This window comes from Arvicola amphibius, chromosome 5 (genome assembly GCF_903992535.2).
Source record: "Arvicola amphibius chromosome 5, mArvAmp1.2, whole genome shotgun sequence".
NCBI lineage: Eukaryota > Metazoa > Chordata > Mammalia > Rodentia > Cricetidae > Arvicola > Arvicola amphibius.
In genome coordinates, this window is record NC_052051.1 from 53,105,414 (window position 1) to 53,177,502 (window position 72,089).

Sequence of the window (72,089 nt, forward strand, 5' to 3'; positions counted from 1 at the left end):
TCTCTTCTGAGACTCATAGTGATCTTTTATGATCTCTTAACTATGGTACCTTTAAATCAGAAACCAAATTACTTAATTCTAACATAAAATGGCACAGAATATTTGGCTGGATGTGGTGGTGCACACCTTTAATCCCAGCAGTCAGGGGGCAAGGCCAGCCTAGTCTACAAAGTGAGCTCCAGGACAGCCGGGACTATACAGAGAAATCCTGTCTCACAGAGAAATCCTGTCTCACAAAACAACCTAAACAGCAGCCCTCCCCAAATGCCATAGAATAAACATTCCCATTCCCAAAGGAAGGAGTAGAGAAACAGTCAACCAAGGACTGAAACCTAGAAGGAGGGAGTGGGGTGGGAGAGACACAGACGACATTAAATGCTGCAGCCCCATGTCCACCATCCAAGATTCCTGGTGACATCATCTGGACTCCAATGCGCTTGGGCAGCCCTGGACCCTTGGTACAGGTCTCCATGAAGCTAGAACTCTTGTGCCTTGCATGCCTGAAAAACTAGTACCACGTGAACAGTGATGGACGTCAAGTTCTGCCGTCAGCACGAGACCTAGCCTGGCCTCCTCCACCACACAGCGACCTTGTGTACCTGGGCAGTGAGCACTCTTCCCTAGGAAGATGTTTTGAATCAGGAAACCCTTGAAGGGATACTCTTTGATTAAGAATTTTCTTTCAAATGAATTTTCACTGATATACACTAAAACCCTTGGTGTGGAGGCCCTGACCCGCAGCAGGCCTTTTCTGTTGTCTCAGTGTAGAGGGCAAGGCCTCTCTTCAATTGCATTCATTTCTTTAAGTACTGTGGCTCCTTCGCCTCCGGTTTTTTTGTTCACAGCTTTACTGGGTTTGAATGTCTTTCCTGGCTGAACTTCCCAGTTTTCTCCTCTTTCTGCTTTCTCGCCATAAACCTGCTAAGAGCAGTTTAGAGAGGGAAGTCCCTCAGACTCAGGCAGCGGGCCCAGATCAATCAGTGTGTGAACTCTTTGGGGAGTTAAAGTCAGGAACAACTAGCTGGATCAAGGAAAGTTGTAAATAGAGATGTTTTTCGCTTCAAGCATCTCTACCCCACTATTTCTCGCCCGTGGAAGTAGCCACTTCCCCAAACCACAACTTCTAGCCTCAGCTACCTCCAATTCAGCAGCCTGTAGCCAAGGTGACCTTTCCAAAAGGAAAATCCGGTAACAGTGGCTGCTTTTCAGAATCACAGGCGGTAGTGGCCCTGCCTTCTACTCCAGCACCTGAGAGGCAGAGAATCTCTGAGTTCGAGGCCAACCTGGTCTACAGAGAGAGTTCCAGAACAGCCAGGGCTTCACAGAGAAACCCTGTTCCTAAAAACATTGAGTGTGTGTGTGTGTGTGTGTGTGTGTGTGTGTGTGTGTGTGTGTGTGTAAGTAAAACATTTCATACCAGCCTTTCATGACACAGCCCTAAAATTATCCAGAAGGTCTGGGGTATAAATCATCAGAACACACACACACACACACACACACACACTTACTCTTGCTTGGGCAACAGTGTGTACCTCATTCTCTCATGCTGCTATGCTTTTACACTTCTGTCCCGTGTGGGGCACAGGAAAAAAAATCTCCGTGTATGTGAGGGCCTGACAGGCTGTGTGTTGTTGACATGAGCTAGCATGTCAAGGACCCCTAGCCTCAGACCCATTGAAAAACAACAAGGCCCCCCAACCCACCTTGCCAAGGTCAGGGGTAAGGCTCAGAGGACTGGTAGGGCCTTCCTGCAGTCCATGCGTGGATGTTGGTAGTGTGTGCACAGGGCACCCACCACAGCTTCCCCACCAGACTAGGGTTGTTCTTTCCTGACAGGAAAACCTCAGCAAGGCTCCTGGGTAAAGGTCTGGGTTGAGGCAGACACACAGTGTTGAGCCATCCCTCCAGTGAAGACATGGACCATAACCAGCTGGCAGCATCAGCCATAAGGTCATCGGTAGGTATCTTTGTGATTGATTGGTAGCCAGTGAGAATGTGCTCCAAAGACATGACCAACCCTCCAGGTGTGACAAAACCCACAACTGATGGCCTCACCTGAATAAACCGCCGCTGTGAAGAGCAGCCATCACTGATACTCTAGTTCCACCGTTTCTGCTACACTTATTCCTTGTTTTTAGCTGTAAAGAATTCTAACTCTTGCCCATTTATTTCTTTAGCTTCAAAACTTTTTTTAAAATGTGTGTGTGTGTGTGTGTGTGTATAAGGGGTGCCTATATGTATGTCTGTGCTGCACATGCATGACTGGTGGAGGCCAGGAGAGGGTGGTGCAGGCTCAGGGACTGATTCCAAGGCTGTGCCTTAGGTACCTCAGGGCAAGAGCAGAAAGCAGCAGGAGACCTAGAAGAGACTCGGGTGTCTCTGAGAGCAGAGGGAATGCTGAGTCCCTGCACCAGAGGGGGAGGAAAGGCCGCATGGATTTGCCAGAAGAGAAACGAGACACTCGGTTACATCTAAATTTCACACAAATGGTGAATAATTTATCTGTTGAACGGTGTCCCAAACACTGCATGCAAAACTACTTACACGAACGCTTTTTGGCTTAACTAAAATTCAAAGTTAACTGAGCATTCTGCATTTTTAACTCGCTAAACTGGCATCTATAGGAACAGATTGCAGAGAGAGCTGACGTATACTGAGGAATTTTCTCCATGGTTAAAATGGGCCCATGGAGGATTTGGGTACAAAGGAGTGACATTAGTATAAAGTGAGATTTAAGACCAGTTAGAAGACGATGACAGTTGTCCAGGTAGGAGATTCTGAAATATAAGACTAAAGCATTGGCAGAAGGAGAGAAATGGGACCGGTTCTAGCAACTGGCTAAACATGATCGTTAAAACAAAACAAAAACAAGAAAAATCTAAGGACAGGTTTTCAGAGTGGGAGGCCGTAAGAATGACAGCTGTCATGCGCAGATGCGCTCATCTCAGAGAACCCTGCTCTAAACAAATCTTGTGTGACACACTGTCCTTCTCCCCAGTCTTCACACCTTTGAGACCTAGCCTCACCTTATCCTGATCCCAGGTCTTGCCCAGGCCCTGCACGTCAAATGCATCTTAGTTCTCTCTAGAGCAGAAAGTGCTTTCGTTCTTGGGCCGTGCTGAGCTCCGAGCTGGCTGTCACCCAGAGGCAGAGATACTGGAGGCGGGTCCTGTTGAGAAGAGACATCTCACTTTTCCTCCTTCACTCGGTTCCTGTATGTTCTTCAGTCAAGGGGAGCATGCTTTGCTTTGTTAAGACTCAACTGCTTCTGCCAGCCAGGAACACTGAAGGACAACTTTGGAATCTTAAGATTCTGAGGCTGATCCACATGAATATTTCTTGTCCAGGTTTTAATGTATCTCACATTTTCTACCTGGAAGATACTAGAAAGAGAGAGCCATTGAAGATTTGCCTTTGATATCTTGGGCAGCCGCTCTGGGTCCTAAACCTCAGATTTTCAAACGTCTAATCTGCTGTGGCAAGAGGTAAGAGACCCGCATATGGAAGCTCTTAGGCTTGTATACCGTTTTCTTTCTGCAGAGTGGTAATATGTTGTTCAAAACATCCTCATCATCTTCATAGCTGAACAAATCCAGCACTCCCTTTGGCTCCAAGCCTCACCTTCCCAGCATTCCCTTCGGTCCCATGCCTTACCTTTCCAGTCTCTCCTCTTATACCTGCTCTTCATCTCGAAGCTGTAGTGATCAGGGTGTGGCCTGAACTTTTTCTGTACCATCATCGTGAAAACAATTCCTGATACCTTAGACAGGTGTGGCTGAGCTATTCAACCCAAACACCCTATTCTGAGCATCTGTTCCCAAAGATCACTTCTGGCACCCATGTGCTTTTCGTCTAGGAAACCCGACCCCCATCCAAAAAAAAAAAAAAAAAAAATCAGAATTTAATTCACACAATAATTCTGTTTTTTGGTTTTGGTTTTTGTTTATTTTTTTTCAAGGCAGGGTTTCTCTGTGTAACAACACTGTCTGTCCTGGAACTAGCCCTTGTAGACTAGGCTGGCCTCGAACTCACAAATATCCCCCTGTCTCTTTCTCCCCAAGTGCTGGGATTAAAGGTGTGTGCCACCACTGCCCAGCAATAATTCACTTTTTTGTGACAGTGTTTTATTGGCTATTATTTGAAAAAAGACAACGTGAAGGGGTGGGGGGGCAGAAAAGAAGTGGAAACCAAGGTGAAGTGGTGTGCTCCCAAGAAGGCCATCACTTTACCACAGACGAAATGGGTGACTTGCTCTTCAAGGTGCCTCGGAGAGTTCTGAGGACTTTTATGCCTCCAAGGGCTTCTGAGGAAGCCAAAGCCGCTGAAAGCCATTGCAGCCAGTGGCCAGGAGCTTCAGCCTTCCTTCCTGGAAGCACTGACTCTGAATTTTTGGTTGCAAGAGACAACACAGAGGTGTGGGGATTCGCGACCGAGTAATACCTAGTCCTTGGCATTTATCGAGTACTTATTAAATAGTAAGTATTAGCATTATAATAATTGTTGAGTTTTGTGGTATGACTGCTGCAAGCATGACTTGACCAGCTGGAGCATCTCCTACCTTGTCTAAACCTTGGTAAACACCATCGTGCCGAAATGGCAGTCAGAGATGCAGCCGATGAGATCTGACGATCTGACTGGTTCAGCAATGTGCAGGCCATGGTCAGGGTGGGCCAGCCACACAGCAAGCGGTTCAGCATCTCCACCTGATGGTGATCCCATCCAGGTAGCATACAACCAGGCAACAGTGAGTGGCTACTAACGATTCCTTACGTTATCTATCCATCTTTAAACCTTTTAAATATTTGACTGGTCTCTGAAAGCCACGGAAGGAAGTAACTTGATATAAGTTTTGTTTTATAAATGACAGCCCTGTGGCTGAAGGATAGTTAACCCACTCACAGGGTTCCTAGATTCGCTTCTGAAACCAGGCAGAGAGGAACTCGAATGTCAAATATAAGAATAATGATATTTTCTTTGGGAAATTTGCTACATTATCCTTTGAGTTTGCTTAGCCATAAGGAAATATCTTTCACTTGATGAATAATTCAAATCCAAGTCCCGTTGCTATGGAAAGGGAGCAGCTATCTTGCTATCTTTGCCAATTGTTTTTTATGAGGCGTTCAGCTCCACAGGCATGTTTACCTCTCTTGAGGGAGCAACAGCTCCTGACAAGAGGAAATATGATTTCAGCAAAAATCCCAGTTCTCTGTGCTTGTTAAAAGTTACTTCAGTATTCTGTGTTGCTTCCTGCTTCAAATACATGGCAAAGATTCTTATTCTCAAGGGTAACCTGGTGGCGGATGCAACAGATGCCAACCTTGAGACAGGGACAAAGAGAATTTTGAGCCTTGAAAAAAAACTATGTGACTTCTGCTTTTTCTAGAAACCGATCAAAGTTGTCTAGTGAAAATATAAGCTGTGGGGAAAATGGCTCCCTGCAAATCTCCCAACGCTTGCTCTTCTGTTATGTGTGAGCATCTGCTTGTAGAGATCCAGCTCAACTGTAGCCATCTTGGCAGGAACTGCCATCTTTCCTGCCAGCTGACTTGGGCATACGTTCCAAACTCTATGAGACAAAGTTAAAAAGGCTGAGCCTGCTGCGCCAGCCATGATGTCAAGACTCTTTGTTTTTTTTTTTTTTATTTTACAATGTTTTATGGATTACTGTGTATATGGTGTGTATAAGAGAGATCGCACACATGCCACGGAATGAGCGCAGAGGCCAGAGGACATTTTTTTGGAGTCAGGTCTGTCTTTTCAGCTTTACGTGGGTTCCAGAAATTGAACTCTTGTCGTCAGGCTTTTGAGGCAAGTGCCTTTACCCACTGAGTCATGTTGTTAGCCCATGGACTCTTTCTTGACTGATAATAGACACACAAATAGTCTCTGAGAAAGGACAGTCACATTCCGATTGACTGGTGTGTATCTTTGTCTCACGTTAACCTGTCCTCCTGACTTGGAGGACATAAGCCCTCGTGTCTCACTGTTAGTACATTATCTCTAATAAGTGTGCTCTGTACAGTCCTGGACATATCTGTTTTCAGAGATTTCATTGCTTCCACCTTTGGTGGCCAGGCTCTCATCTGCTGGGATGGGCTGTTCCAAACAACTGCTATTAGTGCTGGAGCCATTGGATGACCTGGTTCCCAATGCTCCTGGGTCACCTTCATTGTGTAAGAGTGGATATGACTCCATCTATTCTGAACTTTAAACTTATACCTTAACCATAGCCCAGAACTTTCTGTCTATACCCCCTCAGCAGGGTCCAGTCCACCCTAATCCATCCTCTCATCCTGCCCTTTGGAATCTAACTAGAAGAGAGTTGGGCATATGCAGGGCATGAAACCAGGTACCCCTGGAGAGAAATAGAATACACTTACGGTAGATGTATGCAGGAAGTATTCACCTGCATCCACCTGACCTGTTAGAAAAAAAAAATGGAATCCACCTAGACCAAGTGGATTCTAAACAATAGAAATTTATTCTTCACATTTCTCAAGACTGGGGAAAAAAAACCCAGATCAAACCGTAGAGACTTGGTGTTTGAAGACCCACTTCCATACACGGGCCCATCACACATCATGACCTCAACAGGCTCAAGGGCAAGTGTTCTCCAGTTCTTTCATTGTTGCATGGATCCCATTTGTGAGAGTTCCACCCTCACAACCTAACCACACCCTAAAATCTCACCTCGAATACTAACACCTTTGGGGACAGAATTTCAGTGTATGAATTTGGGTGGGGTACAAGCATTCAGATTCTAGCAGTGTTAAACTTTAGGTCAAGAGATACGAAAGATAATGAAGCCGGGGGGTGGGGGAGAAGGAACCTAGTGTTCATTATATGTCCCCAAGTGTCAGTGAAACTCTGCATCTTCCACAGTAAGCCTTTTATGGTGCTGTATGTATTTTCATTGGGGGGGTGTACCTTGGAGGGTCACTGCTGTGGGATAATGTTCTTGTACCCTGTAAGAATGTGTCACTCATATTGTTTAATAAAGTGTTGATTGACCAGTAGTCAGGCAGAAAGTATAGGTGGGGTGATCAGACTAGGAGAATTCTGGGAAGAGGAAAGGCTCAGTCTGCAGTCACCAGCCAGACAGAGAGGAAGCAAGATGAGAATGCCTCACTGAGTAAGGTACCAAGCTATGTGGCTAAACATAGGTAAGAATTATGTGTTATTTAAGATGTAAGAGCTAGCTAGAAATATGTCTGAGCCACTGGCCAAACAGCATTATAATTAATATCATTTCTGTGTGATTATTCAGGTCTGGGTGACTGGGAAACCAAAGCAGAGCCTCTGTTTACAGGTCACTTAAGAGGAAAGGATATATTTTTAAGGAAACTCAATAGTTCCGTGTGGCGACTGAGTGACCACATACACGGGTAGGTAGCATGAGGCAGTGTAGGAAGAGACAATGAAAGACAGAATTGGGTTGGTAAGGTGAACCAAAAGGTAGAGACACTGGCACACAGGCTGAAGACCTGAGACCAACCTCCAGATTCCACAAGGTGGCAGAACAGAACTGACTCCTGACACTTGTCCTCTGACATCACATCTGTGCCTGCATACTTGGCCAGACAGCAGACAGACAGACAGACAAACAGACAGACAGACACACACACACACACACACAATTTTTTTTTTTTTTTTTTGGTTTTTCGAGACAGGGTTTCTCTGTGGCTTTGGAGCCTGTCCTGGAACTAGCTCTTGTAGACCAGGCTGGTCTCGAACTCACAGAGATCCGCCTGCCTCTGCCTCCCGAGTGCTGGGATTAAAGGCGTGCGCCACCACCGCCCGGCAACACACACAAATTTTTAAAGCCACTCTTGGTATGGAGAGATGGGTCATTTGGTAACATTCTTGATATGCAAGCATGGGATCTGAACCCCTGAATCCAATCCCCAGAACCCCCACACAGAAGCTTCACAAAGGACTAGCTATCTTGATGTCCTTTGTGCCCTCTAGCCTACTGATGAATCAACTCTCTTTTCGACTTTTACTGAAATGACCAGAACACGCTGCAATTTCTCGGACAGCCAACCTCTCTGTGACCCAGGGCTGATCTGTGTACCTCTGTTGAATCATGGCTGGCTGCTTATGGCACTGCCTCTGCTGCTCGCCAACACTGGGCAGCTCCTGGATTTTGCAGCATAACCCTGACACCAGACCGTAAGTGTAGCAGACTCTTTTTCGTGTCTGGTTTTAGTTTTCCTTCTGGTTATTTAAGACAAGGTCTCCTTAGATATCCCTGACTGTTCAGAGAATTACTATGTAGACCCATTTGGCCTTGAACTCACGGAGATCCAAGGCATGCGTCACCACGCCTGGCTTCTTAGTGCGGGGTTGAAATGGAGAGCAGTGGGGTTGCTGTGACCGTTAAGTGGCGCTGGTGTAAGTGCTCCTTATCCATTTCTGCTCGGAGAAGTTCTTGCAGGATCTAACTCGGGCCACCAGGCAAGCACTTCCACAGCATAAGCCATCTTGCTGGTCCAAAGTGATTTTTAATGCATCCTTTGTAAACCTGAGGCACAGACAGCTGGCACTAAAGGGGAATGGCAAACGAAGGAAAGACCTTTAAAAATGCATAGTCCTTAGAGTTTAGACCGAGAGGGCTGGAGAGATGGCTCGGCGGGTAAGTTGTGTAATGTACCCACAGAGGACCTGAGCTCATTTCCAAGCACCCACAAGGGGTGGCACAGCTACCTGTAACTCCAGCTCCAGGTGGTCCCACACCTCTGGCCGCCTCTGGCTCCGACACCAAACACACAGACACACATGTATAATTTAAAAATAAAATAAATTCTTTATTTTAAAAAACATTTTATGTACAGGGACCATTTCTGCTGCCGTATGAAGATGGCAAGGAGTTTTCAAGTTTACAAATATCTGACAACACAGAAAAGTTATCATTAAACATTCATACGCGCTTCACATAGAACTTTAGAAACACAGCTCCGCACCTCTATCTCTGCCCAAGGACACATCATAGACTGTAGCACTTTTATGAAAAGCTTTTGGGTTTTGGTGTTTTTGAAACTGTCTCCACACTCTGTAACCCAGGCTGAGGCAATCCTCCTTAGCTGTGGACTTAGTTACGAGATCACATGGGTGTGCCACCATTCCCGAATTAAATCTAAGCATCTACGTTTGATTCCCTCACTCCCCCCACTCCAGGCCGAGCCAGGGATTGAACCTGGACCTTGGCTCTTACCACATTTACAATATTTTCCCCCTTAGCTGCATTCTTACCATAATTTGTCTTGGGGGGTGGGGCTTGGCTTAAGAGGCGATTCCTTTCTGGTATGTGGCACTCCAGTGGAAAGTTGGGTGCTGATTTTTATACAGGGCCACAGTGAGCCCAGATCTTTGACTTTGTGGATTTTAGTGTGGGCCTTGTAGAATTCGAAGCGTAAGTGTATGTCTGGCAACACAAACCCATTCTATAAGAACTGTCATGGAAATGCCCCTCCCCCTGGCTCATACACAGACAGGGTTGCTATAGAGGTCACAGCACTTAGCGAGACTCATGGCGCTGAACTCCTTGTCTTCCCAGGGACCCGAGAAAGAAGGCGTATTGGTGCCGTTCAGCCACGTACTGAAACGATAAAGCCAGGGAGATGCGCATGCATCAGACACAAACAAGGCAGCGCCCTCTATCAACAAGTTTTACCAAGTAGCTGAGAACAGAACTCCAAACCTGTGAGCGGTCTGTCAGCCACAACCAGGAAATGATAGCCACTTAAATGTATTTTCCTACTCGTGCTTTAGTTAATGCTAGCACAGAACCCTGTCAGTGTCTGCCCTGTGGCCAACTCCCGACCTCAGCCCAGTTAGAAATAGCATTTCCAAACAGCTGAGACAGAATCAATCCCTTATCAATGATCTAGAGTTGAATTTAATAAAAAAAATAAGCTGATAACCTAAGGCCACTTTCCTCTTGAGAAAGAAAAACTGCTCACATTTAATTGATCACTTAATTAGGCAAAGATACTTTTCTTTTAAATTTCTTTGATTTTTTATTCAAATAGAAATAGAATTACATCACTTCCTCCCTTTCCTCCTCCAACCCCTCCCAGCTACACTCCCTCAACCCACGCCCATATTCTCCTCCACTCTCAAGTGAACACATCCTCTTTTTCTTCAGTTATTATCACTACATACGTATGGTACATCTGCATGTATAAGTGTGTGTGTGTGTGTGTGTGTGTGTGTGTATGTGTGTGTGTGTGAAATATATATGTAGTTAGCTAGTTTTTTCAAATCCTGTCTATGTGTGAGCTTGGGTACATGCCAGGGAGCAGATGCCTGCGGGTGTGGGTATGTGCATGGGAGCGGGTGCCCGCGGGTGTGGGTATGTGCATGGGAGCGGGTGCCCGCGGGTGTGGGTATGTGCATGGGAGCGGGTGCCCGCGGGTGTGGGTATGTGCATGGGAGCGGGTGCCCGCGGGTGTGGGTATGTGCATGGGAGCGGGTGCCGGCGGGTGTGGGTATGTGCATGGGAGCGGGTGCCTGCAGGTGTGGGTATGTGCATGGGAGCGGGTGCCTGCGGGTGTGGGTATGTGCATGGGAGCGGGTGCCTGCAGAGGACTGAAGCATGAGACTCTTCTGGAGCTGGAGTTGCAGCTGACTGGAAACTACCCAATGTGTGTGCTGGAAATAAAACTGTTGTCCTCAGCAAGAGCAGCCCGCTAACTGCTGAACCACCTCCTCCAGCCCCAGAAACATTTCTTTCAGGTTCTCGTTGCTCATGACTCTTAGAACGTGGCTTAGAAAATCCAATGAGAACATACACGCCAGGCTAAAATCTGTCCAGCTTAGAAATTCCTCTAATAATACAAAACACTGGCGAGTCATTTACTTTACTTCTTGACCTGTTACACAGCTCTCATCTGAATATACCACAGTGAACAGATCACTCGCAGACTCATCGCCTCCTAAGCAGACTCCAGATCTGGCTTCTCCCCGGAGCACCAGACTCCAGCTGACTTGTGAGCGACTTCATATGGTGTTCACACAGGAACCTCCGAATGAACGTATCCAGGACTGGAAGAGGCTTGGCTTCCTAAAGTCCTCCCCTGTCCCTACAGACTTCTACCAACACACAACTTCAGCTTTGACAATGTCAAATATTCTAATTTCTCACACCTTCCTTTTATGTTTCCCAAAACTAGTTCCTTTGTCTCAATGGCAGGTCTTTTTCAAATTCTAGACTGCAGTAAATGTAGGAAATGAGATCATCTTTATACTATCTACACCTGAGGTCATCTTGTAATTTTAAATTTGTCATCTCTTGGTCTTTCTTTTTCTTTTTGTTTTTTGTTTGTTTGTTTGGTTGGTTGGTTGGTTTTGGTTATTTGAGACAGGGTTTCTCTGTATAACAACACTGGCCCTCCTGGAACTCCCTCTGTCGACCAGGCTGGCCTCAAACTCACAGAGATTCACCTGCATCTGCCTTCCAAGTACTGGGATTAAATGTGTGGGCCACCAAGCCTAATGGTCCATTTCTATCAGAAAAAAAAAAAAAACTTCACATTTTATCAAGTAGGACTATTACAAAATCATCACCTAGAAACTATCTAATTTCAGTCACAATAAATATAGTAACTTCTTAAGAGAGGGGCCACACTTCTTTCCCTTCCCCTCCACACCACTGATAAACAGAACCTGTCACACACAGTAGGGCCACTACTGAAGATAATAAGAGGAAAGAATACAGACGCAGGCCACACTAACTTTCGTGTTGTGTCTCATATACTCAGTACAGCTTCCACGGGACTGTACTCAAGACCTCTCATCTCCCCAAATCCAGAAGTTTCCTTCACAGGAAGAGAGGAGTTAGGAGGAGGGAGCAGGAGCTATGGTGTTCGCCTACCTGCGGAAAAGCTCTCTGCAGCACACGTAGGTCTCGTAGGTTCTGTTGGTGAAACTTGTGCTTAGGAATGAGACACAGTCAGCTTCAGCTCCCCTGGGGACGTAGAGGATTCCTGAATGAAAGAGATAGGAATTACATGAAATTACCCGAAGGAGGAAGATTTGGCATAGGGCTCCCAAAGTTCTGTCTCGTTTGGTTGGGAGTTGGCAACACTGTAACTTAGGCGTCTGTGGGACGGGTGGTTGGTTAAGTGACTGTTCTGAGAGAGACGCTGTGATCTCTGCCAGAGACAGCGCTTAGACACCTACCTGCCATGCAGGCACTGATAAAGGAAACACAAGCACCCGTGAAGAGGGCTCTGACCACAATCTTGCACAAGTCACTCTTCCGCTGGGGCATCATCGATGCTATGGGCAACAAAAGAAAGCAATTGGATGTCTTCCCCATACAACAAGGAGGGGTAACCCATGGGTCCCCATTCAGAAGAATGTAAAGAAAAAAAACAACACAACCCATCAGATGAACACTGTCCTTATACCAACCGCCTAAGGCTGCCAAAGCTGCCGTAAGAGGTGTGTACTTATTAATTTAGAAACATACTTTCCTGGGTCAAGGATTGTATATCTGACCCTCACCTCAGTGGTTCTGGAATCAACACAAGATATATCTGACTTAAGCAAGGCTCTGAGCTGTTCCAAGCAGGTGGATGCCTGGCATTTGCCAGTTGAGAGATACACTCAAGTTTGGACTGGAATTAGATGGGTCATTGTGAGCCAGAGGACGAGCGAGGGCAGCATCCGTCTTACCCTGGCCTCCAGCATCACAGCAGCTGAAGTAACCAGTGTGGACAGGCATTTAGGAGGAGAGGGAAGATAAACCAAAAGGAAACTGTTTCACCTAATCAGCTAGCAATGAAATAAATTTAATAATTGCACCTGAGAATGTGATTGCCAGAAGTGGTGGTTTTCACACATTCTTTACATATTCTAAGACTCATTTCTAACTTGTCTCTCCCAAGTGCTTGGGACTCTGATAGACACTCCCCACTCTGACCTCCAGGACCACTCCCTGGTGTTTCTGCAGTTGCAACCCAAGGTCAGCAACCTCTCCTCTCCAGCAATCAGAACTGCGTCTCCTACACTCCAGGACTCGGGCTTTTAGCCCGACAATGTATAATGCTCACTTGTTCTATTTATTTGGGTTTTTTTTTTGTCTCCTTTCATTTTCTTTCATTTTTGATTCCTATACAAATACTGCTTTTGTGAAAAATAAAACTACTGAGTAGCCTAATTTCAGAAAGTACCTTTGGCAGTTGGTAAGATAGAAATGTCATTTTAATAACGTCTCCCTTGTAAGGAAAATAAAAATAAACCCTTTTTGTGCCTTAGCAGGAAGGAGAAGACGGGGGCTGGGGGAAGTCAGTCTGACTGCATGAGCTCTGAGTTCCGCGTGGCCTAAGAGACCACTCGCTTTGCGTCAGCTTCTCTATCTCGCCTCAACTTTGTAGGGGACAAAGGTTGGGATCTCTCTGGCCTACTGGGGACCTGGGAGAACTTAACAACTCACTCAGGCCTCCCAGTGTGATTCCTATGGAACTAAGATTGGCGAATCCACAGAGCGAAAATGTTGCAATAATTTCAGCTTTCACCTAGGAGGAAAAAAAAAACCAAGTAGATAAATTCAGTCTTGCTGTGTCTCACAACCATGGTAGAAGTTCCGGGGCACATCAACTCTTTCTTATAGTGTTCTAAAGGACCATAAAAGATGCTCAGAAAGCAACGGCCCCCGAGTTACAACAGCTGCCGTGACATGCTAATACCACAAGACTCCTTGCCCGGCACTGCTGTTATTAAACATAAGGAGAAAATTACCTAGGGACCCAAGCAGATGTGAAGAAGACAATTTACAACAATTTGAATGTGCAAATAAAGGGACTTCAGAACATCCAAACGGTGAGCTCCTTGGACTGTTCCAGCGTAAGGGGGCGCCAATCATCTTCTAGATCAAACTTGGGCCAGAGCGCAGAGGAGAAATAACACAGAGGCTCAGTACTGAGACTGCTGGTCTTGGGGTTAAGCTGGGACACTGGGAAATACCTGGCACCTCCAACGTCTGTGTGGAACGTTGGGCTTTCCCTCAGATATGCGTGACCCAAACCTCTCTGTGACTTCTCTGGATTACCACTCACAGAAATCCATTGTTTCTCGCCGTTGATCCACTCTTCTACCCCAGAGAGACGCTTGCTCTTGTACTGAGACAGTTGTTGATAGGCCACAAATTCATTTATGAAGAACTTGACGCCCACTATCTCAGCCACCAGTGGACAGTCTGCCCACTCCACACCCATCATGAAAACCATGGGCCGAAGGACATAGGAACAGATGACCTGAGTGAGAGGGGAAAGCCCCAGGGGAAGAAGAGCAGACAAGGGTCAGAGGTCAGGAGCCTTGCTGGGGACTTAGCCCTGCTCTCTCTATACCTCCCTTTTCTGTTCTGGCTTTCTCTTAGCTTGCGTGGGTCAGGAAAAAAAATGGCCAACACATATAAGACTTACCTGGAAATTAAGTCCATGTATATCCACCATTTCCCCCAGCCAGGAAAGAGTTGCATTGATGAAGGCCAACACAGCCAAAAAGGCAATCAGGTTGGCTGCAACGTTAGCAACAAGGGCTATGGCGTCTGTGGCTCCATTGCTTGCAGCTTCCAGGATATTCCTCTCTTCCCTGTGGTTATTGGGCATAAAATACATGCTACCTCAGCTCCTCAGAAAAGAGAAGCACCATGGCCTCTGAGGTGTGAGAGATGAAGCAGGTTCCTTAGTGATTCCAAGAGTGGAGATTACTCTGAAGTGACTGAGATATTATTGCAGGATGGCCTGATGCCAAGGGCATGGAGTGATTGTCTAAAGCCAGGTGGGAAGGTTAAATAGAAATAATACAGAAATGATAAGCTGATGTCAAGATAGCAAAAGGAGACACAGAATGGCATTCTTCCTTCAGGGAAACTGGAAGTCTCTACCACCACGGGACCTCTCTAGGTAGCCCACCTTACCATCCCCCAAATCAGACACTTGCCCTGACTCACCGACTGGGCAGCTTCACTCCCTCCTTGCTCTTGAACTTGGATTCTTCCACTTCTGGATATACCAGTTTGGACAAGGCAAGCGCACAAGGGGCAGCCATCACTGAGGCAGAAATCAAGGAGGATGCATCAATCTGTAAGGCCAGGTGGGGGATTAGCATGACCCGAGGGCTCAACTGGGGTTCACCAGGAGTGATTAAGGGGACTGCGCCTCACCCCAAAGGATATGAAGGCTCCCAGCACGGTGCCTGCTATAGTAGCAAAGCCTCCGGTCATCACTGCATGGATTTCAGAGAGGGTCATGTCTGCAAGGTAGGGACGGATGAGCAGAGGTGCCTCCGTCTAAAACCAAAGAGAAACAGTCACATATCAAAAGTCACACGCCCCATATTAAAGTGCTCATCCCAGGCATGGAGTGGACCCATCCGGTGCACACCCTTCCAGCCAGTGGACCAAAGCTGTGCCCTGAGGCTTCAGAGCGGCCCAACCATCTTCTTGCTGGCTGTGTTTTCACTGTTTCTAGAACACGTTATAAGATACTCTAGACACTGGTATTTGTTTATTTTCTTTACCATGTCTAAATGCATGCAGTTACTGGGTGAATTATGGCATATAGTGCACTTACTGACCACACACTAGATGTCTACAAAGCATGCATTAAATGAACTGAATATAACTTATCTAAGCAATGCCTTATGAAATAATAGAATCAGGCCCCCAAGAAAGCTCATCCTGAGAAACTGAGTTCCATATCTGGAATCCACATGGTAGAAAAAGAGAACTGATTGCCATGAGTTTTTCTCTGACCTCTGCATGAGTTCCATGGAACATGAATGCTTACACACACACACACACACACACGCGCGCACACACACTGTCATTAAATAAATATAATACATTTTTCAACTAGGAAATTACCTAGCCTCAATCTAGGATGTCATTTATCCTTTACTGAGTGACGGCCAAAGGACCTAGTCACTAAGACCATTAATGCAAAGCTGATTGTAGATAATTAGAGCAAAAATTGAGGGCTGTGATAGAAGAATCAGAAGTCCTCTGAAATCAAAAGCAGATAATCAGTCTAAGGCTTTGGAAGAAAAAGACTTCAATGTTAACTTCTTGCCCATTTGAACAACAACTGTCCCTGATGTTGATTTGGTCAGTCAGCAGCAGGTAGTTAGCCCTGTAATGGCTAATACTGGTTCTCAACAATTGATAGACTCTTCCAGGAGATGAGACTATAGTGAGGAGCAGCGGACTGTGTTCCTGCTGCCCAGCTCCCGGCCGCCTGGCTAGCTTATGCCCCGAAATAACAACACATAAACTGTATTCTTTTAAACACTGCCTGGCCCATATTTAATAATCTGTGTAACACCACGAGTGGTGTCTTAATGGGAAAGATTCAGCATGTCTGACCTGGCGGCTGGCTCCATCATGTCTGACCCAGAAAGAAGAGGCATGGCGATTGCCCGAAGCATCTGCCTCACTCCCAGCATCCTGTTCTGTCTACTCCACCTATCTAAATCCTGCCCTATCAAAAAGCCAAGGCAGTTTCTTTATTAACCAATGAGAGTCCTCCATCATGAGACTCTAGGAATGCCTTGCAGATTACCTTGATTGGATTATCCTGTGAGAAACTACTTTAATGGGGTTAGCTGACGTGGGAAGACCCACTCTATCAGTGGGTAGTACCATTCCCTAGGCTTCTGGACGGCATTAACAAGAAAGCTAGCTGAGCACAAACATCATTCTCTGCTTCCTGACTGGATGCAATGTAATCAACTGCCTTGAGTTCCGGTCACCAAGATCTTCCCAACAAGTTCTGTCCTCTCAAACCGTTAGGCAGAAATAAGTTATTTCTCTCTTAATATGCTGGGTTTTTTCCTCAGGATATTTTATCACAGCAATAGGGAAGGACACCTATTCCACACAAACACCACTTTTATTTCATGTTGTGGGATATTTGTACACTGTGTGAAGATGTAGGTGCTGAGATTCATTTAATAAAGAGCTGAACAGCCAATAGCTAGGCAGGAGGTATAAGGCGGAACTTCCAGGCAGAGAGAGAGAGAGGAAGGAGAAAGAATATAGGTGCGAGAGAGACATGAGGAGACACAGAAGAAGCAGGCTGTGTGATACGTGACAAAATATATATTAATAAAAATGGGTTAATTTAAGTGATAAGAGCCAGGCGGTGTGGTGCACACCTTTAATCCCAGCACTCTAGTGACAGAGGTAAGCAGGTGAGTTCAAGGCCACCCTAATCTACAAGAGCTAGTCCCAGGACAGCTAAGACTGTTACACAGAGAAACCTTATCTCAAAAAACAAAAATAGACAAAAAACAAAATAAAACAAACAAAAAAAGAGCTAGTTAAAAGCAAGCCTAAGCTAAGGCCATGCTTTCATAATTAATAATAAGTCTCTGTGTCATTATTTGGGGCTGATAGTACAGAGAAAGACTTATTAAAATCCCACACAGATGGATGCACTAAGAAAGTCCTGTGGGAAAAGAGCCCTGTTAGTCCTGATCAAGACAAGCCATTGCCTTCTCAGAGACCTCAGAAAACAGGGATCACAGGGAGTTACACCAAGAAACCAGAAAGCAGCTCAAACATCCCATTGCTCCCGAAGTCCCAGGATAAGTTATGGATGGAGATTTTCACCTATATTCCTGTGTAAGAAGCTGGAAAGTGACTCAGCACCTTCTAGAGAGTGTGTTCAGACTGTGTATTAGGCATCAGGGCTGAAAGTACTGAACTACGTTCTCCTTGACCCTCTGAGGTTTCTTCCATAAGGGACCAACATTCTTCATTTCTTGGACTTTGCGTGTTTTTCAAGCTGTGTGGTGACACGTGCTTATACTCCCAGCACCCGGGAGGCAGAGGCAGGGGGATCAGGAATTTAAGGCCATCCTCAACTACACGGTGACTATGAGGTCAGCCTGGGCTACATTGAGATTCTGTTTCAGAAAAAAAAGAAAGGAAGGAGGTGGGAGCAAAGCCTCTTTTTTCTGAATTTGTTTTCTGGCAAGTTCTCAGTTCTCGAGAAGAAAGAAAAACAGAAGGCCCCAAGGTACTCACCATTCCCACAAAGATATTTCCTGCCACAGCCAGGGTCTCGGCAGCAGTGGTGCCCATGGTGACTTGCAGAAACCAGGCAATCTAGAAGAATCCAGACTCCTAAATCACCCATCTACAGTAGGAGGAATCTTGGCTAATGCCCAGCAAAGGCCCTCCCCCTACTCCATTTCCTCATAAGGAACCCGGGAGCTAGGGAAATAGTGTGGCAGAATGACAGAACATATTAACCAGAACTCGGGCCCTGGGACTTCTAGGTCATGCACATCACACCCAGGATGTAAGTGCGGTCCAGACCAGTTTTTCACTATGTTATGTCCTAGCCTATCCCAAGCTGGGTAATCATTTGATATCAAGATGCTTAAGAGGGGTGGGACCTTTTCACATTGATTCTGACTCCATGTCCCACGTAGGAACACTTTTCCCAAAGAAAGTATTAGCATCACTCATTCCCCTGACTGGTCCAAGCTGACGGTCCTTTCGTGGACTTACCTTCTGAACCACCCATTGCACGAGGCCCAGATAGTAAAGAATAGACATCACACATCCAAAGAAAATAATGATTGGCAAAGACTGCAAAGAGAATGGTGGTAACAGATGAGAGATTATACTGCATGTGCTATGCATGTCACAAGCAAGCTCTTCTATGCCTCTAAATTAAGCTCTGGGCATTTCCGGGGCATCTAATACAAGGTAGTTTAGAAATAAACTCAAACTGTTCTGCAAACCTGTAAGCCTATCTATCAGTACGAAAGCATAGGATATTCCATTTCCCAAACTTCTCCCTAAGCTGCCTTTCAATCAACATGATCCCTGGTAAGGCTCATGGGAAAAGAATGGACTCCCTTCTAGGGTCAAATTGGGAAAGAGACTATCTGACCTCGTGAACACACATAGCAGCATCTGCTTTACCCTCATCCTTTAACTGACATTTGCATTCCTGCACACAAAATAGGTATTACCTGAAAAGCAAAAACGTTTTGGACCAGGGCATCACCGAAAACAAAACTGGAGCCTTCCACAGTGTAAGCCAGGAAAATCTGAAGTGGGGGGAAATAAGGGAATTAGGACAGGCAGGACGCAGAGAAAGCTGTGATCTGCCTCAGGTGTGACCCCCGTGGGCAGGCCATGTCCCAAGAGTTGGTCATGAAATGACAGACTCAGCAAGTCTTCTCTTGTATTCTCACCTGGACCCTATCACGGTCTCTCTTTACCTAACCAGATTCCCCAACACTGCCATGAAGACAGAGCCCAACAGCCTCATGCTCCCCTCAAATCTACATTCTCTGGGTTCCAGAGGCATGAAAACCTGACATTCAATTCTCCGTACCTGGATCTGATCTCCCAGCCACTGGAACGCATTAAATCCGGGTTCAGTTCTGATGACCAAAATCCCAAAGATGAACTGAAGGCCCAGGCCCCAAAACACCGTCCTCCAGCATACCTGGGATGAGGAAGAAAATAGCCCAGAATGAGTTCCAAAACTTTTACTTGTCTCTTGCCTGGTTCAACTGTGTCCTGTGAGTGGAGCTAGGTGAGGGTGCTAACAGTCAGTCTGGGGTAAACAGCTGATCCGGCTAGCTTTATGTCAACCTGAGCCAAACTAATGTCATCTAAGGGGAAGGAACCTCAGCTGTGGAACTGCCTCCACAAGACTGGGCTGTAGGAAGTCTGTAGGGCATTTTCTTAAGCAATGATTGATGTGGAAGAGCACAGCCCTTTGTGGGTAGTGCCATTACCGGGTAGGTGGTTCTAGGTTCTGTAAGAAAGCAAACTGAACAAGGCATGAGGAGCAAGCCAGTAAGCAGCTCCCCTCCATGGCCTCTGCATCAGCTCCTGTGTCCAGGTTCCTGCCCTGTTTGAGTTCCTGCCCTGACTTCCTTCCACAATGTGTGAGTACAAGCCACATAAACCCTTTCCTTCCCAAGCTGCTTTTGGTCATGGTGTTTCATCACAGAAATAGTACCCCAAGACAATGGCATAGGGAACAGGGAGACCGGTAAGAAAAAATAGGGTGGGCTGGAGAGATGGCTCAGTGGTTAAGAGCATTGCCTGCTCTTCCAAAGGTCCTGAGTTCAATTCCCAGCAACCACATGGTGGCTCACAACCATCTGTAATGAGGTCTGGTGCCCTCTTCTGGCCTGCAGACATACACACAGACAGAATATTGTATACATAATAAATAAATAAATATTTAAAAAAAAAAAAAGAAAGAAAGAAAAAATAGGGTGACATTGTGCAAAGAGACAGTATCCCCATACAGGTTTTTAAAATAAATTACATGATATTAATGACACATGTATATAATAGCTTCCACAAATGTCTTATTGCACAGTGCCAAAATATGATTCTGTCATATTTTCTTTTCTTTCTTTCCTTCTTTATATTTTCTTTTATTTTTCCCCTAGTGCTGGCTAGATCCATATATACCACAATAACAATTGACAGGCCTAGAGTCTCTAAAAGTGTCCCAACTTCTCTTAGGAATAAGACTGTCGGAGGAAAATTCCAGGAGTTGTTACTTGGTTCTAGGTCTTCATCATGACTACCTGACACATAGCTTTTGTCATTTCTACCAGCCCTTGTTGTTGCTATGCCCACCCAACGACCCCCAACTCACCGCGCTGTGGTGTTTGGAGCAGACAAAGAGGACGAGAATGAACATACAGATTCCTGCAAAGGAGATCAGCTGCTCGGGCCTTTGAGCCGTGTCGAGAGCCAGCCACAGGATAAGGCCGACCACAGAGGCTCCTATGAACACCCTGAAAGTGGAATGCCAGAGCTATGTCACCAACTCAGTGAACGAGCAACCAAGAACCCTCTGACAGACAGGAAGCTTGGTCTGAGGGTCAGGGAAATAACTTAACAGCTTACTCTTGATTAGATAGAGACGGACCTTGAAAATCATCTGGTAGTTACCTAGCTTCTGTTCGCTCCTAATTTATGGAAGTAAGTGTCTAATATAATTAGACAAATCACATGACTTCTTTTTTCTCATATAGCCATATCAATAAAATTCAATATAAAGGTTCATCCCTGAAGATGCTTCCAATGATTAAATCAAAACACTAAAAACAGAAAAAGAGAATGCACTTGTCCCGTATGATGGCTACTCAATTTTTAACCACTCCAAGGGTGAGAATTAAATAAGCCATGTATGGATGTATGATCTTTACATGCACCAAACATATTCCAGTTACTTAGGATGTAGCTTAGCAGAACACTTTCCTAGAATGTATAAAACTCTCGATCCAATCCCCAGCAGACCACAAAAAATAAGGATCCAGTCATGATAGTGCAAGCCTTAGGGAGTAGAGGCAGGAGGATTAGGTTTTAAGATTGGAATTAGAGAATTGGCTCAGCAGCCAAGAATAATTGTTCTTGCAGAGGACTCAGGTTCGATTCCCACTCCCACACAGTGGCTCACTAACCATGTAACCCCGGTCCCAAGGGATCATCTGATGTCCTCCTCAGAACACAGTGGTCACCAGGCACACATGTGGTACACATATGCATTCAGGCAAAACACTCATACACATAAAGTAAAACTGCAGGAGATTAAAGTCCTCTGCCTCACGGTTAGTGTGAAGCCAACCTGGCTTACATTACATCTCCTTTCTCGAAGACAAACAAACACAGAAACAAACAAAGCAACAGACGAATTTCCCCAAACCTAAGTGAAGAGAATTGGAAAGGAGATGAGAGATGAAAAGAAACAGAAAGAAGCACATGACCCCCTGAGACACCTCCAGCGCAGTGCAGCAAAGAACTGCAGAACCCGACAGAAATCCACAGCTCTTTTCTACACGCCTCCCTCAGAGTGAATAAAGTTGGCTTCCGAAAGCTTATTTGATGAATAAACCCACGTTGGCTTCTCCTCCCACACACTGTCAAATAAATCAGTGATACAAAACTTCAATGGTAATCTGTTCTTTCTCCAAATTATCACTGTTGAACACCATTTTCTGTGCATTCATTGGAGAGAGGGAAAAGAAAAACTTTCTAGACAGTCTGGCCTACGGTCAACACACATGGACATGGCATAGACAGATTGGCTGTAGCTACTTCAGAACCCAGTTCAGTTATGCTGATGATCAAGTTTGTAGATGCTAAAACAATGGTTCTCAACCTGGGGGTCATGACCCCTTTGAGGTCATATATCAGATATTTACATTGCGACTCTTAACAGTAGCAAGATTACAGTTATGAAGTAGCAAGGAAAATAATTTCACGGTTGGGGTCACCACAGCATGAGGAGCTGTATTAAGGGGTCACAGTGTTAGGAAGGTTGAGAACCATGAGCTAAGAAGTTGCAAACTATAAAAGCAGGTAGGGGGCTCTGGAGGACTAGAAGGGAGGAGGACAGAACATAGGCAAGAGAGAAGCAACTTGGATGGTAGCTTAGCGTAACTGCAAGCGTCCGCTCTGACCCCTCCATTAAAGACGAGTGCAGGCTTTCTCCCTTTGTCATAGGCTCCTGGGATTCCAGACTGAAACTCCTCCCTGATCTGGATGGAGTCCCTTCTGCGCCAGCAATACTGACCCAAGGCTGTGAGAAACTGGGCTTTGTGGCTTGAAGGCCCGTGGCTCTGTGGTCTCTATGTTTTGTCTTCGTGTAGGTAAGAGCCTGGAGCCCTCTCAGGAACTGTCAAAATGTTAAAATGTTCAATGAGGCGGCGATGATGCTCAGTTGGTAGAAGGCTTGCCTAGGATGCACAAGGCCATGGGTTCAATCCCCAGCCCTCCACAAACTGAGTGTGTTAGCGCATGCCTGTAATCCTAGCATTCAAGAGGTAGAGGCAGGAGGATCAGAAGTTCAAAGTCATCCTTGGCTACATAGAGAATTCTGAGACCAGCTTGGACTAGAGACTTTGTCCCACAAAAAGAAAAAGAAGAGAAAGGAAGAGGGGAAAGGAGGCAACGAGAGGGCTCCTATCTCGTCAGTGAGTTCATTCATTGATACGTTCACAATTAACAGGACTTCTCGAAGGGGGCGGGAGCCATTGGAGGTGGGGCCCAATTGAAGAAAATTGGTCACTGGGGACATGACCTCATAGGTTACACCTTGTCCCAGGTCCCTTGCCTTCCTGATCTCTTGCCTCCTGGCCTCCACGGTGTGAGCAGGCTTTGCTTCACTGGTTCACTTCCCACCATGACATTCTGCCCCATCACCAGCCAACACGGACGGGGCTAGGAGAGCTTAGGCTAAGCCTCTGAAACTGGGAGCCGGAAGCGTCTCTCCCGCACATTGTTCCTAAGTGTTCCGTGAGCAGAAACAGAAGGTGATTGACGCACTTACCACTTCACCCAAAGCCTCAGGCGGCTGTTTTTCAAGGGCTTCAGACAGCTCATTAATTTTTTACCGAAGCTTTTCTTCAGAAAGTGGCAAGCCAGGATGAAGAAGACAAGACAGGTGAGGACGAATAATGCCAGTGCCCTCTGGAAGTTGAGGATGCAAGCTGCCAGGAAGTAGGCGGCATACGCTACAGAGAGAACGTGAAGAGTGAGAGCCAGCAAGGCTGAGCTTCCACAGAGCCCCGCACCAAGCCTCTCTGCTCCCGGCGAAGACTTGCTGCCTTCTATTGTAGCTGCTGTCCTCACTCTCTCCCTTAGATTTGGCCAACAGCCACTGTTAGGCTCTTTGGAAACCGGACATCTCTTGGGTTTTTATCCCCCAGCTATGTTGAAATGTCAAATGATAAACCTTTTCTCTTGAGCAAAGCCATGTAAAGGAGGCTGCCTCAAGGAGGAAGAGCTACAAGGTGCTTTTCTAGGTGCATCCAGACTCACCCCCACGGACAATTTTTGATCTCATTATCCCAGCTGCTTCAAATCAAAGCTCCACATGTCACTGACAACATGCTATAAACAAGGTTTTCTGACTTTCAAAAATAATGTATAGCGCTAATTTTGATTATAAACCAGTAAATAAGTTATGTATAACAGGCATCTTTCATAAAGATTACAGACTTGTGCCCTGATTCAAACCTAAGCACTAAAAAAAGAGAATACACACACACACACACACACACACACACACACATATATATATATATATATAAAACATATGAAATCTTGACACAAGTTAACAGTTCTAGAAATGTTTGTGGTTCTCCCCTCCATGAATTCTCATGATCTCACCTAAACACAAGAGACCGAGCAGGATCTTCTTGAATAACGCAGCATGTCTTTTAAAGAAGTGTCTCACTTTGGTGAAAGGCTGCAGCTTCCTCCTGATGAGAAACCACATTAAAACCTGAGAATTACTTCCTCCTGTTTGTGCGGTTCTCAGACCTAGGATAGCCCAAGGCAGAGTTAAGAGCTCAGCTGGCCTGTGTTCGATAGTGTTCCAACCAGGCCCCAAAGGCCACCTCAAAACTTGTGTCTGTACATAGGTCAGAATGGCCCTGCTCAGCCTGGAGTAGCTACTACATCTTCGGTAATTTTCTACCACAGAAGTGGACACTAATCATGTGTTTTTCCTAGGGACAGGTGTCGCTCAGCTTTCATATTCAACCTGGCCTTCTTAGAGGCCATTCTACCATAGCACCCCAAAACCACACAAAGCCTTTGTAGTTGTGCGTACATTGGCAGATAGGAGAGAAAACAAGCCAGCTTCAAGAGTCTCTATGACGACAGGTCTGAGAGAAGATGCCCAGCAAGAACTATTCAAGATTGCTTTGTATCGTGTTTTCCATGTGTGTGGGCTCAAAGAACTCTACAAATCCTAACAGGGTTCCTCTAAGAGCCCCAAGGTTGTTCTTACAGCCTGAAAGCCAGGGAAGCTGAGTAAATTTCCCAAGGTCACAGAGGTTGTAAGGAGTAGCTTTCGAATCTAAAGACTGCACCTTATCTGACCCTAGGGTCACCTCCCTTTGCCATTCCTAAGGGTTCTTAGCATATTGAAGCCACGTGAGCAAAACGATTCCACTTTCAACAAAGAAAAGGAGCCCAGCCCAAAGTGTCCCCTGTGACTGTGGTGCTAAGGTATGGTGCTCAGCCAGGGATGGAACCAGCCGCTACCTAAATGATCTGGGGTCTTGATGCACACAATTCTGGGTTCCTTCGCTATTGTTGCCTCTCCCATCTAATTTGAGATTGAAACTATCATGCCTGTTGCCCCTATATCCTTCCTTCTTCGTTTCTGCCTCTATCCTCCTCTCTTCTGCAGGGAGTCCAACCCTGGCTTAACTGAGCAGGGTGTACATTCTCAGCTACATCTCAGGTACCGGAAAGTCAAAGAGGAAGGCAAACTATCCTCATCAACCCTGAATTGTCTAAGCCTACCTCCTCCGGAGGATGTTGGGATCTCGAGACCTCTGCCACTCTCCATTAGTGGAGAAAGCGGTGGACAGGAAGTTTGTTTACAATGTCAGTATCCAAAGGCACTGTTACCTTAGGAACGTCATTCACAAGGCACATCAAGCAATGCCCTTGATTTTAACCCTAGACTTCCACGAGCACCAGGTCTTTGGTTTACTCCTCCAGGTCCACACACCCTGCTAGAGGCCTAGAAGTTCAGTCTGTGAGGACTACATCACTGGACAACAAACCCTTTGGCTTATCTAGTGGGGTTCTGCCCATGGGACCCTCATAGGCTATATAGGTACAGAACGGCTGAGGTCCACACATAAGTAGGGAGGGATTTTGATCTGACTATCCTACCAGGTTCTCTTGCGCCATACATACCCCTTCTGGTCTAGGAACAGAGCGTGTTCACTGTTTCAAACCTTAGATCTCGTACTCTCCTTCCCCATGGTTCTGCTCCACTTTATACCATTTTCAAATGTCCGCGTTCTTTTGTTTATTTGTTCTTCTGTGTATATTTGTGGGGGTAGGGGCTGTGCACACAGAGGCCAGAAGACCTGGGGTCACAGGGAGTTGTGAGCCATCAGATGTGGGTGCTAAGAACTGAGCCTGGGTTCTAAAGGAGCAGCACACACTCTTACCCTCTGCGTCATCTCTCCAGCCACTCTTTTGTTTTTGTTTCCTTAATTTTCTCCTATCAGGATCGGGTTTCATTATGGTATTTTCAGACATATGTGTCATTATGCCTTGTTTGCACATAACAGCCTCTTGATGAGCAAACTCTCTCTGGTTATTCTAGTTTAAATATGCCACCTGGTTTCCTAGGACACAAGGTGAAGATGGCTCAAGACCATGCCCAATTAAATAGCAGTTGAGCAAAGGCACAGCAAAATAGGATGCTCCATGTACTGGTCTAAGAGCAAACAGAAATCACAGGCTTAGGGCTTCTGCCCTCACCTCTTCACCATTTCTTGGGGACCATTTCAGTGCCTGCTCCAGAACTTAAAACTCTCCACGAAGCCCATGAACAATGAAATCCTAGAACACCAGGTTAGAACTGAGCCTCTGGTACTAAAAAGAAAACAAACGAGCCAGTAGGTGGTAGCACACGCCTTTAATCCCAGTACTCAGCAAGCAGAGGCAGGCGGATCTCTGTGTTTGAACCTAGCCTGGTCTGCAGAGTGAGTTCCAGGACAGCCAGGGCGACACAGACAAACCCTGCCTTGGAAAAGAAACAAATAGATGAACAAACCAAACAGTGAGGATGGACTAAGAATGAGAAATGCTCCAAAGCAAACAAGAAAAGGTTTTTTCTTTCAGCCTTTTAAACTCATCGAGCAGTTCACAGAAGCACGTGGGCAAGTGTCTGTGTGCTCTGAATCTTGCCTGGCCCAGCATCTCGGTAACAGCACCAAGCTCTTCACACAATGATCCAGTTTTAGTCTTAATAACTGTGCAATGGCTAGGAACTGAGCTGAGATGTTTAACCACAGGAGAGTGAACATGGATGCTCTGCCTCTGCCTCCAAGTGTCTGTTACGGGAGACTTTCTGGGCACTGACTAAAGACAACCTCCTCACATGCTTACTGCCCGCATCCCCAAGTGATACGTGGAAAAGAAACAGGTAAGCACGATCAGAAGCACTAGCTAAACATGGCTTTAGTGATCACCAGATCCAGCGGCAAAGACACTCATGAATTTTCTTAGTTACCTACTTGCGAGATGTAGAAACTCTCCCAGCTGAGAGAGACGGAGCCTCGGTAACTGCTAGAACCTGGAACTCTTCCTTTAGCTATTAGTGTGGGAAGCTTGAGGGAGCTTTCAGAGAATCCAGCTCCAGTGACAGAAGACAGTGTGGCCCTGCCTGAGTCTTTGTTAGTCCGGCTTGGAGGAGGAAAGACAAGGAAATGGAGGAGTCAACTCACAATCAGCTGGTGGTGTGAACGAAGTGTGAGGCTCGCCTAGCACAGGGGACCAGAGTCTTTCAAAGGTCAAAGTCTCATTTTACACCCAATTCAATATCAGTTGGACAAAGCTACTACAAAACAAGAGGGGGCATACTCTAAGAAATCAGTCCCAGACAGAAGACTTTGTCCCTGTCTTCCTAACCACAAAGCCATCACCACCTTCCCACTTTTCCACAATCCAAGTTCTGCACACAACTAGTTCTGAGCTCAAGAGCTGCATGATGTAGCCGCACAGGAAACTGAGTCTCCAAAACAAACAGACCTTAATAAACACTGTGGAAAGCCAAGGAGGGACTGGAAAGCCTGGGGAAAACCTGTCAGGAAAAGGCAGCATGAGGCCAGCCTGGCGACAGAATAAGAATGTCCTGATACAGACAGACAGACTGACTGACTGGTAAGAAGAATGTATACAGTGGGTTTTCCAACCTAGCCTCAACTTCTTCCTTCCAGAACTCTCCTCTGTCCAAGTTGGAGGTAGCATTTGTTCTGGTAGGCGGTGGAGTCTTCCCAGGGAAGCTGTTCTAACTCATGACTACGCTCCACGTCAACTTCAGGCGGGGCCCTTGAGAATATTTCTTTTGCAAGCAAGACTATAGGTGCTATGTGAATAATTAAGGAACAAGAGGATGAGTTGGATTTACAGCTGCTCTCTTCCCTCAACCTCCTGTGGGCTGGGATTCTATGCAGGCTGTTCAATGCATAAGAGTGGAATCTCTTGCTGGTATAATGGTGCGTGTCTATCAACCCATTCATCGGAGGCTGAGGCAGGAGGGTGAGTTCTGGTCTTACTGGGTGGGAGATTAGTCTGGGCAATATAGTAAGATCCTCTTTCTGAAAATAACTATCTTTTTCTCTTTGAGCAAAGTTTAGACACGGATGTTATAAATATATTTTCTTACCTACCAAGTGAGATGGGCAGTTGGAGTAGTTTTTGGTGAAGGACAAAGCGGTAAACATTTTAGTTTGTAGAGTTTATATTTTATTTATGTTTTAATAAAGTGTGACTGTAGACTGAGACCTGAGCTCCTGTCTCCTTCCGCCTTATATTCTACTCTAGTACTGGGATTAAAAGTGTGCACCACCACCACCTGGCCTCTGTGGCTAACTAGTGTGGCTGCTGGGATTAAAGGTGTCTGCCACTACTGCCTGGCCTGTATGGCTGACTAGTGTGGCTAACTTTGCGCTCTGATCTTCAGGCAAGCTTTATTTATTAAAACATAAATAAAATATCACTACATTTTTCTTAGAACATGTCCGTGCCCATTTGTTTATCATTACCTGTGGCTTCTTTCTCACTAAAGTGGTAGAGTTGAATAAATACAACAGAGACTATACAGTCTACAAACTAAAGTGGCTCTTACTGTATTGCCCAGACTATTCTCCCACTCAGGTTGGGGGAAGAGAACACTAGCTGCTCTTCCAGAGGACACAGATTTGGATCCTAATATCCACAGGTGCAGGGAATTTAGTGCCCTCCTCTGGCTGCCTTGGGCATTGCACACATGTGATGGGCATACATACTGGCAGACAAAACACTCATAAACGTAAAATAAAAATGAATGTTTTTTAGACGCAGAAAAGCAGCTGAGCGTGGGGGCACACACCTTTAATCCCAGTACTCTGGGGACAGAGGCAGGAGGATCTCTGAGTTTGAGGCCAGCCTGGTCTACATAGTGAGTTCCAGGACAGCCAGGGCTGTTACATAGAAAACCCTTTTTCAAAATACCAAAAAAGTAGAAAAATACATTGAAATATAAAATATGTGTAAATGTATATAGATATTTTATATAAAAAATTGTAGATTAACCAGGATATGATGATGCAGGCCTGTAATTCTAGCACTTCGGAGGTGGAACGAGGACCAGCGAGTCAATGCCAGCCTCAGTTTCCTAATGATTGTGAGGAGTTCTATGCTACAGAGACTCTGTTTCAAAACTAAATAAATAAATACAAAAATAATAAATTATATAAAGCAAATTGTAGAGATTGTAGAACATAAGGCAATTAAAAGGAGAAGATGTCACTGAGTTAATCAATTTTTAGGAAACCAACCAACAAAAATAATCTTTCATTCCAGAACATCTTTGGACTTACACTCCCTTCATCAACTATCCAGGATTCTGTTCTCAGCACGCATATCAGTTCCTGGCCTTTCATGCCACGGAACGTAGCTTCCATCTGAGCAATTTGGCCCAAACTTCCCTGTGACTTTAGCTCCGACAGCAGGTCCATGTTCAGATTCAAGCATCCTTCGCCACCACTCCCTCCTCAGCTCCCGCGCGCACAGCACCTTGGACTGTGGCTTCACACATCGGGCTTTTCCTGTACCACCCACATCTCCATCTTCCTTCAGGCTCCATAGAAAGGCCTTTTGTCTCTGCACCTGTAGGTGTCTTTCTCCTGCCCCTAAATCTGAGCATTCCAGAAAAGTTTTTTGGTCATGGCAGAGATGGGCTTTTTGTTTTGTCCTGGACAGGGTCCCACTATGCAGCCTTAGCAGGTCTAGAACTTTGGCCTCAAACTCATAGAAATCAGTCTACCTCTGCCTCCCGAGTGCTGGGATTAAAAGTGTGCACCACAAGTCCTGGCCTCAGAGAGATTTATTTTGCTTTGTTTTGTTTTAATTGATATGTGTAGGATTGTTCCTAAGTCACAGTGCTCTAGTTTAGACAAAAGAATTAAAATTAGTACTTTCCTGTTATGAAAATTAAACTAATTACACAAAATTACACATAATAATACTCAATAAATGTCAGCCACTGTTACTGTTATTGCTGATGTCGCTATTTTTTTTTTAAAGTCACCTAGGCTGACACTGACGGCTCGTCATTGTCGTGAACTGACGCTTCAGTTAGTTCTACAAAATACAGACACATACATGTGGGATCGTGCAGTGATCCTGGTCTTGTCTGTGAGTTAGGCAGTCTGAGAATGAATAGCTTTGATGGGCTTCACTCACTTCTCTTTCCCATCCCCCCAGGTCCTTGGTGGCTAACTAAACTGGACTCTGGAACATCCTTACCCAGGGCCATCCTTCCGGCTGTGTTCCTCTGTCACTCCAGTCTTTTTGCTTTGCTCAGGATTTCCTCTTTCCTATAAACACAGGTAAAGGTGAGGTCAGCCGTGCAGCCCTCTCAGAGAGGCAACAGACCAAGAAAGCCGCTAAAGCCACACCACAGCCCACAATGTGAATTACCATGAGTTCCAGCCCTGGGTTCTCGATGCCATTCTCCACAGTGGTCTGGGAAACAGATCCTCGTCCCCCTGCTTTCTCCATCTTCTGCTAGCCTCAGCTGGAAAACAAACTCAGGGCTAATTTCTGGCAGATTTTTTTGTTCTGTCTAGTGGGGCGAGGGAGAGTTTTTAAGGCCAGATCCTCTCAGAAAACACAAGACTAAAATTCTTTTAAAAAGTCAGCTGCTTCCATTAAGAATAAGGACTGGAAAAATTGGGAGCAGACTAATATAATAAATAATGAAAGGTAGAATTTGATTTCTTGTTATAAATGGTTGTGGAAGAAGGGGCAAGAAGACAGAAGAGCAATTAAGGGCAGGAAGAACTGGAATGAATTGGTGAGCCTCCCGGGGTCCCAGGACCTGGGTTGAAATATAACCCATTTAGTTTCTCAATTCAAGGTCCATTTAGTAATGCTCTTTATCTTTTTCCTGGAGCAGGCCCCACTGAGCTAGGAAAGAGAAGGAAAATGACAGCTGATGAAGCCCCATGGGCCAGGGATTTCTGGGAAGAGAAGACAGATAAGCAGACTGCATGTGGTAAGATTCTCTAAAGAAGAGAACCAATAGAATGTATATGTGGAAAAGAAGGTTTTCTAGAGTAACTTACAATGTGCTGGGTGGGTCTGCACAGTCCAGTCCAGTGTGACAATGGCTAGAACCTGGAAGCTGCTCAAGCCAGTTAACTCGTCAGTTCCAAATCTGGTGCCTGGAGCGTCCTGCAGAACTACTGGTCTCCAGTCCACATGGGATGCTGGAGACGCTGGACCCTGGTGTCAGTGGAGAAGGACAGCAGTCATAGAGACCAGGGCTCTCCCCAGCAGGAAGTGAAGGCAGGCAAGCAAACAGCACTTTTCCCCTCAGACTTCCTTCTCTTTAGGCGATTACCACCCGCAAGTGCCGCCCACTCTAGGGGAGGGGCTTCTTGGAAGTGTGCTTCTCAGTTGGGTGTAGCCCAAATTCTAATTGGTCTTAATAAATAAAACCTAAAGTCCAATAGTGGCAGGTGAAAGCTGAAGGATCAGAGAAGCCATGTAGCCAGTCACTAGAGAGACATTTTGCCCCTACCAATGTTCAGACGGCATCCTGGGATTGCTCTGAGCTCCTGTATCCTCCCACCTTATATCCTCTATTCACCCAGCATACCACTCCCATCTCCACCTCTCTAGTGCTGGCATTAAAGGCATGGGATCCTCAATGCTGGGATCACCTTTGTGTGGGCTCTGTTTCTCTTTTAGACTGGATCAATCTCAGGTAGCCCAGGATGACCTTGAATTAACAGAGATGCCTCTGCCACTGTTTCCCGAGTCCAGGGATTAAAGGTGTGTGCCGCCACTCCCTGGCCTCTAGTGGCTTAACTCTGCACTCCGATCTTCAGGCAAGCTTTATTTGTTAAAACACAAATAAAATATCACTACCGTTGGGTTAATCAAACCATTCCTTTAGCTGTGCATTTTCAGATGAGTACAAGGTCCTGATTCTGCCTAAGATGATATACTTATCTCACGCACCACTGAAAATGTGCCGTCCTTCCCTCGGAATAAGTGGCAAGATGCCATGAGGAATGCATGGTCTTTTAGTATCCTACAGCTTAACTAGGCCAATATAAATTTAATTGCATTTAATTACTGATATTATTTCAGTCATTACAGTACAGGGTAAAGGAACAGAAAGGGGAAAACCCACAAATGTTTGTTTAATATATGTGCCTGTATATTTAAACATATTCTTGACAAAATTTGGAGAGAAACACTTCATGGCAATAGCAATCCCCATTTCTGTAGCAGGCCCCTCCCTTCCTTACCTGGGGTTTATAACTGTCTTCCACAACCCATTCCATAGTCCCTCCACCTTCAGCCAGCACCTCAGCCGGTCTTGGTTCTTCACCTGGAGGAGGGACCCATACACTCTTGAAAGGTCTGGGTTGACAGGGTTGACTGATTGGTTCCTTCCTGGGTTGAGTTGTTGTAGCTTCCCATTGACGTTAATCACAAGGCTCGTCTCTTGCATTTGATAGGCTCTTCCTTACCTCCACAGCGGAGAAACAGTCCAATTTCCCTTTGGTCTGGGTCAATCGCCCCTCCTGTCTATAGTGTTCCTTCTTTTCAGCCTGTTGACTGCAGGGCGTTGGGAACTCCGAGTGGCTGCGGACAAGTCTTAGCTTCCAGCTCAGTGGAATTTCTCCTGGGCCTCCTGGGCACTCCCTTTTCTGGAACCAAGACTTCTAGGCCAGCAGAGCCCAAGCTAGAGGGAATAAAAGCAAACGTTTGGCTGGTAGCTCACTGGGGATGAGGTGTTCTTTCCATTTCCACGTCTCCCTCCTGGACCAGTGAACCATGAGTGACAGGAGAAACTGTATACTGGGCACTGAATTGAGCATATTTAAACCTGCGGGAGAACCTCAGCATTCCAGGCTGCTGCCACCTAGCTGGCTATATAACCGTGTCTTTTCCAGGGGGATCTGGGGATAAGTTCTTACTAGCCTATACTAATTACATATAATGATGGAAGTCATTCTGACATTTTCATACATGTGCATAATGTAAGTCGATCATATTCAGCTCTCTTCTCCCCCACCTCCCTCCTCTCCCACTAACACTCTTTCTTTTCCAAACTAGGCCCTCTCCTACTTCCAGGTCTCAGTTTCTCCTTCTGTGACCCAGCGAAATCTCACGAGGGTTTCTTTACAGGATTGTGGGCACCTTACCCGTGACTATACCTGAAGAAAATGTGTCTCCTTTCCCTAGCAACCACTAGCTGCTGTAAATAAAGTTTCAGGCAAGGGTGGGACTCCTCAAGTCTCTCTCCTTCCCTCGTGTTGAGCGGACAAGCCTAATGTCATGCATATCTTGTCTGCGTAATCCTCACTGTCTGGAGTCCAAGAGTGTTTTGTAATGACCGTTGAGTCACATCATGCCCAGAAGTCATCATCCTCTCTGCCTCCCTTCCTCCAGCTCTTGGGCTGTTTTCCGCCCTCTTTTCTGTGATAGTCACTGAGTCCTGTACAGGGCTACATCCATGTCTCGTTTATTCAAAGTATTTTGATCGGCTGTATTTCTTCAGTCACCACTGCCTCTGAAAATCCATGGACCAAAACTGATAACTACCGTCTTACGGACACAAACAGCTCTTTAAAGCTGCTTCTGCTTAGAAAGGCAGTTTGATGGGAACATCATGTCTATTGAGCAGCAGGACTTCCCCATTAGGAAACACAGCTTCCCTAACCACAGGCTTTTGAATGTGAATTCCTTCCTGTCGGTTAACAACAAATCCTATCAGATGGCTGTTGGCTCTCCCCTACCGCTGTTGGACTAGTCAGTATTGTTGCACACAGGTCCACAACTAAGACCGTGGATAACAATCTCCCCCCAGGTCCCCACATTCTGTGTAGCACCTTCTGCTCTATGAGAGACAGTCAGAAAGGAAGAATTTTTTTAGCCACATTCTAGCTTGATTTTTCTATGTGTTGTGGTCAAGGAATGGGGCTTCTTCATCAATCTGGTCTGACTATCTAGTACTGTGAGCAAACAGCAGCCCTGGCATGTTTTGTGCCCCTCCCACGGGACTCACTGAGAAACAACCCATAGGGAGGTATGGCATCCCTGACACGGGCTTTTGTTAAATAACTTGTGACTTCTGGGATCAGCGTGTTCTACCTACATAAGTTACCTCTATTCAAACTATTATTTTTGTCGGCTTATCAAGCGTCATGTTGTCTTGTGGTGTTTTCAAGCATCTTTATTTCTGGCTGACTCCTTTTCCTGCCACAGCTCCTTATGCCTCTTCACGCCCAGCTTTCCTCTTTCCATTTTCATATCACATACATTCCGCTTCCGCTGAAGACGCCTTTCCCCTCTTTGCACGGAATCATTTCTAGTTTCCTGGGATTTACATAATTACTCCCACATAAATGCCTTGAATCTGTGTCCAGGGTATGATACTGTTTCTTCTATAGCCAGGATTCAAAGATCCAGGGATCAAGACGTGGAAATGGGAACAGTACGTCTCATGGTTATCCCCAGTGAGCCATCAGCCAGATTTTGTTTCTTGTTCCTGGGAGCTTATGCTCTGCTGGCCTTAGAGTCTTGGCTCCAAAAGGGGGGCATGCTTCTCCCAGGAGGAACAGTAGACACCCAGTGAACTGAAAGAGTCCTCCTTAGCCACTTTGGGTTCCCGATGGTCTTGAGTCAGTGGGCTAAGAAAGTAACAACAGTGTTAGGAGAAGCGGTTGGCCTGGACTGATAAAGGGTCTTTGGATTCCTTCTCCACAGTGGAGGCAAGGAAGATTATGTCTGCAGTGCAGGAGGGCCTTTAGCAGGTCTGTGATTAAAGTCAGCCAGCGGGAAGCTACAACCCAGAAAGACAAGGCGATAAATGGCCCAGATCTCCGAGACCTTAAGGTGTAGATCACTCCTCCAGGGAAAAAGCCACAACTTGCTAGGTTATGGTTGCAGTGCTTGCTGGGACGGAGGGACTATGGACTGGATGGTAGAGGGAGGTAGTTACATACACCAGCTAACCACATGGCCACTTTCAGAAATTATTGTAATTTTCATGAGTGCTTCTGTCCCATTTAAAAGGGCATGTTTGTGCATCTGTACACTTATATTTGTATTTTCTTTCCTCTATTTCTTTTCTGTTCAGATTTTATCACATTGTATTCATTCTTTTGTGTGTGTGTGTGTGTGTGTGTGTGTGTGTGTGTCTGTCTGTCTGTCTGTTTACCTCTCTGTGTGTGTCCACATATCACAGAGCACAAGTTGAGGCCAGAGGACAACCTGAAGGAATTCCATGTGGGTCCTAGTGTTTGAACGCAGGTCATCTGTCTTGGTGGCAAGTGCTTTTACCCACTAAATCATTTTTTTCCAGCTCTCCTCTATCTATCACTTAAAGAAATCACCTTATTTTAAAATTCCTACTTATGTGTATTTGTATGTGTGTCTATAACAGTACACGTTTGTGTGTGTGTGTGTGTGTGTGTGTGTGTGTGTGTGTGTGTTGGGTCCCCTGGAGCTGGGGGGTGTTACAGGTGATTGTGGATATAGGTGCTGAAGACAGAACCCAGTTCCTCTTCAAGAGCAGGAAATGCTCTTACCCGCTGAACTATCACTACAACCCCCTATTTCTTTGCCATTTAGTGCAACATTGAGATAATATCAGTGGTTAAGTGTTGCAAATGCATATTTTAATACCCAGGGCATGGGGCACTAAGAGACCAAATGTTCCTAAGTGAGTTTGTCACCTGTTGTAGAGGAGAAGAAATGATGAGCTTGTAGCTTTGTGAGTGGTAGACAGAATTAGGGCACTGCCACTGTTTCCATTTGGAAATCAGTCATGACCTAAAGACATGTGACAGGGTGTCAAGCTGGCAAGGGGTGGGCGTCTGACGGTTAATCTTGGTATTCAACTTGGCTGGATCTGGAATCAACATTTTTTTTAAAGGCAGGAAGCTAGGCACGCCTGTGAGGGATTTTCTCGACCAGATTATTTAAAGTGGGAAGACCTGGCATTTAATGTAGGCAGCGCCTTCCAGTAACACCCTAGATATAAGAAAGAGGAAGAGGGCTGGAGAGATGGTTCAGTGGTCAAGAGCACTGGCTGTCTTCCAGAGGACCCAGGATCTCTTCCCAGCACCCACATGGTGGCTCACACCATCTGTAATTCCAGTTCCAGGGGATCTGACATCCTCTGGCTTTTGTGGGCACGAGTCATATGCAAATTCTTTAGTGAGTTTTACTTCCAGATTGTGATTAGATATTTTTCTTGTTTGTTAGAGAAGGTTTGCATGATCTAAAGATTATATTGATGGCAGTCCTTGGTTGATAGGTCCCAGAGTTACTTTTATGATTCACTAGTCAAGCACTTCTGACTCTACCTCCTATCTCCACTGACCAGGGAGTAGCAAGGTTCACGTGGCAATTACCAAAGACTGGATGTACTTATCATAATCGACAGCACAGTAAACTTTAGCACTGGCTAAATTAATCTTGGTATTCCCAGAAATGAAATAAGGGGTCTACCGAGGGTTTGCTTGATCTCTACAAGGGAAGGGACTCCAGACAACGGAAAGAAAGGTCACTTTGAATTACTAAAATAGAGAATCAAGGTCCCCTCAACTCATTTCCTGTCTTGAGTCAATTTAAAGACACCCCTCAAATGAATGGGAGAACAGGACCCCTTGAGGCAGAAACTCCTACAATATTTGAAAGTTTCCCTCTGACTCTTTTTCCCTAAGGGACCTAGAGATTTTTACATCGGTAACTTTACCTTAGAGAAAAGGAAGTGATCAGACCTTCTCTAGTTCACAAGACGCTGCCTCTAAATTGATATTGATTTCTGAAGATCCCAGCAAGCATTGTGCCCAAAGTCAAAGAGGCTTGCGGAAGTCAGGTCATTAATAGACTTCAGACAAAGTCTGACTCACAGTGGGCCCAGTAAGTCCCTAAACTTATCCTACATGCACCCCAGAATGCACAATTGGGACAGATAATCCCCACACTGATAACCCTATCTGCGGTTGGAAAGGCCAAATCCAAGCAAATAGAGCTGCCCCCGTCAGGGAAAATCGTGAATAAAACCAAGATGCAAAGCCTGTAGGGTGACAGAAATTTGTGCCACCATCAAGGACTTGAAAGATGCAGGGGTGATAGCTCCCACCACATCTTATTTGTCCTGTACAGGAGGGCTGAATCATAGAGAATGAAAATTGATAATCACAAACTTAATTACACAGTGACTCCAATCGCAGCTGCTGGTTTTTTTTCACTTTGTTTTGTTTTTTTTTGGAAAGAACAAGAAGTTGGATAGTTACAGATATGTGGGAGGACCTATGGAGGGGAAAGAATATGATCAAAACTTATCATATGAAATTCTCAAAAAAATAATAAAAACATTATTCTAGAAAGTTCATTCTACTATTTTTTTAAAAAAAAAAATTAAATCAATTCTATCAAGCCAAATGCTTCAGTGTGGTGGGAAACATGGTAAAACTTACAGATCTATGAGCAGGAGTTCATTGTCACACTTCTTTGGCTATGTTCCTTGGTCAGAAACAATACTGCTTAGCATAGCACGATGGTGGGTAAGACATTCTATAAATCCATGAATAGAAGTTTTGACAGAAAAACTACAAACAGAAGAAGAAAATGAATAATGGCAAGTATCTTTTTCAGTAAGAAAAAAAAAATGCTGCTTTTCCCACCAAGTAATTGGTTCAGTGTTGTTAACCTGCCACCAGATCACTGGCTGGTCATCCCCAGATCGCTGGTCATCCCCAGGAAGGACACCATATCAAAGGCTCCTTGTTAATCTCAGCTGCTGGCAGATTTGGCACTCAACAAGCACCACAGCAAGGCCAGCCTTGGCGAAAAAAAAAAAAAAGTCCTCATTACTTAGCCAATACATAGCCATCTCTGACACCATGGCCACTTGGGCGGGGATGGCCAAGGAAAGAAACTGACTGTCCACAGAGTAGGTCATCCAATCCACTTGATTGTTAAAAGTCCTCCTCTTCTGAAGTCACCTTTCAGTGAGCATTTATAGCACAAAACTAGCTTCACATCCTTGCCTGTTTGGAGTAGTATACCCGCATAGGCCTTCCCCAAATGTTTTTCACACCAGTTTTCCAATCATACTTCCATTCAGGCAAATCACTAGCTACAGTCCATGCACCAGTATATAAAGACATCTGGTCTTTTTGATACCAAACAAAATGCATGATCGTGACAATGTGCACCCCCTAAAATTCTGCCTACTGTGATTTCCCTTCCCCAGTGTCCTTCACGTTTGGTCCAGAATGGGACAGCAATGTTACGTGTATCCACTTCTGGGTAGAACCTGAATGCCATTCAGAGCCTTCGTAAACTGGGTCTTAGTCTTTCCTTTCTCAGTCATTCAATCACAGAGCATATCCCACAAGGCCTAAGGTGCATGCTTGGGGACTGAAGGCATTATAACGTAGTAGGAACCTCTTCACATAGCTTAGTTGTGTCCCCAGAACCCGTTTGAACGCTATCACATATAGAGTGCATTGCTGCTCTGCAGGTCCGTCATTATGGTTTGGTGGATTGAGTAATACCCAATTAATGATTGATAGCTCATGCTACATCTTAATTTTATGGGTTTGTTGTCAAATGCTCAGTTTCCACTAAGTAAGGTGTAATGCCAGGCTTAGCATTGCTTATCAAAGGGAGAATAGCTATCTGCAGGTAACAGTAGGACTTTGCCCCCAAAATTCCCAGAGCCTGATAAGTGATATGGCACAATTGGCCTAGCATCCTGCACAGCAGCCTGGACCTATGAAAAAAACCTCTTACTTAAAACCAGCAGCTTTATGAGACACTTGGCGTGTGTGCTTGAGTGACACACCCCAATGAAAATGTGCTGCCTCCAAAATCCAGACAAGCCCAGTAGGCTTTGTGTCTCTTTCTCCGTGGTGAGAGGGGCCAGGCACATTAAACTGACCATTCACCTTAGAAGAAATATCTCTGCCTGGCCCGCACCACTGGATTCTTAGAAATTTCACTGAAGTAAAGGACTCGAGTTTTGGTTGGATTTGTTTCACGTCCTCTGCTGGGCAATGAGTTCAGCGTGAATAAGGGAGCTTGCTGTGCAAGGGTGAGAACCTCAGTCCAAATCTCGTGAGAGTTTTTAGAAAAAAAAAAAAATAAACAAGGCACAGCCATACATGACTGCAGTCCCAGAACTGTGGGGGACAGAGACAGGACGGGCTTGGTGGCTGCCAGGTGAGTGAAAAACTCTGCCTCAAGGAAACGGCAAAGAGTGCAAAAGTAGGACACCTAACAGTCTCCTCTGGCCTCTGCATTACATACGGCCATGCCCACACACACATGCAACACACGCACAGCTAAAATTTAAAAATGCCATTTCATTAAACATATGCAATCAATCTTTATTGTGTGAATTATGCCTTCCTGTATAGGACAGGACACCTGAACTTCATCTGACTGTTAAGAAATCTGGCAAACCCGCCTTTTACCCTCCTCCAGGGCCTTTGCTTACCCCAGCCTGCGATCCCTTGCAGCTTCTCGTGGAAGACTAAAAGAAAAACACAGGAGCAAGGAGGAGAGGCCTCCAGTCACTGGTCAGCTTTAAGCCCCAGGCCCTCCTTCACGGTGTCTGTCCTTGCTCTCAGTTTAGGAGGGCAACCCTCAAGTTAATATTTATAGATTTTGGACTTTTTTTTGCAGGTCTAGGAATTCTGTGGGAACTTTCAACCCAGAGTCTCACGCCTGCTAGACAATCACTCTACCACTGAGCTACATCCTCAGCTAATTCTGCTGAAGATATAAACAGGTTTATCTGTAGGAGCATCGTCCACCACTGGACTAGTGAGTGAGTGGTATGTAAACAAGGGTCGGTAGTTTTGTACTGGAAATATTTTTTTCTAGAAAACAGGACTATGCATGACTCTATGCCAACTAGCTGGTAGGAACCCCTTTATGAGTCCATTTGACAAACGGATAAGTACTCACGATCACCCTGGCAACCACCTTGGTTTCTGAGGATACAAAGACAATGTCTTTGCCATTCAAAAATGTAGGGATCTCTAAGTGTCACATCCTGCACTACAGGATCCTGGAAAACCGATGGGGTAGATGAGAGGATGAGGGAAAACAAACGACGACAGATACTTCAGAAATGATGGCACACATACAGGAAGGCTGGGACCGAGTTAGCTGTGCTCGCTCTGAAGGAAGGCACTACTACCAAACCTAGCAACCCAATGTGTTTGTTTTCTATATAGTACCAAGTCGGGGAGGCTGGCTCATCTTGGGGAGAGGTCTCTGTAGAGGAGCAATCTCAGGCTCTAAACATGTGGAAGAAGGAAGCAGGGGTGAGCTGATGTTCTCTGCACACCCTGTCAACATTCACATGGATCCGTGGAAGGCTTGGCCGTTTCCCTGTGCCTGACCTGGGGAAGGCTTTGCTATTCTCATGGGCCTGAGGCATTGGGGTCCTTGACAGAGCTTTGCTCATCTCAACAAGACACATTCACTTAGGATTTCGTCTGCTCCCCACAACGAAGAAAAGGCAGGTGTGTCAAGAAGCTGAGGACGCTTCTACTAAATAGGTGGCAAGCTAAATAATGAAGAGTATAATTGAGGAGCTGGTTAAGGGAGGTTGGGGAAATTTGTACACCAGTTGAGGAATGGAGAGGGTGCCATTTTGTTGAGCTTGCAGTGTTTGGTGTTTACTTGATCCTTATTTGTCTAGCCACTGCGCCAGCATCTTTTATTCTTTCTCAGAGCCTTTGAGTGTGTCATTTTTCTCTCCAGTCTGAAAAGAGAAAAATCCTTTTAATATCCTCTGTAGACCTGGTTTAGTGGCTACGGATTTCTGTAGTTTCTTTTGGTCGTGAAAAGATTTTAATTCTCCTTCAGTTATGAGATATTTTGCTAGGGAAAGCAGCCTGTGTTGGTACCCTTCTCTCACACCTTGAAATACCTCCAACTTTTGACGTTCCTATTCAGAAATCAGCTGCTATTCTGATGGGCATGCCTTTTTATATGATGCAGTGTTTCTCTCTTGTGGTTTCTAATGTTTTCTTCATTATGTGCCTTTAGTGTTTTAACCATTTTAAAAGAAGACCTGCGGAGCTTCTTTTGTGGTCCTGTCTATTTGGTGTCCTGCACACCTCCAATATCTTGGTGGGCATCTCTTCCCCTAGACTTTAGGAGTTCCTGCTATTTCTGCATTTCGTTTTGGTTTTTATTCAGTATTGCTGTTTTTTTTTATTGTTCTATTTTCACATCCCATGTTGACTTCCTTATTTAATTCAGTTGTTTTGTTCTCTTGGGAGTTCGTCCAAGAGCTTATTTGTGTCCTCTTTGATTTCCTTGAACATATTTATAATCATTCCTTAGAATTCTTTGCCTGGAACTTCATTTAAATCATTTTCACTGGGGCCATTACTGTCGTTTTGTAACTTTGGGTGATGTGTTGTCTTGTTTTTCATGAGACTTATGTTTTTTTATTGGAATTTGCACATTGATTGGATTTTCTTAACTTTTGAAAATTCCAGTGACCTTTCTTCCCTCAGTGGGAGTGTTTGTAATGCCTAGGGGAACTAGGTTTTAATAAGACCGGGGTGTCATTTTTCTTCTGGTAGTTGATTGTTTGGGGCACAGGGATCTACCCTCAATACTTCCCTGAGAGTAGAATGCTATCTATAACAATAGTCACTGTGGAAATGAATTGATAGTAAATTAGAAATCAGTCAGCCTTTAGCATCAATCATTTAATGGAATGAAGGAAGACTGATAATACTCTCTGTGTTATAATATTAGTTCCTGTGAGTATGAGTGCAAAGAAACAGAAAAGAGAGGAAAACAGAGTGATCTAAGTGATTAGCATGGGATTGATCAGAATAGGAGGAGATGGGACACTTGTAGACAGAAATTTCTGACCCCACCCTGTCCCATAGCCGTTTAGTTCCAAAAAGACTTATATTAATTATAAACAGGTTGGCCTATTAACTCAGGCTTACTATTAACTAGCTCTTATACCTTAATTAACCCGTAATTCTTATCTATGTTTAGCCATGTAACTTGGTACCTTTTATCAGTGAGGCATTCTTGTCTTGCTTCCTCTGCCTCTGGCTTGTGACTGTCTCTCTCTCTCTCTCTCTCTCTCTCTCTCTCTCTCTCTCTCTCTCTCTCTCTCTCTCTCTTTCCTCTTCCCAAAATTCTCTTAGTCTCATTGCCATGCCTATACTTCCTGTCTGGCTACTGGCCAATCAGGGTTTTATTAGACCAATATGAGTGACAAATCTTTGCAGTGTGCAAACGCATTATCCCACAGCAATTCGCCCTTTTTTCTTTTCAAAATAAGGCCCTGAATCTAATCTCCTTTGATTAACTTTTTTCCTGACCATTATCCATGACAACTTGTAACCAACATGCTAAACAAAGACAAACATCCATAATCCATTTTTTGGGGAATTAGGTACAGTTTTCTAGGCTACTCCCTGCTGACTGGGGGCACTGATAATCTTATGAGGACCCAAAGGAAATTTAGAATTATGGCCAAGTCCTGACTGGAGTATTCTGTGAGGCCGGATCATCTCAGCCAGCAGTCTTTTTTTTTAAATATTTATTTATTTATTTATTTATTTATTATGTATACAATATTCTGTCTGTGTGTATGCCTGCACGCCAGAAGAGGGCACCAGACCCCATTAGAGATGGTTGTGAGCCACCATGTGGTTGCTGGGAATCGAACTCAGGACCTTTGGAAGAGCAGGCAATGCTCTTAACCTCTGAGCCATCTCTCCAGCCCCCTCAGCCAGCAGTCTTGAAGCAGTTCTGGATGTGGAAATCAGAAGAAACTGCAACAGAGGTGCTCTAAAATGTGGGGTCATCTGGGCCATCTGCTCCTAACGAAGATTTTTCAGGGAATCTTCCTTGATTAATCCTCATTTTTTTTAAACTCAGAATGAATCCACAGCCTCTCATATCCTGTGGAAACAAAAGCAAAACCTCTTCTCCAAGGTAATATATCTTTTTTACTTAAATTTTGAAGTGAAAGCATTTTCAAAATATATAGGTTGGATTAATCCTGCAGCATATATAACCAAATGTCTTTTAGTCTGTTGCTCCTTCCTCAGCTGTTAATCAAACAGTTCAAAGACAACACAGTAACATGCAGTATCCAGATTCTCTGTGTATTTTCCATCTTTACATGATATTTTAAAACTCTATTTCTTTTATTTTATTATTTAATTTTTAGTTTTTTGAGACAGGGCTCCTCTGTGTATCATTGGCTGTCCTGGAACTAGAACTCACACTGTAGACCAGGCTAGCCTCAAACTCAAAGAGATTCACCTGCCTTTGCCTTCCAAGTGCTAGGATTAAAGGTGTGTGCCACCACACCTGACTACTTTATTTCTTTTTTTTAAGGACTTTATCTTTTTTTTCTCTCCCAAGCCTACATTTATTTTTAAACACACTGTAAACCATGAGTCTCTAATCTGCTAAGCAATATGGCTAGGATTAAAGCTGCAACTTTGGCAGCTGGTTCCACACCATTTCTTCACTTTTTGAGAGTCTAGCTTCATGGCTGAGGTACTGGCAGGAGCCATATTTATTGCTACAACTCTGTGAAGTTTCTAGGTTCATGCAGCCACCAAGAAACCTGATGTTGGCTGCTCATAAACACCATTTAAGTGTTTGGTGGCAGAGCCTCTTAAAGAGCTGCAACATTTTTGCTGCTAACACTGAGTCAGGAAGCCTCTCTTAAAGGAGCATGCCTCTGCTTCCTGCTAGCAAACAGACCCTACCTGAGAAAACATTTGGTCACCATTTGTAGACAGACGTTTCTTTCCCACCTGGTCCTGTAGCCATTCAGTCTCAAAGAAACACACAAGGGCTTATATTAATTATAAACTTCTTAGTATATTAACTCAGGCTTAATATTAACTAGCTCTTTAAACTTAAATCAACCCATATATTTTTTTAGTTATAAACTGATTGGCCCATTAGCTCAGCATAATTCTTGTCTATGGTTTGCCACATTGCTTGGTACCTTTCATCAGTGAGGCATTCTTGTCTTACTTCCTATGTGTCTGATTGATGATTGCATCTCTCTCTTTCCTCTTAGTCTTTCCTCTTTTAAGAGTCTTTTCTCTTAGTCTTGTTGCCCTGCCTATGCTTCTTGCCTGGCTACTGGCCAATCTGGGTTTTATTAAACAAGTATGAGCATAGGAGTGGTTTGGCTAAATGTATACTGAAGAGAAAGAGGAAAAGTATGTTCTCAGATAGTATAGGACAGTCCAAATCTCAGCAGGAGGCTGAGCCACAGAGACCCTGCACACCAGGAGACTGAGCCACAAAGACCCTACACACCGGGCTTCCCTCTTCTTTGGAAGAGGAAAATGAAAACATTCAAAAGGAAGAAGTAAGAAGAAGAAACCTGTACAGAGCAGAAAGTATTCCACCTATTAAGTTGGCACTGGGTGTTAAATAAAGAGGAATAGATATCGTGGGGCAAGAGAGGTGGGTGGAGTATAGGATGTAAAAACTGGCTGGCCTGATTGGTGGATTTAGTCTTTTAGCATGCCTTTCTCACACCTGGGAACTCCTCCTTTGAATGACTGGGTTAAAGATGCTAGTCCAGCCTATGAGCAATGCTTCACAGGCAGAATCTCAGATTCTGGTGGCACCTGTGTGTTCCTTCAGTGCTCCGGTTGCAAATGTTGGCCTCACCCCTGCACAGCTCTTTCCAATGTCCTGCATGCTGCTTGGGGCCTTTGTGAAGATCCCCATAAACCTTGGGTTTAGAGTTGGCTGCATGGTGCACCATGGTTGGGTTCTAATAAGGGTTTACTTCTGGGCTACAGCCTATATTTCCCTTTCCTTCATGGATTCACATAGTCAACAAAGAACCAGAAGGCCCTGGGACCTATTTTCAAAAGACATGAACTCAAATCATGAAGGCTCCATTCTCGTGGCCTGGTGGCCTTCCAAGAATCTCCTTCCCAATATAATCACATTGGTGGTTAAGACTTGGTCCGTAATATGATATCAGACAAAAATCGACACACGTCAATTGAACGGAACAGAGAGTACAGAAATAGACCCACACAGATATAGTCAATCAATTTCCCGCAATGTTATCAAAGCAGCTCCATGGGGAAAAGATAATCTTTTCATGAAATGACACCAGAACACATGATGACTACACACAGCACCAAAAGCAAAAACATGGCCTTTAATTTATTACTTCTGGTGTACTTTAAAAGCCATCCAAAATGGATTGTAGACCTAAATCCAGACGTGGCTTGCTACAGTGAGACAGCCTAGAGTCCCAGCTATTTGGAAAGCTGAGACAAGACAATTGCTTTGACCCTAAGAGCTCAGTGCAGCTTGGAGGACACTGAGTGCTCTCAGTGCAGAATTAAAAAAGGGCGGGGGGGGGGGGGGTATGTTTACAAAGACCTTTTTGGATACAGCACTATCCGCACAATGCATACAGAAGACTAACAAACTGGGTTTCAGAAGAAAAAAAAAAAAAGAACTTCTGCTCTTCAAAAAAAATCACGGAGAATGTAAAATAGAGTTGTGAGATGGGTCAGCGAGTAAAAATGGCTGCTGTGTACGCCTGATGATCTGAGCTCAAATCCTGTAACCCAAGGTGAAAGAAAAAACTGACTCGTGGGGGTTTCCTCTGACCTTTGTACACAAATAATGGCATGAGTATGTTCACATACGCATGTACACACACACACACACACACACACACACACACGGTGTGAACATAAATGCCCTAAATAGGTACAATATATTTGCCAATCTCATCAAACCAAGGACTCACAGGTATATGGGATGTATATTTAAATATCTAATATAAAGGGTTATTCTTCTAATTCTGTCATCTATTTCATTTATTTGCTGCTCCTTTTTAGACATTTCATTACTAACATTAGGGTATGTTGTATGTATATATTGCATGTGTACAAGTGCTGGCACACACTAGTGAAGTCAGAGGCTAGCCTTCCAGAGTAGCTTCACCACTAATTCGTGATTTCTAGTCGTGGGGATTGCATAGCAGGCGCCTTTACCTGCTGAGACATTTCACAGACTTCTATCTTATATCTGTTAATTAGTTTTCCCCTTGTTAAGGGTCATTTATCACACACAGGATAATCGATAGTAGAAATATGTCCGCCGTCAGTGGGCAATGGATTTTTCCATTTGTCCTTAATTATTTCTGGACTCCGCTGCTGGGTATTAATTAGGTTACTTAGAAAAGGGCTAATAGTTTGAAGCTTCCTTTACACTTTCTTAGGTGTAAAACATCCTCTAAATCCTGGCTCTCTGGGCTGGATTCTGGGCAAATACGTCCCTGGAACTTTGCTCAGTGTCGAGTGCTCTAACACTAAAGTAAGGTCTTTCTGCTTTGACTAGTAGGGTCTCAGCCCTGTGTGAATTTCAAGGACCCCTCTGCCAGGTGTCTCGGTGGTTATTTCCAAAACCCAGCCACCTCCTGATATCCATGAGCTAATTCACTGGCTGCTACACCACTCTCTTCTCCACACCCTGTGCTCTGAATTCCAGTTACCCTGCCATCCCTGATGTCTCAGCTCCAAAAGACGACGGGCCCATACCTGGCTTCTGCTCTCAGGTAGTCAGCTGAGACTCTGACTGTAAGGCTCATCTTGTTTACCTTCTGACAGTGTCCGTCTTGCGTACCTGTTGTCCAATATATCTGAAAAACGTTGTTTTTAGGATTGAAGTTGGGATTATTCAGCTGCTTAAAATAAGATGATGAAGCTGGGCCCTGTTATCCTATCTTGGCCATAAATGAAAGTTTATAATTACCGAGCAGGTACTATTGTGTTGGACACAGCCTTAGATGTTGAAAATACAGTGGTGACCGTCACAGGAAAAGGCCCTGGCCTCCTGGAAGATGAATTTTCATAAAGGCCTGTGAAGCAAGGACGGGATTCAGCCAATACACAAAGACCTGAGTGCTCCCTTGGTAGGGACCTTCCATATCTACTAGTGTGGCTCCACAAAACAACACTGTGATGTCAGAAAGTGGAACGATCTCCCATGCGCTAGGGTAGGTAGAATTAACATAGGAAAATGGCAATTTTGCCAAAAGGAATCTACAGATTCAACACAATGCTCATCAAAATCCCAGCAAAATTCTTCACAGACCTCGAAAGAACAATACTCAATTTCATATGGAAAAAAAAAAAAAAACAAAAAACCCAGGATAGCCAAAACAATCTTCTACAACAAAAGGACTTCTGGAGGCATCACAATCCCTGACTTCAAACTGTACTATACAGCTACGTAATGAAAACAGCCTGGTATTGGCATAAAAACAGACAGGAGGACCAATGGAATCAAATTGAAGAACCAGATATCAATCCACACATCTAGAACACCTGATTTTTGACAAAGAAGCTAAAAATATAAAATGAAAAAAAAAGAAAGCATATTCAACAAATGGTGTTGGCATAACTGGATATCAACATGTAGAAGAATGAAAATAGGTTCGTATCCGTCACCATTCACAAATCTCAAGTTAAAATGGATCAAAGACCTCAACATAAAAGCAATCACACTGAATCTAATAGAAGAGAAAGTGGGAAGTACACTTGAACGCATTGGTATAGGAGACAAATTCCTAAATATAACCCCAGTATCACAGACACTGAGAGAAACAATTAATAAATGGGACTTCCTGGAACTGAGAAGCTTCTGTAAAGCAAAAGACATGGTCAACAAGACAAAATGGCAGCCTACAGAATGGGAAAAGATCTTCACCAACCCCACATCAGACAGAGGACTGATTTCCAAAATATACAAAGAACCCAAGAAACTTGAGATCAAAAGAACAAACAATCCAATTTAGGAAAACTGGGGTACAAGCCTAAACAAAGAACTCTCAAGAGACAAATCTCAAAGGGTTGAAAGACACTTAAGGAAATGCTCAACATCCTTAGCCATCAGAGAAATGCAAATCAAAACAACTCTGAGATTCCATCTTACATCTGTCAGAATGGCCAAGATTAAAAACACTGATGACAGCTTATGCTGGACAGGATGTGGGGTAAGGGAAATGCTCCTGCATTGCTGGTCAGAGTGCAATCTGGTACAACCACTTTGGAAATCAGTATTGTGATTTCTCAGAAAATTAGGAAACAATCTACTTCCAGCAATACCTCTGTTGGGTATATAACCAAAAGACACTCAATCATACTACAAGGACATGTGCTCAGCTATGTTCATAGCTTCATTATTTGTAATAACCAGAACCTAGATGCCCCTCAACCAAAGAATGGAAAAAGAAAATGTGGTACATTTATTTACATGATGGAATACTACACAGCGGTAAAAAATAATGAATAGAAAATAATCAATAGAAAAAAAACATATTGAGTAAGGTAATCCAGACCCAGAAAGACAAATATAATATGTATTCACTTATAAGTGGCTTTAGACATAAAGTGAAGTAAAACCAGCCTACAGACCATAATCACAGAGAAACTAGATAACAAAGAGAACCCTAAGAGAGACATACATGGATCTACATAAGAAGGTGAAAAAGACAAGATCTCCTGAATAAATTGGAAGTGTGAGGATCATGGGAAAGGGTAGAAGGGGAGAGGAGAGGAAAGAAGGGGATGAGGGAAAAATATATAACTCAATATAAACAAGAAAAAGCAAGAAAACAACAACAACAAAAAAACAACAGATTGCCTATAGGGCAGAATGGGGATTACACAGAAATACATAGCTAAACTAATATAGATATAGATATACTAAATCAAATGGATATTTGGCAATAACAAAATTGAATCAGGCTGCCTGAAAGGCTGATGTGCGAGGCTCCTTTGAGCCTAGGAGTTTGAAGTCAGCCTAGGTGACAAATTGAGTCCCCATCAGAAGAAAGAAAGATTGAGGAAAGGGGAAAAGAGGAGGAAAGAGAAAGAGGAAGGGAGAAGAAAAAGAACTGGGGGAGGGGCTAGAGAAGAAGAGTAGAGAGAAGAGAAAGAGGAAAGGATAGGAAGGAAGAGGAGAAAAGGGGAGGGGAAGCAAGGGAAGGGGGAAGAGGAGAGGAGGGAAAGAAAAGAGAAGTGGAGAGAGAAGAAGGGGAGGAGTTAACCACAGCATTCATTTTACAATCTCTTTTGAGTCTAAATTGAGTTAATCCATGTAAACCATTTATAATCTCAGTGTCCACTGTGGACTGCTTTCACTGCAAGTTAATTTAAAAGCTATTTGGTTATATAATTATTTATATATAAGTTATCAAACCCACATTTAACAAACCCAGTATTTGTTATTATTCCTATTTTTCTTTTCTTTTTGTTGTTTGGCTGGGTTTTTCATTTATTTTATGTGTGTATATGTATGTGTATCTGTGTGAATGCACATGAGTGCTCTTGGAGGACAGAGTGTTTAGACTCCCTGCTGCTGAAGTTGCAGGCAGTGCGAGCCTCCCAATGTGGGGGCTGGGAACTGAACTCAGGTCCTCTGAAAGAGCAGGAAATGCTCTTAACTACTGTGCCATCTCTCCAACCCCTTGTTGTTCGGTTATTTGTTTCTTATTATTCTTCTATCTTAAAATTTATTTCCCCAAAAGACTATGTCCTGCCCAGGAGTAACTACATAATTTTCAGGTGCTAGTATAGAATGTACTATACTTTTGGACAAGGGCCCCTGTCCAAAATGTACAGAATATTTCAAGGCAGTATTAACAAAGCATTAAGACAAGCACCCAGCCCTCTGAGAGTGGTCTTATGATGCTGCCCAGGTCATGCACACACGACGTCATCTCTGGCCCTGTTTAATCTCCAGAGAAGTTCCACCCTCTTCCATGATGCTTCCAGTAATCTGTTAAATAGACAAAACCTCTTAAGCAGCCCCACTCGCAGTAAAAACACACAAGCTAGCCAACCAATAAATTCATCGTGGGGCTTCCACACAGTGCTTCCTGAAGCTGCTGTGCCCAGAAACTTAGGTAACTACTTTCTGGACAATGAATGATGAGAAAGATGGAAGAATCTGAGGTCTCTCCTAAAGGAATGGAGCTAAGTAACCTTGGATATCAGTCAGGACTTCCCTGATACACTTAAAGTCTCCACAGTGTGACTGGCCCCCCTCTCAGTTCTAAGGGTGAGTCTATGGCTCTAACGCAATGGTAAAATCATATCATCTTGCAATCTGTGAAGAAAATCCCCAGCACTCGGGAGGCAGAGGCAGGCGGATCTCTGAGTTCGAGGCCAGCCTGGTCTACAAGAGCTAGTTCCAGGACAGGCTCTAGAAACTACAGGGAAACCCTGTCTCGAAAAACCAAAAAAAAAAAAAAAAAAAAACAAAGCCCCCCCCCCCGAAAAAAAGAAAATCCAGAACAGTCATTTTAAATGGAGGAAATATTTGGAGGAGAAAGAATCAATCAACAGAAAAGTTCAACTTTCTTATCTTTGGCCAAACAATTAAGTGGATGCACAGAGCTGCTTCGTTATCAGTGAAGGAAGAGAGCAAGTTAGGGAATCTCCCTGAATCCAAGATGATGGAAGAAATCAAAGTACAAAGGAGTGCTCGGAAGCCTCTGTATCCCTTCCTTACTCAGTTCTACCTGACCTTAGCACCATCCAAAACAACCACTATTCGTGGGTGTGGAACAGAGAAACTTAGAGCTAAAGGAGCTGCAAGGATTCCTGGGATCTCGATAGTACCAATCTCACTGTCTGGGACAGTAAAGGTTATCAAGCTGCAGACACACCTGTTAGCCATGTCCTAGGGACATTCTATTGGTCATGCACTCGGGCCCACAGTAAACCTGCCACACAACTTAGGGGAGACAACAGGCATCCAGCTCTCCCACCCTGGCCTTCCATACATATCCTGATTTTATAAAATCCTGGACTTGGACCTGTGTGATAGTGCTCAGGAGAGTTCAAGGCCAGCCTGGGCAACACAGTGAGACCTAGAACTTCCCAGTTGTTCTGTCCCAACAACAAAATTGCTTATCTTCTCCCTCCCTTTACCCTGCTGGCAAAGGAAGTATTCCTTATGCTTGCTTCTGGAGTTCTGTAACTTCATTAGCATTTTTTATGTCTGGCCTTGCGGGAAAGCAACATATGAGCCATTTACAGGGCTCTCACCAGGGAGTTCCAAGGAACTTGTGAAGAAGAAAAGGAGGCACAGAATAGAATGCAAGGGAAAGCATCTAGAGATGCATTTCTCTAGCAAGTTGTAGTGGCTCACACATGCGCAGAAGCAGGAGGACCACCAGAGTTTGAAGTCGGTTCTACTACCTAGAGAGTCTCAAGTCAGTCTGGGCTATAGAATAAAACCTGTTTCAAACCTCATTCCCCCAGAGAAGAACTTGATGTTTTCTGAGCAGAGGAAACAGAATGAAAATCCGACAGCTCTTAAAAGAGCTGCAGGGTCTCAGTGGTGCTGAGCCAAGCCTTCTTCCCTGTCTCCTATTTGTGGTGGGGATGCTTGGGGTGTGGCAGGTTAGGGCTGGGAGCACACTCATTGGTTTTAGAGATTCAGCATCAATGGTCTTCTGGAATCATCATGCTGAAGCTTAGGATCTTCATTCCCAGAAGTTACTGTTCTTGAGTAAATTTTTATTTGAGTTCTGATTTTAAAAAGCCTGACTTCCAATCGGGAAATGGTGGCACACGCCTTTAATCCCAGCACTCAGGGAGGCAGAGGCAGACGGATCTCTGTGAGTTTGAGGCCAGCCTGGTCTACAGAATTCAGTTCCAGGACAGCCAGAGATACACAGAAAAACCCTGTATTGCAAACAAAACAAAACAAAAAAACAAACGAACAAACAAAAAGGCCTGACTTCAAGTATTCCTTATTTAAGGTTAATTAATTCCTTATTGATTTGGAGTTGGCTAATCATTAGCGTGACTAAACTGTAAGAGGGGCAAAGTCTAAGAAAATTGTTTTTGACTGATCAACTAACCCCTGGCCTTCCCACTGTATGTTCTAACTGTACCCCGTTGGAGAAAATCTACCTACGTTTGAAAAATAATTTATCAGGAAATAATCGTTGGGCAAAAATCTGCTTTTAAGCATTTCGGAGCTTGAATTCTCTTGGGTTTATTTGGTTTGGTGTTTTACTATTAAAAATGAGTGCAAAGATTTTAATTTGGAAGGTCTGTGAGTGATAATCACCACAAATGCCTGTAAGGTTACTGGAGATGGGCAGGCAAGCTGACTCAGCGGATAAAAGTTCTTGCCAGCAAGCCCGAGGACCTGAGTTCAATCCCCATGACTCACCTAGTTTAAAGAAAGAACTCATTCCCACAAGGTTCTTTGAATCACACACCTACATACAAACAAACATAATTTTTAAAAAGTTTATTGAAGAAATTAAAGAAGTAACAAATGTGAAAAGTCATTTCAAAAATATTACTGCAATAGCCAATTTAAATATAAAAGATGTTAGCTGTGGCCACTTTTCCCTCCCTTTTAACTTAAGCTAGATTGCTCTTCTATATTTCAGGTTCTAGTCCCTTCCTTTAGTCTGCATTTCCTCATTTACTCCTAACCACAGACTTTTGAGGAAGGCACCTATTGCTATAGCAGTTTTCCAATTCAAGCAAGGAGATGAACTGACTTACCAAAGTCATCCAGTGGGCAAATGGCTATGTGAGCCTAGAGTCCTCGTTGTTAACCAGGACTTCGCTGCTCACCCTGCCTCGGCCTCTCATGCCTTCCTTATCCCTTCCTATTCAGTTTCACTTATTCTTTAAGACTCAACTCAAGGTGTTCCCTTTCCCTGATTTCTGCCTTTGGACGGCAGCCCAGCACCCTCACATAAACTGGTCATCTTCTTCTACTGCCCAAGATACTCATGCAACAACCGTGTGGTCTCACTTGCATTTCTTTCTAGTCTTGCTGTTTGTCATGTTGTCTTGTACTGTGTCCTAGAAGAAGAAAACATTATTGTGCTGGTTAGTTTTGTTTTTTTTTTTTTTGTTTTTTTTTTGTCAGCTTGACACACCTGGGGTCACCTGGGAAGAGGATACCTCAGCTGAGTAAACGCCTGTCCATCAGATCGACCTGTAAACAAATCTGTGAGTCACTTTCTTGATACGGGAGGCTCCAGCCAAAGGCGGGTGGTAGCACTCATGGGAAAGCAGTTCTGAACTGTCTAAGGGAGTAACCCAAGGGGCCTGGGAAAGCCAGGTAATAAGTAGTGTCCCTCCATAGCCTCTGCTTTAGCTCCTGCTGCCAGGTTTCTGTCCTGTCTTCCCTTCATGAGAGACTGAAAGCTGCAGTGAGAAACAGCCCCTTTCCTTCCCAGAGTGCTTTGGGTCCTGGTGTTTTAGCAATAGAAAGCAAAGGAGGACGTTCGTGTAAAGCAAAAGGGCCATCAGAACAGTTATACAGCACCAGGGATGCAGGCCAGCAACAGCACCAGGGATGCAGGCCAGCGACAGCACCAGGGATGCAGGCCAGCGACAGAGTACTGACTTCGTGTGCTCAGGGCCCTCAGTTTGAGCCCCAACATCAGAAAATGCAAGCACGTAGAAGGAACACTTATTCTTATGGAATAAAAGTTTTCTGCTTAATTCTGGAACTGCAAATAAAGTTCATCAAACACTTGAAATATTTTAAAAGTTGTATTTGCCCTGGCACACACCCGTAATCTCAGCATTCGAGAGACTAAGGCAGGAGGATCACCATGAGTGTAGGGCTACCTTGCACTACATGCTAATGTTAGGATCAGCCTCAAAAATACCAGAAAATGTATTTGGCAAATGTCTTGATTGGCTCTTTTGCTAAAACAGTAGCCGTGTAAAAAACTTTTAAAGAAACGAGAAGGTCCTAGGATAGGTGCCTGCACCGTCCACAGCAAAGAGAACAAGAATGCCTATTACTGTTCTGAGGTATTTGCATTGTTGTATTTATTTATTGTGCATGTGACGCATTTGTGTGCCGTATGCACATACCTGAGTGCCTTCACCAATGTATGTGTATGGAGGCCAGAAGAGGATGTCGGGTGCCCTGATCTGTCACTCTAACCTGTGAATCTGGACCCGCACTGACGGCTAGTAAGGCCAAAAGATCCTCCTGTCTCTGCTTCCCATGATTATGGGTTTATGTGTGTATAACCATTCCTGGCTTTTTTACATGGGCTCTGTGTATTTGAACTCGGATCCTCATGCTAGTACGGGAAGTGCTCTTAGCCACTAAGCAGAAGAACACCCACAATTCCTTGAGAAATGAAAAGCATGGTGCCTTGTAACCCACAAGCATTCACTACACAGTGGCTAGAGTATTCTGCGCCAGTAACAGGGAGAATCACTGAAGCATCTTGGGAGAAGAAGCAGAAGTAAGCAGCACACAGGATAGGATAGTGAGGGCTTAGCGGAGGTAGCAAAGACTAAACCAAAGGACTTACAGCTGGGGACATAGCTCAGCTGTTCAGCACTTGCCTACCAGGCAAAATGCCCCAGGTTCAAATCCCATTACTGTAAAAGAAAAAAGAGAGAGAGAAGGAAGAAGGCAGAGGAAGAAGGGACTGCTAACGGTCATATGCTGAAGCTAGGAGTGCTCATGCACCCTGTGGCCCTGCACAAAGGAGGCTGAGACAGACATCACAAGTTTGAGGCCAAAAGGTTACAGAGTAAGGCCCTGTCTCAAAACGTTGTTGGTGGTGGTGGTGGTGGTTTTTGTTCGTTTTGTTGTTGTTGTTTTTTTTTTTTTTTTTTTTTTTTTTTTTTTTTTTTTTTTTTTTTTTTTTTTTTTTTTTTTTTTTGTGCTGAGCTGCAAATTCACTTCCCTTCCTTGCTACAAACCTCGGGTAAGGTCTGCATCTGGCTATCGACACAGCTTGGTGTCGGTAGTGTTTGGAGTGTTCAAGGTGCCAGGTGGCATTTGAAGACAGCAGGGAAGTGGAGAGGAGACTGGGAGTGGAGGTGGGTGGGTGTTTTAAAATCAGCCCACTTAGTAGTGAGAGACTTCAGAAGAAGCTGGCAAACAGAACCTAGGGTTGCAAAGAAGGAAGTTTCCCCCAAATTCATACAAATATTTAAAGCAATGGTATGATGGCTAAAAAATGCCATCTTGTGTTAGGTATCCATCTTGGTACCCACCTGCCGTATCCTCCACTCCGATCCCTGTAAAGTAAGTTCTCAGTGACCCCGACTCTGTGACGCCACCAATGTACAGCCACGTCTATCTGCTTGTTATAATATGACTGACTGCTTTTTGGCTTCTGTAACCTGCTTACGCAGACATTCAAGGACCATTTTGAGGCCACCCTGGCTACCTAATCTTGGCAGAACAGAGCAGCTCTTGGCTTGTTTGTGCAGATACTCAAGGTCTTCTTTGGTCTCTGTCTTTAACAATCCTTCCCTCAGCCTCTTCACACAACAATCTCAAGTTTGGCTCAGAGATTGTTGTCCAGCTAGTAGTAATCAAAAAATCCTTTCATTGTGATTGGATTGAATCTGTGGCCTTTTCCCAGGGGTCATGAACTTCAAAACATTTGAAGGCTTCCAGCCTAGGAGAGCCTGGGAGGTCTGGGAGGTCCCTGGGAGACCCCAGACACAGGGCTGGGCCATGGGGGTGGAGGATGAGCCTGGGAGAGGTCCCCAGGGGGAGCAAGTCCAAGGTGAGCTTGATAGGTCCCTAGGACCCCAAGGTCACGGCTGCACAAATTAACAGTCACTAGTCAGGGATTACCTGAAGCAGGAGCAAGTCCAACACAGACTTGAGAGGCCCTGGGGAAGCCAGACTATGACTATCACACATTTGCAAATTGAAAACAAAAAAAAAAAAAGTAAGAATTGTTAGCCAATAGCATCTGAAACTCAGACCTGATTGGTGAGGATGAATTTCTGTTGTTGTTGTTCTGTTTTGGAGTCTGGGCATTTGGAAAAGAGATGTGGGGAGATGGGTGCAATCACAGACCCAGTCTCCCCAACAAAGGAGAAGCCCTTCTGTCTGCTCAGTCTGGTGTCTGAATGAAAGTGGCGACCGTGTGTCTGTTTGGTCACCTCTGCTGGTGTGGACTTTTTTTTTTTTTTTTTTTGATGTTGTTTGCTTTCGTTTGGTGGGTCTGAGTTTTCTGATGCACTCATAAGTTTTGTTGCAGATCAGACACAGGAGCTGGACGGAGCACAGCTAAGACCCCTCGGGAGTGCATGCTGTGTCATTTTGTCAGGATTTCACTGAGGCAGACTGCTCCTGGCTGCCTCCATGCTAGCTCCCCTGGAGCTTGCCCCCCCCCCGCCCCCCCCCCCCCCCGTCCCTGTCCCTGCCTAGCTGGAGCTGCTATTTAAGTCTCCTAGGTCTCACAGATTACTGTCTCTGCTGTTTAAGTGCAGAGGCTTTCTTTGCTCTCTGCTAGATCTGGTCCCTCACTGGTGACTGGTTGGTTTTGCAGGGATTCAGGTGTCTTTTGGGTATGGATAATATTGAAGTGCTGTTTTTATGCTGGTCTGCTTTATTAAAAAAAAAAAAAAAAAAAAAACAAAAAAAAAAACCTGACTCTGGAGTTGGGTTATGGACCCCTTCTCCAGACCAAAGCAGGCTTGTTTAAAAGTTTCTTCCAGTCGGGCGATGGTGGTCCACGCTTTTAATTCCAGCACTTGGGAGGCAGAGAGGCAAGAGGATCTCTGTGAGTTCAAGGCCAGCCTGGTCTACTGGTCTACTACAGAGTAAGTTCCAGGACAGTCAGAGTTACACAGAGAAATCCTGTCTCAAAAAGCCAGGTCCCTGCCCCACCACTAAAAAAAAAAAACCAAAAAAAAAAAAAAAAAAAAAAAAAAAAAAAAAAAAAAAAAAAAAAAAAAAAAAAAAAAAAAAAAACAAAACAAAAAAAACCTTGATGTCATTGATGTCATCATTATCTGAGTTCCCATAAATGTCTGGCTTTTATAGTTTTCTGTTTAATGGCATCTAGGTTTCAAAGACTTATTCAAAGGTTATTCTGCAACTTGATGACTTTTATAAGAGACAAAACACCAAACCTTTCAGGTTCCCTCCGTCAGCAGACACACAGAAACTAGCTATGGAAATCTCTCAGGAATACCAGATATGCCTGCTTAAAATGATAAGAACTGGGTTTGTTAAAAGTTAATATTTCTTCAGGAAAGGAGATAATAGGTGAGCCATTCCTACAGCTGCCCACAGGCAATTAAGCCCTGGTTGCATGAGGCCTCAGGATTTCCTGGAAAACTAAGACACATAGGCCAAAGGCTAACATTAAGGAGGAAGTCCACCTGCACAGCAGTGGGAAAGGTTTACATACACTGGGTAACATACACTGGGTAATGGCTCCAGATAGCTTCTAATGCCTCCGCTTGGAAAATGTCTTATAATAAATGGTGAATGTGTTAGTTATGTCTCATGTTATTTAAATTTTTTAATCAAAAAATATTTATATAAAAATTAAGATGGCTAAATGTAATCACAGATGTCTAGCTCTTTGACTTCTTCCCCCTTCCTTGGTTCTTTTTTACAAAAAAGAAAAATATGTAAACTTTCTGTCTCTCAGGATGGCAAGGGGACAGAGGGGAGCTATAAAAATCCAAGCAAAAAAAGTTAGCTTAAAACTTGTAACAAAAAGGTTAATAGTTCAGGTCTATATATAGGTAATATCAATGTACTAATGCATGCTTATATGTAACTTGAAATAACTTTTTTGTTTGTTTGTTTTGTTTTGTTTTGTTTTTCCGAGACAGGATTTCTCTGTGAAACAATCTGGCTGTCCTGGAACTCACGCTGTAGACCAAGCTGGCCTCGAACTCACAGAGATCCACCTGCCTCTACCTCCCAAGTGATATAATTCTTGTTATCTCCTTTTTAGACTAACAGCAGGTCTCCAAAATATTCTGGATTAGGATAGATTTTTATATGATGACTTTTGTCCTAAAAATAAAAATTTTAAAGAAAAAAACCACAACATATTGTTAAGCTCCCAACTTAACACGTATGTTTAATAAATAAAGTAGATTTGATAAATAAGGTTTATAGATTCCTTACATCTACTTAGGTTAACAATAATTGACTTAAAGATACATGTCCAGCCTCGTAGTCTTTCCTAACTTAAGTAAGCTTTAGCTATTGGTTAAACTGAGTCGTACAAAGAAGTAATATTCTGTAATGGTGCACTGTAAAAGAATCAGAAAAATAAGGTTGCCAGTCCCTGTGGGCTGCATTTATGGTTTTGTAAGGTTCCCGGTCCTTTTATGGACTATAGTTATGATTTAAAGTTTTGTTTTATTGCTAGAAATTTTTCAATTAAATCTTCCAATTCAAATTTTAAGACTACAATTTTTATTTATTTATTTTTAAGACAATCTTTTCTCATTTTACATACCAATCCCAGTTCCCACCCCCCCCTCCTCCTGCTCCCCCACCTTCCCTTCCCCATCCACTCCTCAGAGAGGGTAAGGCCTCCCATGGAAGGGAGTCTGGCTCACTTTGAGGCAGGACCAAGGTCCTCCCTACCTTTATCGAGGCTGGGCAAGGTATCCCTCCAAGGAGAATGGGTTCCAAATAGCCAATTCAAGCAGTAGGGATAAATCCTGGTCCCACTACCAGTAGCTCCACAGACTGCCCCAGACAATAAGTTAAATACAGAAATAAATCTGTAAAACCTAATTCTGTAAAAGCTACTAAATCGTTGTAAATTGTTAAAGATAACTAGACATGCAAGTTAATGGTCAGTCATCTTATAAATAATCAAGTCCTTTAATGCATTCAAAACTATGTCTATAGTCATGCTAAACACAAATTCATTCATCTACAGAAACAAGCTCGTAGGGAGAGACAAATAAACACCTCCCTTTATATGGTCCTCTGTATATGTTGTCAGGTTAAGCCTGAAATATGTAACTGAGAAGAAACAGAGTCTGTTTAAAATCAGGTCTACTTAATAAATTAAATAATGCCCTTCAACTCCTCAGAGATCTGCTGAATAGGGCGTTTAAAAAATGTTTGATGAAGACCCTTCCCATAATAGACAAAAATGCCTGCACCTGGAGACAGCCCTAAAGTCCCCTCCAAAGATGACAATGGGTCACAAAAGACTCCACCTGGATCATGGTAACACCATTCAGTGGGCAAAGAACTGCCCCATGCCTTACCCACTGCCAGGACCCTGCCCAGACTGTGAACAGACAGGACAAACGGACACTGAAGAATTGACTGTCCCTCCTTGCCTTCACCAACACAGGACCGTCTCTCAAGCTCCTCATCCATATCAAAGTCTCTCAGCATCAGAAGGCTGATGCTGCCCTACATGACAGCTGAGAAGCTAACGCTGTCTTGTGTGAAGGACACCCTGACCTCGACTGCTGTCCTGAGAATTCTACCCCCAAGGAAAGCATCAAGATCCCCACAGTGGAACCTAGGAAAACTGCCTAGCTAGCAGGTAAGTCTCTGTCAATGTCACTGATACGGAGATCATTTGGATTACACGTCCTGCTCAGATTTGTCCTTCTCAGACCTCAGATGATGGAGACAGCTAACTGTAGCTTTATCGGTTTAACAGCAGGAAGCATCCAGTTCCTCCCCTCGCCCACAAGGGCTACAGCTGCCTTTTCAGACCATTTAATATGTAAAACTCAGGCCTTGCTTTTCCTAGAGCTCCTAAGTCTCCTGAAAAAGGCAGCCGCGCAGTTTACCTTGCTGAAGGCTTCACAGTAAGAGAGATAAACTCACAAAACAGATTTTAAAACAAACATATAAACAAACAAAAGCCTTGCTTTTCGTTGATTGCTTTCAGTTATCAACCACCTATGTCTTGTGGGAAATAATCAGGTTAAAAAAAAGATTGGGAGTTTATAAAAGTGCCAAATTTCTCCAACAGGCTACTTTCAAATGGCATAATAATGAGGTTTCCTGTTTAATCCTTACACACACACACACACCACAGAGAGAGAGAGAGAAAGAGAGAGAGGGAGAGAGCGTCTGAAGTACTCAGATATTAGCCAACCTCTTATTTTTCTGTTCTATCTCCTGGCCCTCAACTTACACGGAAAGTCATTTTTAAAATGACTCTTCCTTTTTATTCTTTCATTGTGACTTCTCCAGGCCTTTTTCCTTTTCTATCTAGAAAACTAACTTTTCTGCTCAGCTCATTGGAATACTCATTCTGTTTTACAGAATGAAGAGTTGCCTGACTCTATAATTAAAAACACAGGGGCTAGAGAGTTGGCTCGGTGGTTGAAGAGCTCACTGGTCTTGCTAGGTTCCATATCCAGATTATAAAAGGTAGTTCACAATCATCTGTAACTCCAGTCCCAGGGAATCCAATTCCCTCTTCTGCCTGGCCTCCATGTTTTCCTGCATGCACACAGTGCACGTACACACACACACACACACACACACACACACACACACACACACACACAGAGGCAGATGATAGGCAGATAGGCAGATAGGCAGATGATGATAGGCAGATAGACAGACAGACAGACAGACAGACAGATAGATAGATGATAGTTTTTAGAATGCATTTCAGAAAACAATAATAACAAGCCAGGTGGTAGTGGTGCACATCTTTAATCTCAGCATTTAGGAAGAAAAGGCAGGTCTTTCTCGTGAGTTAGAGGCCAGTCTTATCTACAGAGCAAGTTCCAGGACAAGCAGGGCTACACAGAAACCTATCTCAAAAACACAAAACAAAACAAAGAAAAAATTCACTGTAGTAGCTAAAGTTTGTTTTAAGTTTAAATTACTGTAATTAAGAGATCTATAAAACAGAAAAGTGTCTAACCTGTAAGCCCCACTTGCCCAAGGACAGCTGGCTTCCTGCATTGGCGGAGTCTGTTGTTCATGTACCATAACAAGCTACATGTATTCACTTCTGTAAACACTCTTGATTGCCCCAACTGCACAGGATGTGTTTGATCACATGTAAACAGGAGGTACATGGGCAGGACGTATGTCAGGATGGATGCTTGCCCCGATTGGACGAAGACGGGAAGTATGTAACCTTGTGGGTTTTGGCTTTATAAGACTCTGACTAATGAATGTAATTCAGTGTCATACTCTGGGAATCCTGGGTATGGACCTGGCCAATGCCCATTGTCCTAACCAGTATTTAATAAAGCTTGCTTCAAATTTGACTCAAAAACATTGGTAGTGGTCTTATTCTTCACCTGGTAGGATTAATAGCATTGAACTATGCTCTTTAAGCTGAATTATCATATTTTTATCCTTTGAAAGTGTAATGCCTTTCCAGGAATTTGATGTAAAACTTAAAATAGAACATTAAGACTGCCTTTCAAAATACAAATTGGAGGCAGCAAAGCCTCAAGAGGAATCAAATACTGTACCTCAGCACAGTCCTGCGGAGATGCTTTGTGGGGCTGCTTCTCCCAAGGGACGAGCCTGGGGTTCAATTCCTTTTCCAAAGAGGCCTTGTCTGTGACTAGTAAGACTCACTGGCAAATGGTTGCTCACGTGCCTATATTATATATCTATTATATTCAAGAAGTTATATAAAATATGAAGTATTAGTGGGAAATTTTGATTTAGGTGAGACAAATTTATTGACCATTATTTTTTTAATTTATCCATACTCATAAGTATAAATTGAATACTTTTAAAAGAACATCAATTAATTCCTTGCTAATTATAAAGTCAAATACCACATTTTCTTCATTTGACCCAATTGGGCTTTTGGTAAATTCCCCTTCTAATTTCCTTTAATTTAAAACTTTTTTTAGCAACGTAACATAGTCCCTAATTATTGCTGTTGTTGTTGTTATTATTATCAATTTTTGGAAGCCACAGAATATAAAAGGATAAGCTTGATAGCATTAGTAACCCTGGGGAGTCACGCGAATAGAAAATACGCCACGTCCTAGAGAGCTCTCCTGGCCTGAGCTTCGTGCCCCAGCACCGTGGGACCAGCCTAGAGCAATGGCGCTCACTGAGAGAGACTCAGCTCCGTGTCAGAACTGACTAGGCTCAAGAGAATCTGACAAAGGCCACAGTGTCATCTTTCATGCGTCGTCTTGCTCAATTTTCCCAAAGTACCAGTCTCTAACTTTTCAAATCCCTATTTACAGAAATGAGACTTTGAGAGATAAAGCCACGTGCCCAGTTGCTACTGATTAGAATCTTTCAAACGGGTCAAGATAGCTGAGTCTTCGCCTGAGTCACAAGCTCCACACAAACAGGTTGCAAACGTGTCCTCTGGTACTTCAGAAGTGTAGAGGACACTGAGTGCAGATAAGGGCAGTTCAGTGTTGACTCAGTTCCAGCAAAGCCTTCCTCAAACACCCTTGCAACCAGGACAAGCCTGATTGGTGAAACAATGGAGATACCGTGATCTTAGGGAAGGAGTTGATAGCAGCCAGCTCTAAAATCCTCGAAGACCACCCACGGTTCAGCCCACAGGCTGCGTTCTCTACAACTTTTCTGGGTGACCTCGGGTCCCAAAGACTGGAACACTGCCTGGGAGAAAGGCAGAATAGAATGCCCTGCCATAGCCTTTTAACGTTCATACCCCTCTACCTTACCTCGTGCCCCATGTCACTGTTCCTGAAAGAGTACATGTGTAAGAGGGAAGAGGAGCCATGGCTGAGGCAGCTTGTGTACTAAATGGGAAGCCAGCAGAGTCTCGGGAGAGTGTCCCCTCTCACTTTGACTGTTTGTCCATCCTCCGACTTTCTCTCTCTGGTTTGGTCGTGGTGAATTTCATTTGTGTCACGCAGTGCTGGACCCCAGGAGCCCTAGGCCAGTCTTCTAATGCTCATCTCCACCTCCAGCCCTCTCTGCCTTGACTAAAACGATACGCGAGAAATAGTCTGAGATCGGCGTCCCTCCTGGAACCCCAAATCAGCGAGTAGCTCTTGGGACTTCTGCCCTCTGCTGCAGGGCATTTGAAAGTGGTGAGGGACTTAGCCTATATCGCTCAAGGATCTTTCTCCAATGCCCCCATCATCAGTGCCGGGCTCCTCCGTCAGTGCCTGGCTCCTCTGTCAGTGCCTGGCTCCTCCATCAGTGCCTGGCTCCTGAAAATTAGTAAAATGAAGGACTTTTGGGAGCCAGTGAGTCCTCGTGGGGACTGTAAAATCATAACACCGTCGGTCTAGATTTACAGGTGGATTCGAAAACTACATCGTGGGCTACTGAGCTCCAGCTACACCGTCTCATCAGTCCGCCTAAGAATACTTGGGAGTGCTAAAACTATGTTGGGAAAAACAGGTCTCGCCACTTAGGACAGCCACAATTCCTACACAATGTGACCCTCAGCTGCCTGGTCATTTAACAGCAATCTCTCCACTTCCCTGAAGAACTCTTCGCTGCAGACATCCCGAGATGCCCTTCTGCATTATTTCACAATTCAGGGGTTTGCCCTGCAAAAACTCGAATGGAAGGTTGAGTCTGCTTCCCGCTAATCTGTTTGGGACAGTCGCACCAACAGTTAAAAAGGATTCCATCCGACTTATTCGGGCCTCTTAGGTTTTCCTCTTTGGGTACCCCATAACAGCTGCCTGTGAGCACAGTGTCAGAGCTATTGAGCATGAGGACTTCACGGGATAAAAGGTGTCAGTCCCGCAGAGGCCCTGGACAGAAGAATGAAGAAGAAAGTTAAGTCTTAACACTGCGTCATTCTGGGTCTCGGGTGCCATCATAGTTCCTCTCCCTAATATATAAACTCTTCCCTCTACTGGGGTCGTAGGACACCAAGATGCCAACCGGAACGCTGGAGAATAGGTCCCCATATTCTGAGCCACACATTCATGTCCTCATATGTCTGAGCCACACAGCAAGTGATCTGGATTAAGCCTTCTGTACTTTGAGTGTCTCCCAAATTACAGTCAAACTAAGTCATCAGGGTAGGACCCTAACCTGATAAGATTAGTGTTCTGAGAAGACAAACCAAACAGCTTGCTCACCCTAGGCCCCTTACTCACTCTTTGTTACGTGAGGACATGGTGATGTGTGATTTGTATCGGTCTGTTTTGTTGCTTAAGGACAGGGTGACAATGCTGTGTGACAGTCTGCAGCTAGGAACGGAGCTGGTCAGCAACTCAATCAGCTGTACCTTGACCTCAGGCTTCCACCCTCAAGAAATCATGGGAAAGCAAACAGATGTTGTTTAAGTCACCCAGTGAAGCACGATCCACCCTGCTGAGGGCATCAGTGCCCCTTGACCCTTTCAACGCTTCCTCACCTGTAAGCCTCCGAATAAAATGACTCAGTCACCCTCAAAAGCAAAGGGCTAGCTTTAAGTAAGTAAACAAATGAGTTAAAGATGCAGCTGCCAGATCTGTGGTGTTCCTGCTGTCACAGCCTGAGCAAGTAGGACAACTGCCTGGTTAATGCTTTAAGATCCACGCTGGTCTTGAATGCAGCGCAGTGGCAGAGCGTGGCCAGCACGCCCGAGGCCCTGGGTGAACCCCCGGCACTGTGAATAAATAAACAAGCTAATTGATTATTTTTAAAATGATATTCAGAGGCTCAGATAAATAGACATACTCAAACCAAGATTTTAAAAGACAAGAGCAGGCGGCAGCAGCTGACCCGCCAAGGTCTCTCACCCACTTAGTAGCTCCCTACCTGGGATCCGCTGCCCCTCATGGCCCGCTGCCCGCTGCTGCCCCTCTGGGAATGGTGCCATTTTACTTAAACCATTGCGCTACTTCCTTAATAATAAACAAATGAAAAGACAAGAGCACACTTCCTCGTCAGCGGAGACCAGGATTGAGAAGGTGGCTTTCCCAAGGTGAGGCCTGTTTATTGTATTTGAGACAGGCGGGCGGGCTGGGCCCGAGATTCCCCACTACCACATCATTTGTGATAATGGGGAGTTTCGTTGATGCTCTCCCCTTTAAATAAAAAAAAATTAAATAACATAAATAAAAGACAAGTGCATAAATCCATGAGAATTACAGCATCATACAGATTCTGTGTCTAATGGCTTGGGCAAGGAGGTTCCTTTGGAATTTGCCAGGGAGGGAAACATGCCACTGTTTCCAAGGGCCCAAATTCCTTAAAAAATTAAAAATAAAATAAAAAACAAACCCTCCCTCCCAAATCACTCTGCTGCTGCTTGGTTTGCCACTAGGGGTCACTATGTTGTTTTTGTTTTGCACAGGAGCACATATTTTGCCCATGCAGTTTGGCTTCATCTTGGGTAAAAACACTTTCAGTTTAAGCAGTATTCTTTTTAGTTCTGGAGATGCCTGCTCAGAGCCAACAAAAATGACCCTGTACCACGAGCCGTCTAGACACACATGACTTGTAGAAGTTCTGATCTCAGCGGCCTCCATGGGTTCAAAGAGATCAGACAAGCACCTGCTATTTATTCTTTATGTAAAACTTTATATTTTTATTATTACTGTTATAATAAAAATGTTGTTTTTCTTACCCTTTCACAATGGGGGTTTTATTGGTTGAGGAGCAGAGTACACAGACATTTCAACTCTAAAAACATGCACCCAAACTCTGAAGACTCATCCATTGGGTTCACGGACCCAAGGGCCAAGCTATGTGTTGTTTCCCTTTGAACTTATCCCAGTGATGGTTCCATCCTCACACTTGGCAAGTCTTCCCAGACCTCACATAACAACCAAGTGCTCACAATCCTCAATTCCACTGACTCACAATTTTGTGCCACATACGCTACGCACTCAAAAGTTCCATCTCTCCAGCACATTATTACCCTGGTTAGGAAGATGGGCTGCCATTCCCAGATAGTTCTGACAGGGCAAGGACGGAGGAGGGTTTTTTTTAGAAAACAGTTTTACTAGAAATGCGAGGCCGGATATAAAATATTCCAGACACAAATGCACTACCGCGACTCCAAATTGCCAATTAGTATGCTTTGTGCTGTAGGATATAAAACTGGCCCCCTCTACGGAATGTTATGGTGACCCCCGAGACAGTCACAGCCTCTCCTGATTCAGTATCCTGCTATTTTCTGGTTGTACCAAAAAATAAACAACCAGCAAGTGATTATCCTTTAAAAAAAAAATCATTTACGCTTAAAAAATGGGATGAGGCGGGATTTCTCCTCATCTTTTAAAAATGTTTCTAGAGCTACTAAAAAACAAAATAGTTGATAAAAATATTCCTCTGGATTGTGCGAGAAGGGAGGCGGGGACACCGACAGACATGGTGGATGGTTAATAGGACTTGGCTTCTTTCTCTTCTCCTTCAGAGGCTGGACTCTGGTTTTCGGTCTCTCCATTTTCTGCAGGCAGATCTGTCAGCCACTTCAGCTTGTTTGCTCCCCTCTTCCCTTTGGTTTACACTTTTTCTCTCTGATGATTTATCCTTTCCGGCAGGGGCGGGCTTGGCTGACAGATCCCGAGGCTCGGTGCTATGCCCTGACAGAGCAGCACAGCCTAGCCGCTGCCGCTGCCCACACAATCTGCAGCAACCCCACGGGGGCCAACAATAATGTTGTTACTATTATTACTAGTATGTGTGTGTGAATGGTGCGTGGGGTGGGGCTCGTGCCATAGCCTGCATGTGGAGGTCAGAGGATAACTTTGTGCAGTTGGTGTTATCATTCATGAGGAGGGTGACCCGGGGCCCGCAGCGGGTCCCCTGGCGGGTGGGAGACAGACTGATATACCAAGCGGGAAAGAGCTTGGTTATCCAGTTTTTTTAGTGGGTTCTGAAGGGGAGGGGACAAAGGAAGAGAGAGGGAGGGGACAGAGAAAGAGAGGAAAGAGAGAGGGGAGACGGAAGACATAAGTGAGGAGAAGGGAGAGAGGCAGAAGCTGCCTCTTCAGAAGTGGAGGCCAGGGATCAGCTTGCCTGGGCAGGAGGAGGGAGATTGGGAGTGGGTGGGGCTTGTCTCTTAAAGGGACAGGGTACCCAGGTGACAGAAGAGGCCAGCAGAAAACAACAGTGGATAGGTTCTCTTTCTACCTTTACATGGGTTCCAGGCATTTCACCAAGTCACCAGGCTTGGGTGACAGGCATTTTCACCCACCGAATCATCTTGCCACCCCCCACCCCCCATTAAGTACCGTTTACTTTTCTTTTGCTGTAATAAAACACCTTGATCAGGTCAACTTGCAGAAGAGTTTGTTTGAGCGTATTGTTCAAGAGGGATAAGAGTCCATCATAGCAGGAGGGCATTGGCAGCAAGAAGCAGGCATCGTGGAAAGGGCAGGAAACTGAGAGTTCACATCCTCAACAGCAAACATGTAGCAGAGAGGGCAAAGAGAAAACAGGAAAGTCCCCAGTGATGTTCTTCCTCGTGTTCTACTCTAGCAAGGATGCACCACCTAAACCTCTCCAAACAGCATGCCAGGGCCTATGGGGGCCTTTCCCCTTACTGTGCTACGAACGGTTTTGCCAGTCTTGGAAGAAATAGACTCTATAAGGAAAGAACTTAAAAACTCCAGGTGCACCATAGGACTCTGGCAACACCAGAGCACCTGTCTGCGGTACAGCATCACTGTGAAAGAAGCTGACTTGAGGGACCCCTGTTGAAACGATTATTCCTTTGAGGTGGAAGGATGTTCTCACATACTTCAACATTATCAGTTCAGCTGGTTCCCTGTGAAGGGAAAAGGATAAAGAAGTTTGCTTGACTAGGGGAAAGAGTATTCCAAAGCCTCAGTGGGAAGTCTTAGGGATGGGGCTGGGTTCTGTAAGCACACTACAAATCTGCAATCGGCTAAGCAGTTGCTGACCGGACATATTTCTCCAGGTCTCCCAAAAGACAGAAAACAACAAAGGACTTGGGGCTAGCACAGCGTACACCTTCGCAGAACAGTTATAAACCTTAACCAGCAGTTATAAAGCATGAGGGATGGAATTAAGTGGTGATTACCTTTCAGCATGAGAAGGGGTGCCCTAGGGTGTGCAGATCTACCGAGTAAGTTACAGATGTGCAGCAGGGACAGGAAAAGGAGAGGAGCATGAAGCTGCAGGGCGAGGAAGCCCAGTAGAATTGGCTGGGCAGACAGCGAAGAGCAGGGAAACTGTAAAAATCCAGGGCCAAGAGCTACTAACTTTGGTTGCCTAATAACTGTGCACTTATCAACACCATGCTTTGGGGTAGCCATGGAGCCAGACACCACCAAGATGTTTTCGAGTTGATACAATTTGAAATTTCTGGAAGGGGAGGCCATAGAAAGCCTACTGGTGACATAAAGGTACCTTTTAAATTGTTACATTATTTATTGCCTGTATGGCCTCATCTTAACCTCCTGCCTCATTAAAATGTCAGGCTGTTAGAAACGTCCACCTCTGCCATGTTCTGTGAGGATATAAGACATATCTACGGGCTAAGCTTTCATGGACTTGGAGATTTCCAGGAAAGCAGATCTTAGATTACCCAGCACACGCTCAGGAACTTTTTCTTTGAAGCCTACTGAAAAGTGCTGGTATTTCCCCTGGTAAAATAGCCATTCGTATATACCTGAATAATTTAGAAATATTGTTTATATATAAGCAAAGTATTTCAAAAAGGTTCCTTCCCAGCATTCATGAAGTCTGCACTATGAGTCCGGTGTGTCAGAGCACGCCTTTAATCCCAGCATTTCAGAGGCAGAGGCAGGAGGATCTCTGTGAGTTGGAGGACAGTCTGGTCTATATAATGAGTTCCAGGACAAGTCAGGACGACATAGAGAGACCCTGTCTCTAAAAAAGCAAAACAAAACTGAACCTTCTGAGACCCAGCAAGTTAAAGTTAGCAAGAGGGTACTGTCTATATGTACAAGAGACAGATTTTCAAAAGCCCTGTTGGACGATCAGAGATCCATTCCTTGCAAGCACGGAATTGTGAGCGGTTGAAGTGGAAATAGGAGGACTTTTAAGTGACAGTCGATTTCACCTCCTAAGTATCCAGACCCACTTCAGTGCAAAGGTGAGAAGTTCTGAGACCTCTTTGTGTTGTGGTGTTCGCCACCAAGAATCACACAGGGGTCAGCTGTCTCCCGTAATTACTTTGTTTACAGTAGCATGATTTCCTGTAACCCTGATAAGAGGAACCAGAGAATAAGAGCTGTGGAGTCTTTAGGGGTTATCCAGTCCAGCACCATTGTTTTACACTGAGGCCCCGGAGAAGGATGCTATCTGATGAGCTTATAGAAGACTAAATGGTGAACCCCTAAAAGATGCTTCTCATCGAACCTAGACAACAAAGAGGACACTAAGAGAGACGTACATGGATCTAATCTACATAGTAAGTGGAAAAAGACACGATCTCCTGAGTAAATTGGGAGCATGGGGACCATGCAGGAGCGTAAAAGGGGAGGGGAGAGGAGAAAAATTTATAGCTCAATAAAATCAATTAAAAAAAATAAAACAATGCTTCTCATCACTGGGCTGGCTAGGCCATAGGTTAGAGCCTCCCTGCTTTTCCAGAGGATTGGCATTTAATTCCAAAGGCCTGGGTTTGATTCTCAACATCAATGAAGGATATCTCACAACCACTTGTACCTCCAGTTCCAGGAGATCTGTCACCCTCTTCTGGCCTCTGCAGGGACTTACATGCATGTGGTAAATATTCACCCAAACCCTCGCATACACATAACTTAAAAATGTTTTGTTTTTTTTAATTAAAAACATTTTAATAAAAAAGATTTCCAGCAGGCTTGATGGTGCAGACCTTTGGTTCCAACACTCAGAAGGCAGAAACAGACAGATCTCTGTGTGTTTGAGGCCAGCCTGATCTACATTGCAGTTCCAGACTAACCAGGGCCCCATAGTGAAACTCTAACTCAAAAAAAAAAAAAAAGCTACTATTTCTATCTACTAAGCCCTGAAATGTCTACCACAGTCTGAGATGGAAAACTGTATTTTTCCAGGTATGACCGTGATCAGGGTTTATGTGGACCCTAAATTAAAAGGCCAGAGTGTCCTTATAGGAAGGAGGCAGAGGGAAGCAGAAATATAAATGTGATGGCATGTGTGAAGATTGGTGCTATATGTGTGAAGAAGGGATACATGGAGCCACCAGAAGCCGAAGGAGGCACGGCAGGACTGTCCCTTGAAGGAGCCACTGCAGAAGCCCAATTCTGCCGGCACCTTTTCCAACCTGTAGGCTCCAGGACAGGAAGAGAATAAATGTCCTTTCTTTAATGCTGTTTGTGCTGGTATGGGACATTAAGATGGTGTGCAAAGGGAAAAAGCAGGCAGTAACTCTCTGGACTTCCCCCTCATTCCTGTCTTCTTGCCACCATTTCCGGTTCTGTGAATTCTGACCTTGTCAAAGACATAAGAGTCTTTCCCATCTTCACATTAAGACTGAGGCAATAAATACTGCAAATGCTTCCGTTTCCACGAGTTGATATTTAGTCCACCCAACAATTAGGCTTTCTGAACTAGGAGGTACTAGATCTGGCTAGAGTATTAGCTGTTAATAAGATGACTGAGATCTGGAAGATGGGATTCATAAAATATAGCCAAGAGAATCCATTTGATTCCATCAAAATATAAAGAAAACATGTAACAGTTTCTGGTTATTTATTTATTTCTCAGGTTGGTACATGCTAGAGTCATCTGGAAAGAGGGAATGTCAGTTGAAGAACTGTGACCACCAAACTGGCCTGTAGGCAAGTCTGAGTGGCATTTTCTTAATGGTTGGTGTGGAAGGGCCCAATTCACTGGTGGTGCCACCGTTGGCAGATGGCCCAGACTGTATAAAACAGCAAGCTGAGTGATCCATGGGAGTGAGCCAGTAAGCAGTGGTCCTCCATGGTCTCTGCTTCAGTTCCTGCTTCCAGATTCCTGCTTTGGATCCTGTCCTGACTTCCCTTGGTAATCGACTATGATCAGGTTTTAAGATGAAATAAACCCTTTTTAAGGGTGAGTGGTTGGCTTCTGGTGTGCCAATGTGGGCTTATTATATCCACATAAAACCTGAGAGAGTTTGGGAAGGAATTTTAGACACAAAATAAACAGAATTTAGTTCAGCTTCTTGGTAGCCACAATTTTTTTTCTAGGTAGGCTTGCAGTGAGCAGGGGCACCATGGCTTCTTTAATAGAGGTGCAGTAGCCGGGCGGTGGTGGCACACACCTTTAATTCCAGCACTCGGGAGGCAGTTTGAGGCCAGCCTGGTCTACAAGACCTAGTTCCAAAATAGGCTCCAAAGCTACAGAGAAACCCTGTCTTGAGCCCCCCCAAAGATGGGGGGGGTTCGTCAGCACACAGAACAGCGAATAGCTCTGATTCTTTCAGGAAGTCCTGCACTTAAATAGGGTCTGTGAGCAGTGTGCTACAAATTGCTTAGACCCACTGCATTCTGGAGCTGGGGCAGTGTGCATGGCTCTCAGTGAACATGCCTCTGCCATGTGGAACTGGGCAGAGTTGGTCCTAGCCACACAGGCTTAGCATTACAAAATAAATTTAAATTTAAAAAAGCGCTCCTGGTCAGAAAATAATTACAGATATGCAATAAAGACAGATTCAGACAAAAATAAACCTCTGAACAGGTCACAGTGTTGGATAATTGTACATAGGCTTGGGAGAGAGAAGAAAAAGAATATAGACAGTTATAAAAAGAAAACAAAGTCTTTAAAGAGACAGAGTACAGACAGTCATAGATTAAAGGAATAAAGAAAAGTAAGCCACGTAAAGATGGAATTTACATAGAGAGTCTGGATTATGTAAACTATTGTGTTTTCTTTGAATCTTTTTTTACTGTGAATGAGATAAGTACAGAGAGACATTTCATTGTATGGACTGCTAAGCTAAACCAAAATATATACTTTAAAGGTGTCTTGACTTCAAAATTTGGGTCTAAGGATATGTTGCTTTGAAAAAGAAGTTCTGCTTTTGTTTCCACATAGGATGAGAACCTGTGGATTCCTTTCCAAACTAATGAGGTTTGATGGAAATAGACCCCCGGAAGGTCTCCACAAACTCTAAAATTACTTCACCCAATAAAAAGCAGGAAGCAGTTTGGAGAGAACTACACCCAAATTCCCACATATTGTTTATAAATATTTGTTTATATTTAAAGAAGGATATGCTATAGAGATGAATACTTTGCATTGGTATGGATCTTGGTTTATTGATACAAATTTAAGGTCAAATTTGTTATATGTATATTTCTGCTCTTGGTTAAGGCATTGCGCTTGTGAAGCTCATTTA

At 44.3% G+C, this 72,089-nt stretch overlaps 1 protein-coding gene across 1 annotated transcript; it reads right to left on the reverse strand.

The window, feature by feature from the left end:
- Window positions 1-7,980: 7,980 nt before the first annotated feature.
- Slc28a2 (solute carrier family 28 member 2) lies at window positions 7,981-30,586 on the reverse strand. The gene is made up of 19 exons (XM_038331378.2): window positions 30,506-30,586; window positions 30,332-30,402; window positions 24,451-24,468; window positions 24,176-24,267; window positions 23,334-23,517; window positions 20,655-20,796; window positions 19,365-19,478; window positions 18,997-19,074; window positions 18,527-18,607; window positions 18,038-18,118; window positions 15,173-15,298; window positions 14,960-15,090; window positions 14,430-14,598; window positions 14,064-14,261; window positions 13,442-13,523; window positions 12,184-12,282; window positions 11,876-11,987; window positions 9,487-9,598; window positions 7,981-8,139 (listed from the first exon to the last, which is right to left on the reverse strand). The coding sequence occupies exons 1-19, from the start codon at window positions 30,584-30,586 to the stop codon at window positions 7,981-7,983; spliced, it is 2,130 nt and encodes a 709-aa protein (XP_038187306.2).
- Between the last annotated feature and the right edge of the window lie 41,503 nt (window positions 30,587-72,089).

Coding starts and splice junctions, on each gene's coding strand:
- Slc28a2 (XM_038331378.2), bottom strand. CDS start 30,586: ATGGAGAAAGCAGGGGGACGAGGATCTGTTTCCCAGACCACTGTGGAG. Junction 20,797..23,333: donor CTGAGGCTTTGGGTGAAGTG/GTAAGTGCGTCA, acceptor TTCCACTTTCAG/GGTGTTCATAGGAGCCTCTG. Junction 8,140..9,486: donor TCTATAGCAACCCTGTCTGT/GTATGAGCCAGG, acceptor TGCAAAATCCAG/GAGCTGCCCAGTGTTGGCGA.